At 27.5% G+C, this 69,056-nt stretch overlaps 1 protein-coding gene across 2 annotated transcripts; it reads right to left on the bottom strand.

Annotated features, from left to right (window-relative positions):
- Window positions 1–26,376: 26,376 nt before the first annotated feature.
- Window positions 26,377–54,869, bottom strand: LOC100212319 (sodium bicarbonate cotransporter 3). Of its 2 annotated transcripts, XM_065790596.1 has the most exons (15): window positions 54,565–54,869; window positions 50,373–50,546; window positions 45,612–45,780; window positions 45,346–45,503; window positions 44,013–44,479; window positions 42,418–42,660; window positions 42,048–42,122; window positions 41,283–41,672; window positions 40,511–41,110; window positions 38,908–39,180; window positions 37,568–37,740; window positions 36,369–36,510; window positions 35,867–36,037; window positions 35,436–35,603; window positions 26,377–27,264 (listed from the first exon to the last, which is right to left on the bottom strand). In XM_065790596.1, exons 1-15 carry the CDS (start codon window positions 54,668–54,670, stop codon window positions 26,692–26,694), a joined length of 3,882 nt encoding a protein of 1,293 aa, XP_065646668.1. In that variant the 5' UTR covers window positions 54,671–54,869; the 3' UTR covers window positions 26,377–26,691. The 2 variants fall into 2 exon arrangements, with proteins under 2 accessions (XP_065646668.1, XP_065646669.1); XM_065790597.1 differs by lacking the exons at window positions 50,373–50,546; window positions 54,565–54,869 and adding an exon at window positions 45,966–46,250.
- Window positions 54,870–69,056: the final 14,187 nt, after the last annotated feature.

The raw sequence follows: 69,056 nt of genomic DNA, 5'->3' as shown, positions 1-69,056 counted from the left end.
TCTAAACCTAACAGATTTTCAAAATCTTTTGATGCTTTTTTGCGACTGTAGCATCAGGGAGTATCTTTTTGTCTGCATTTTCTTCAAAATCAGGTCCAATTACATGCGGATTCAATTCGGTTCTGTCAAAAGCTATTTAGAATCTTCATCCAATCAAAGAAAATGAGTAAAATGGATTTAAGAAGAAAACTCAGGTTGTTAACTGCCAACAAGAATCAACCAAAAAGTAATAAAAGCAACAAACTCAAAGGATTTCATCCATTTAATCAGATAATGCACTTTATTATTACTTTCACCCGAAACGTCCAACTCTTTCAGACGATGTAATGTTTTAAAAGTCTTTCTTGACTTTTTTTGTAAGCGGCTTGACTGCGTCAATCCATGAGCTCCATTGCGTTTGAGAAAGTTTATGAAATGACTCCTTATCTTCTCCTGAAGGATTTTCAAATAGTAGGGTTGCAGCTTTTTAATTGATTACTTTTAACTTAATAAGTGAATTGCAGCTGTTTTTTATTCAAGATAATAGTTACGGTAAATATCGTCTTATTGACGACTTTAAATGAAAACTTAAAGTTTTCTCCAACTTCCATGTACACCTCCACTCCAATCAACAAGCTGGATTGAACACAGGGACTAGTTAAACTAGACTAAGGGACAACTACAAAAAGGACCACGGAAAACAAAAAATTGATGCCACAGTCTTTTTCCCAACAAGCCAATCTCTTCTAACCTTGTCTCCGTTTCGTTTTTCCTCTATAAAAATGGAAATACGAAATTTGCATTCTTTTTGATCTTGTAAAAAATTTCTAGAATTTGAAGAGGTTCTTATCAAAATTATTGTCTTTCAATCAGTATCTGATATTGATTTCGATTGAGCAGGGCTGTTAGAAGTTTATCTAGTTTGTGTATCAAGATCACTTTTATATATTTGTTAGTCACAATGACAATCAACTTAAAAATCTAACTGATTTTTCTGTGAGTCTTCTATGTCTTTGGCAGGAAAAATTAATGAAAACATTTAGAAATCTTACTCTTTGGAGTCATTGATATTGATTTCTATGTCATCAAACTATAAAGAAATATTAATATTTCGAATCTTCCCTCTTTTTTTCCCAGCAGCTTCATACAACTGGTTCAATCTCGGATATCTTTGGTTAACTATACTAAAAGTTATAATTATAATATAAAATTTTAGAATTAATTTATTGATATTATTGATATAATTATTGATCCTTTAAAGATAAGTTTCTTGTCTAAATTTATTTTTGGTTGTTGGAATGTATTTTATTTCTTTACTTGTTGTCGAAATGCAATCAAATCGAAAGCATACAAAACCCAGTGTTTACAAGATTGCAATTATAAAAGAAAAAGAAAAGTTCAATAAATAGAAATTATAAAAGTAGTTATAAAGTTTACTTTTTACATAAATACCTACTTAACAAACCGTTAATTATAAAAAAGTTTTCTATTTTTTATGCAAACAAATAACCAATGAAAACGCGTGCGTTCATGTTGTAAATGAAAACTTGTAGTTTATTAATATTTTATTTGCATTCCTAATGTTAGCAAAATAGTTTTTAAATTTTATCAAGTATTTACAATATTAATTAGAACTAGCTTTTAAGCTCATAAAGCGGCAAGCACATCGCTGACGAGGGCATGTGAAGTAATACACCTGCGTTTTCTCATTAACGTTTTTGAATAGTTTTTTAAACAGACAGTCAGTTTGCTTATCGCGTCGTGTATTCACATTGCGGATCTTGTATGTTCAATATGCAGCTTTGCGTCTTAATCAGGGGCAAATCAGATGTATCGGCATGGATAAGCTATGACCGAGGTTTACGTCTACATACAATTACGGGCAATCAAAAATTGTATTTACTTCAGTTCAGGCCGCAGCAACCAAAACTTGCTAGTTTTCCTAGTGACGGTAAAACAAAAATTTAATTCCCAGTGGTACAAAGAGTTTGAACATTTAGAATACAGCACCCGGATAGATGAAGATATTCTTCACACATCATTTAAAGGAAAATACAGCTTCTAAACCTGACACAAGCGAAGTCTGTTAAGGCTTTAAATCGGTATTTAAAGAAGATTGTTGATCTTGTTCAGAGCATCTCAAATAATAAAATTTTTGAGAACTAAGAGCAACACGCGAGCAACACTTCTTAAGGCTTCTTGTTTGGGTTTCTCAAAAAAGTAACAACTTTTGATTTAATTGTTACTCTTTTCATTAAAAATTGAAAAGATGAAAGTATTAACAGAAATCTTAGAAGGTTCAAATTTCAATGTCATTAACAGTATTAATTTAATTGAAAACACTGCCAAGAACCTTAAAAATATCAGACACAGGTGCTTTGAATGATTTGATTGAAAGTGCGGTGATATTTTCTGAGAAATTACACATTGATGCAGAAAACAATTACAGACGATACCATAGATTAATAGCCCTAGAAATGAAAGTTTTTTACTTAAAAGACTCAAAGAGGTCATAAACTCTTTAGCCATGGGTTAATTCGAAAACTCAGTAGATTTAAAGAAAATATTTTCCGTCATCACCAAAATCTTTTTCCTTTGAATAAGGACAATTTAACTATTGAAACTTTAACAAAGTTAAACAAACTTTTTCTTCCTAGATACAAGGATCAAATTCCGCACGTTCAAGTGCTGAAAAGCCAGATGTAAGTTTTATCTGTTTAGAAGAAAGTGATGAAGATTTAAATCATCAAGAACACCAACTAAGATGCTGCAAGACATTTTGTACCATGCTGTGAAATTATAGGACATACTGAAAAAAGCCCATAAATTATGCATTCTTGTAATCACAGTTGCTTAAGGTATAGCATCAAATGAGCGTTCTTTCAGCCAAGTCAAGGTTGTAAAATCACATCTGAGAACAACAATGAGTGATGAGAGATTGGATGGTCTCATCCTACTGAAATGCGATAAAGAACTATGTAAAGGAAATAACCACGAATATCTTGTTAAGGACGGGTTCAACTGAATACTAAATATTAAATTCAAACAGGAGAAAAAAATGAAAGACTGAAGATAAAATATTGTGTGTATAAGTTTATTATCAATCAAGTTACAAGTTTTTATTTTATACGAGGCCTACTTTTTTATATATTTATTTATAGACTCTAATAACATACATAACAACAATATTAATATTTCAGCATTAAAAACGTGTTTAGTTGTAAGTTTTGTGGAGGTTAACATTTTCATTGTGTGTCTAAGTTTATTATCAATCAAATTACAAGTATGTATTTTATATTAGTTATATTTTATTGTTATTCATATCTATAGATTGTAATGTTATTATTCACAACACTAATATTGTGTTTAGTTGTAAGTTTTATGAAGGTTAACATTAACAACACTTATTTGTTTTTTAAAAAAGTTTTTTAATTAATAGTTTGTAGACTTTGTAAATAGGACAGAAATAGATATTGGGAAATTTACATAATTTTTCTTTTGTCATCTTTTTTAAAAAACAAATTATTTAACTTTTTTTGCTTTTTCATATGCTTTTATATGGTAAAAGTTCTTCCCAGTGGTTCAGAAGTATTTTGGTATTTTTGTTTTTTCAGTAAAGTTTCCCTATATCTTAGTTTGGGACCACATGACCACAATCACATGACTTAAATTGTTTATAATTTTTTGATATTAGTTGTTTCTCGTATCTTGGATAAGCTTGTTATATTCAATTTCACTTCGTTTAGTACTTTGGTTGCAAAATTATATTTTAATTATTTAGGTGCCCCAAGAAGACCTAACGGTCTTGTCACAGAGCACCGCAGAAGTGCATTTAACTAGGAAGTTCGCCCAAGTAAGCATTGAACAGCTGGTAAGTAGTTGGCCCGATCCTAATAACCAACTATTAGCTAGTTGGGCAAACAGTCGGCTTTTTAGTTAATACCGTGGAAAAAACGTAACGCTTTTACCAACACTTAGCCATCTTTTTAATAAACTGTTGTTCGTAATTAACAGTAATAAAACAGTTGGCTAACAGTTGGTACCATTACCGGGCCAACTATATGATTTTTTCGCGATTTTTAAATTCGCTTTTGCACTTTAATTGAAAGTGCAAATGTAATAAATGTTTACAACTATCTTAACAACTTGATGTGATGGTGAAAAATGAGTTGCATATTTGAAATCAAAATGAGAAATGTTATCTAAAAAACAAATTGTTGGCTCGGCACCAGAAATTTTTTTTTTTGTTGACCTGTGTAATAATACAGGAATAATCATTGTAATAATAACAGTAGTCATAACATTAACAACTACAATTATAATAATAACAGTTGAAATTTACATTAGTAACAATAATAAAAAATTACTCATAACCCTTAATACGGGTTATGAGTAATTAAATCATAAACAAAAATACATTAATAACTTGATATATTATCTAAAAAATTAAATACGAATTTATCTATAATTAATATTTCAACTTTGACTCCCTATCAGCAGTGTCATTGCTTATAGTTAACGACATAAAGACCGCATTAACATCATTTAAGTTCTTTTTAAAATCTGCCACAACACAGGTACCAAAAAAAGAAATTCAAGTAAAGCCTGCAAATACCTAAAAAAAATGAAAATTTTTAATTAAAAAAGTATTACTTGCATTTTATTGTTTGTAGAATTAAGATAATAATATAACAGAAAATATATAGAATAAAAAAATAGCTATAACAGCCTAGGTCTATCACACAAAACACAGTAACAATAGCGCATATCATAAAATATTTGTAACCACACATTATTGTCTTCAGAGTAATTAAAAAAGAAAAGATTATGAAAAGGCTAGACAACACAATGCAATTACACTGGCAAATAACACCGCGACTTAATAAAATATTTTATCAAGTAATATACTTGGACTAAAAAGATTTTATTTATTACAATATTTGAACAATCGAGGGACAATTATAGTTAAACAATTTGAACAATCATGAGCAAGCAACTCGTAAAATATTTCTTATGAATGGTCATTATCAATTGTGGTATTAAGAAATACATAAGAGCTCAGTAATTACATAAGTTTTATTAATTCCCCTCTCATCTAAGAGAGAGGGAGAGAAAGAATGTGTTTCCAAAGCAGCATGTTAAAAAAAGTAAAACCCGCAATAAATAGTAGTAACTGGATTTATTATGTTACCAGTAAACAAAATTAATTTTACCTCAATTTAATTTCCAGAATTTCTTAAATTAGCTCCAGCTTCTCTCTAACAGTTGACTAATGATTAAAAGAGTAGATTTTACATCATATTAAATTTACAAAATTAAAACCATGTTTCAACAGTACGCAAACTAATCAAGTGATGACAAAGGCAACTAAAAAAAAAAAGAAGAAAATAATTATGTTTAAAATTATAAAAAAAATTTAAAATCATTTACATTTAAAACTGTTATTAATTCTTACTATAAATAGTAAAATGCATAATTTGCTTTGTTCTAAATTGCCTAAAGTAAAATCAAATTAACAGACATTAACATTAGAGAGCCTATATACTCAGAGAACGGACATACGTGTGATCAGGGTTGCCATCTGGTGTTTTTTAAAGCCAGATTTCTCAAATCTGGTTTGTTTTTTTATCGTTTGGCTTGAAATTTTTGTTTTGGTTTATTTAAGAAAACCTGGTTTAAATCTGGTTTATTTTAAAGTCTTTGGTCTTTTTTTGTTTTTTCTGGTATGTTTTTTAAAATCTGGTTTAATTCTGGTTTATTTAATTATAAATCAGTTTAATCAAGTTTTTATTTCATGAAAAAAGTGAATTTGAGGAAAAGAAAGATTTCTATTTTTTCATTTTATAGAAGAATAATCAAGTTAAAATAAATGAATGAAATGCTTACATTAAAATCCTAAAAAATTTAAAACTTTTACTTGTAATGTCATTAAAGTATTGCTATTATCCCTTAATTGCCAAAAATATTAGAAAACTATTACATTCAAAACGATATTTTTTGAAAAAAATTAGTCTGTAATGAATGTTGTTTGCCAAGTTGAAATAGCCTTTTCAAATCTACTGTTATGTCTTATGGATGCAAAAAGTGAAGAAATTGAAAATCATTACAGAAATCGTTGTTAATCATAAATTAATTTAAATTGCATCATTAGAGCGAGTCTAAAAACTTTTAATAAAAATGAGTTTCTAAGAACACCGCCGAATTCTAAACTCCTTCGTGAGACCTAGATCTCTGCAACATAGATGTCTACTGCCTTGGCTGTCTATGTGTTCCGTTTCTAACTATTTTGTTGAGTCTTCTTATAGGTCATTTTTGCATAAAAATCAGACTAAGAAAATATCAAACCCAGTCTTGCATGCAGTCATTTGGATCAAATCGTATTTAATAAGGCAAAAGATTTTTTACCAGGACTTTAAAATAATTGAGTCAATTATCGCAAAGGTTGGAGAAAACAAATTTATATCCATATGCAAGCGAAAAAAAAAATATGTATTTTAAAGGTTGATAGTGTCGGATTTAGAATAGGTGTTTGGGAGTAAATTACTTTCCTCGCGCCACTTTGAAGGCTGGACTGGCACCCCATTAAACATTCACAGACTCGTTCTTCTATTCCTCTCTCCCTTTCTTTCAAATAAAACTTTAATATTCAAGGATGAATTTTTGGATATAAATGATTTGATTAAAAGAAAAGAATTGATATGATTTTTTCTTTTTTTTGGTCTGGTTTATTTCTGGTTTATTTTTGTTTCGTTTTTGGCTTGTTCCCGAAAAAAAACCTGGCAACCCTGTGTGTGATCGTTTTTGATTGGATGTTCGATTTTGATGGCTTTTGACGCCATGTTTTGCCAAAAAAAACTAACTGAGAGTGAACTTGCTACTAAATTTTTGTTAAATATTTGTAAAAGTTTATGAAAACTGATGTGAATGTAATACAAATTCATGAAAAAGAATGTGCTTTAACTACTGATGTCATGTCAATAACTGAAAGTGGTAACTATGGTACATATCAAGCTCATTTTTTTGGCATAACTTTTTACCAAAAACTTTGAGAGAAAGTCAATTAATGAACAAATTAAAACTGATACAAAAATTAAAAGTTCAGCTTTTATCCTAATTCTCATTAATTTTCATTAAAGCTTGAAAACAGGTTTAAAAAATTCAGACCTGTAATATTTAGCCTTAAGGAATAAAAATGAAGTAAAAATATTATTTTGAACTTGGCAGCAAGATATGATAATACAAGCATTGGCTTTGAAAGAATAGATTCAACTAAAACTAATTAATAAAAAAAATTGTAAAACTTTTGTCAGGTCTAAACTTTTGTTAAGTAACTTATAAATTACAAGTAGTTTTTTGACGTTTTTTTTTAAAGAATTTATTTAGCAAATAAATTATTATTTGCCAAATAAATTTTTGTATAATAAATGATTTTATTAGAAAACTGCTAAGAAAAACATAAAATATTCAAATTTTCAAAACAAATTTCTTTTTGTCTTCAATTGTATAACCCAAAATATTGGGTTATACAATTGAAGACCACACTGGAAAAACAATCGAGCTACATTTTTATTGTTTTGAGTAAATTAGATTATTTGCTTTTTTAATTTTCTCTTTTTTATTATTTACTTGAGCAAGGTCTTTAATTAAAAAAAAAAGTTTTACTGTCAACATTACTTAGAAATGATGGTGTTGTTATTGTTTTACTGATAGGACACCTTTTTGACGCTTGATCGTTTTTCCGTTTTATATTCTTTTTTTTTTTCAAAAAATGTTTGTAAAATAGTAAATTACAATTTTAGCTGGTGCAGTGTAGAGTGTATCTATTGTTTGTCTAGAAAAATAGCTAATACAATAAATTAAGGGAAACTTAAACTTTATTACCTAGAAATAAGATGCGTTTTAGTAATGGTGATCAAGATTAGTTAAAAAATAAAAAGTTAATTGTTTTTAATCATCAGTGTCCAAGCTACTTCCTTCAGAACCTTCAATGATGTCTGTAGCTGAGGTTGAAAGGTTGTCAAAGAATGCATGGTTTTCAGGTCGACAAAAGCGCTTGAGAACCTGGAGATCTTTATACTTTTCTTTGCTGATCGCGTTGGAAGATTTCTAAGAATTGATTCCTTCTTCTGGGGTTTTGCTAATACAACGGTTTCCATTGAGCCATTCCAATTATTTCTATATGACACCAATTTAGGATGCTGAGCCTCAAATAGGATTTCCTGCACTGGTCTTTTGGGAAAAGGACATATTGCTTTAAAGTTTAGTTTCATGTGGTCAGTGAAGGTCAAAAACTGGTTGCGAGAAAAACGAATAACATTGAATGGTGTTGGTTTAGCTCTAGCTTCTTCTAGGACTCTACACCAGTCTTCTGGCAACTCCACATCAGCCTTTTGGTTTACCTGGCCCATGTCTCTGTCACACTCCATGTAAGAGTGTCCTTTGATGGGGAAAGTCAGCTTGACAGTCTTGAAGCGCTTGTTGGTGTGGATCATTGTGTGGAAGAAACGGATGATTGTGAAATTTTTATTCTGTCCAGCACACCCATCACAAAAAGCCTCAAGGTCAGTGACATTACTTGAAAGATGATTTATAAAAAAATGATACAACATTGACGCAACGTCATCTGTACCCTTCTTTCCTTTGGTTTCGTCGTAGGTATATATGTATACATCATTTGTGGACAGCACGTGAATGTTGAAAGATACAAAAGTAAGTTGGCGACGGTAGTAGACGTCACTACACGTCTTGTTTGGTATAGGTAGATTTTTTTGATAATCAAATGATATTGCCTCAACCGCTTCAGTTGCTTGAGCACGTCTGCGTGCTTCCGACTTTCTTGTGTAAAATGTATCAGCTTTGCGTTTGTGAAGTTCATGTTGTTTGGTCAATTTTTCTTTTTCCTAACGTAGGACATCTACGTCTCCTTCATTCTTTAAGATGCATTTTTCCACATGCTCTATTTTTAAAACTAACTCGTCACAAGTCGCACAAGTGTCTTTCCTTGGGTATCCAAAGCCTATATTAAGGTGGTAGTATACCATTAAAAAAAATCTTGCATTTCAGGGTTTTTTCAGTAACCGCAACTAAATTTGAACTGAAATTTTGGCTTGTGATCCTTTACTTATGCAATTACAACATACACTAAAAGTTTTGGATTTTGACCAAAAAAAGTCAAAATATATGCATTTTAGTCATATTTGGAAGTTTTGGTGTTATTTGAGAACACAAAATCACTCACAAAAGTAGAACACAATTAGCTGTAAACATAATTCTAGTAGAGGTTGCAAATACATGTGTTACAAGCAAGTGTACCAAATTTTAGATCAAATCGATTATCGGTTTGAAAAATATCTCCGTCGCCAGGCTATAAATCATGATTTTGAGAAAAACTCAATTTAAAAATAAAAACAAAAAAAAAATTGTTCAAAACTCCCCACTTCCATAAACTGCACCTTCTAATGTTTCGTTTTGATCACAAAAACCTTTTTGTATAGCTCTTAGTTTTTAGCGTATTAATTTCATTATACTTGTGCATTGCTTTTCTGCTTTAGAAATGCGCTTTGAGTCATGTATAAGACAAAAGTTATGTAGATTGCAACCTACTGTTATTTCAAGCTTATCAAATAACGTCTCTAAAAATTGTAGTCCATTATTAAAGTATATGACAGCTGATGCTACTCCAACACATAAGGCAGTTCTTTCAACAAATATATCTTTGGGACACCGCTTCCAAATCAATTGATTCAAGGATTCATTAGGATTTTGTGTTTTACCGTGCAAACACTTTTCTAAAAGAATATCACTTCCGAGATCTATAAATATTGGTTTTATAAAATCTCGAACAACAGCAGGAATACAAATATTTTCTTTGTATGTTTTTTTCCAGTTACTTTATCAGCCTGGAATTTGCACCAAGAATCCTTAGTGCGCAAACAAAATTGATGGCGTGTTTCATTGTCATAACTTTCAGAACAGTGAGAAAGAATAGCTGCTACACTTTTTTTCATTGCATATAAACTACTAATGTTCTGTCTGATTGCTTTGCCATAGTAATTTTGCAATATGTTAATAACATTTTCTGTCAAACGACCTGTTCCTCCTAGTTTTTTACCATCACTTAAAATTTCTTTGCTGCTTTTTTTTAAGTTTCTTAAACGCGTGCCAACTCGTTTTTGAATATGACCAATGCACTCTGCTTTTTCAATTTCTACATTATGTCCATAAGGTTTAGCAGCAACAGCACTGGTATAAGAACTCCGTCACCAAGATATGTGGTATACCTTAAATTGTTTTTCTTTTCAGAACGATGAAAAAGTTTTAAAACACCACTTGATTCCATAGCCGATGATGATCCAGTGTGACTAATTTTACACTTTTCGTAATGTGATGACTGAAACTTTTCATATTCAACTGGGTACGTGTATTTTTTTAACTTCCATATTGAACATAATTTACATGTTTTTGTTTCTATTTGAAAGTCAATACATTTACCACTTTCAACTGAAATTGCAGAAACAACTCCGTTATTTGTAGTAAAACCACACTTTTGCCATGAACCATCAAAGCTAAAAATAATGTCTCTGTTTTACTTGCAGGGATTAATTCATCAGCAGCATTTTTCATGTTCTGGTCAACTAAATTTTGATAAACATCTAACAGGTTATGTAAAGTTTTATTGTAGCTTTTTTTGTTCATAGGTGGCTTCATATTCATTATTCCAAAAAATTTCTCTAATGATGATAAACCTTTACCCATTTCACGAAAAGCGACAATGACACGTGTGTTAATATCAAATGTTTTTTGTACACTACATTTGATTTTACTAGGTTCTTGTTGTTCGATTAAATTCTTTTTACAAAATGTAGCAGATGAAAAAAACTCAGTTTTCCAATTGCAACTGTTACAACATATTTTTAAACCAATACTTAAACCATACTTTTTTGAGGAATCAAACATTAAATAAACATTATCTTTACACAAATTCGAGCATTTCAGTAGCGATATAACGTTTTCCAACAGACTAAAAGTTCATGACAAAGTTAAAATCTGAACTTTGAAAATCTTGAAAATCTCTATCAGCAATATTTTATTTTTTTGAAGAAGCAGAATGTGTGGCAGATTCAACAAAAGATAAAGTTTTCGTTTCTGAAGAAGAAATCTTTGTATATCTGTTTCCACGAAATTTTGCTTTTTAATTATTATATATTTTATTTGATAATTGTTTTCTCTTTGATCCACCCATATTATTTTTATTTTAAAAAGATAAAAGATTTACTATAGCATAAATAATAAAGTTTGAATGCAGCTTGAACCAAGAAGCGAATTACGTCAATTAAGGGCAATTCCACATCAAATCACCCAGTCCATTGAACCATGTGTCTTCCTTTTGTGTTATATTTTGACACATTATTCCTAATTATAAAAAAATATTGCATGCAAAATTTCAGCTAAAAAAGTTTAGCGGTTGACAAGATATTGCAATTTTAATACTGACCTGGTTTCCTAAAATGACCCGGTTTTCATAACACTCTGAAAAAACATTTTCCTTAAAATAATAAGAAATAAAAATGGCAAAAACACGAAAATGAACATATATAATGTTTTTTTGATGCTGAATTCAATAAATGTTCTTAAAATGCTCAAATATAAAAAGAACATGCATAAAAATTAATAAAACAACTAATTTCTATAAACCAACTTTGGGGCCCAATATCTCAAAACACCCCCATCAAAAAAATCTTTTTTTTGCTGTTAATATTTTTAGCTGTTTATAACCTTACTAGGCACAAAAAATCTAACTGGAAAAACAATTAAAACATACGGAACTTTAATTTCAAAGATGTATTACTTTTTCAAGAAATTCCCAAAAAATATTTGTAAATAAAATAAAGTTAATCGTAATTTAAAAAGTTACTTAAATATACAAGATTTTTAAAGGTATCAAAGATGAAAGTTATTTTGACTGTGTTTGTAATAGTTTACAATATTGCTCCCATTTTACTTGTACTTCCTCTATTTCAGCATTTTCAAACACATAGTTTCTACCAGAACTAGAGCAAGCTTGTGGAACAGATAGTTTTTTCAATATGTTGGTGTTTGGAATAAATCAGTAGTCGTCTCTTTCAGGCCAGTTAAAACAGATTGATGGACCATTTGGATGAAGAAACTTAACTTTAGCATCAACTTCTTCTAAGTTGGTTTTAGTTACAATGCCGATCCACCACTTATCATCACAGACTACAGCGACATAACAACCTAAAGTGACAGTATCAAGTTGAGATAAGTCTTGTTTCTTTTTAAGATTGTGGATTATTGTATAATAAGTGTCTGTACTATACCTCTTTGCCCCAACCTTGTTATCTCCAAGATGTATAAATTGATGAAAGCTACGAGTACCAGGTAGAGTTGTTACACCAGTGTACCTTTCTTTTTGCTCTTCACGTTGCAATTGTAAGTCCAATCCCTTTATGTAAATGAAGTTACCAACTTTGATTTTATCAATACAAAATTCATACATAGCTTCTGATGTGAGAATTTGGTTTCTGTACGGTCGTTTTAAACTTTCTTTTGCTGTTAATCTTTTTACAGTACCACCAATCCCATCGCATGGTGACTTTCCGTGGGACGTGGCAAAAAAGTTCCATTCAATTTTAAGGAAAAATTTGCTCTCTAGTTGACATAGATTGTAAAAGCTTTTACAATTTTTGTACTGTCCTGCGCAACCATCAGTGAATAAATGTAATTTAGACAGATTGGAAAATTTTATTTTTAATATTGGTATGATTAGTTGGAATATTTTGTACACATAAGTTACATCATGTATTATGTCATCTGATATAAAACAGTAAGAAATATGTTTCAGTTCACCTTTATCATCTTTATAGTATATGGCTAATTGATGTAAAGAGCATTGTTGGGTGTTCCAATGATAGCTCTTTATTTCATCTTGGACAACAAAAGCATAATTTTCAGCAAAGTCGCCAATAATGATAATGTTTGATTGATCCATATATTGTTTCAGTTGGTTAAGGTACTGTGATTGAGAGTGAGCAATAAAAGAATGAGCTTGTAGCTTTTCAAAACAAGATGCGAATAGTTCAAAAAACGTTGGAATATCAGCTGTTAAACTTAATAGTGTTGCACGGTCAGAAGTTTGCCATTGCTTGTAGTGTATCTCAAAATCATCTTCGTATTCTCCAAAAATCTCATACAAATATTTGGTGAGGGGTTCTTTACCAGGACAATCATCACACTGTACAAGCATGCATTCTTTGTTTTCTACTGAGCAAACGGTTTTTGAAAGTAAGTCCTTATACTTTAGTCAAATATTTAAAGCATCTACTATCAATATGGCATTTTGGTGATAAGAACAAACACAAACAGAATGTGTACCACTTGCACCTGGCAAAATGCACCACTTTGGTCTAAGTGAAGCAAATTTTGAGTAACTTATTTGTATTTCTGGATTGTTTTCTTTGTATAATAAATATAGTTCCTTTAAATTACACAAAAGCAGTTTTTTTTGTTTATGGACGTTCTTTTGAATGCTAACATAATCTTTTTTTCCAGGCATAGTTCTACATAAATCACTTGAATCATAAAAAAGTTTAACAGAATCTTCTATTTCTTTTTGTAAGACTTTCCCTTTATACAAAGGTGAGATAGCCAACAATCCTTTTTTATTAAAAAGTTGTCTAGCCTTTTTTGCTTGGTATTCTGTAATTGCAAAGTTATTTTGTACTTCTAATATTGACCAACTTGGGGTGCCAGTGTTAGAAGTTGAACAATAGTTATTTTGTCAGAACATAGAATTTTTTCTTTTATCAAGCTCATAATTTCATCAAAGTTTTCAGCCTTCTTTTTAATGTCATTTGGTTCATAACACAGTTTTGAGGGAACATTGAATTGACTTTCAGTTTTTCTAGTAAGGTTACTTACCATTTCGTTGATGCGCGCAACTTTTCGCTTTCCTTCTGAGAGTATATGTTTTGATGACTTTGAATGAGATTTTAGAGGAGAAATATTAAAATTTTCAAGTTCTTCATTGATCTCCTGTCTTTTTGATTTGAATGATGATATTAGAAAATCTTCATCTTGTTCACCCTGACTTTGCTTCTCTTCTTTAAGATCTGCTTTTTTGGCAATCTTTTGCTTACAGGGTTTGCAAAGTTTCTTCCCAGGAGCAATATTTACGCTACTTCTCATCATGTCTTGTGACTCATTTATCGTAACTACTCTAAGATTTTCTAAAAGTAATTGAATTGTATATATAATTGCATATAGCTTTATGTATTTCGTATATAGTATAATTGTATGTATAGTTGTATATAGCTTATCTGCACAATTGTTTAAAGCATTGTTTATGTTTTGGAAAACACAAATTAAAAAAATATATATATTAAAATACTTAAATTCCACTTTTACTTATTTGTAATTTTCTTTGTATGTTTTTTGAATGCACAGCATGCTTTCTGCCATATAGGATACATTTTCAAATAATTTGTAGCATGTTTTTCAAATAATGTTGTTAAGTTTGATAGTTCAATGTTACAGCGTAATGATATAGCTATTTTTTCTTCGTTGCTTAAAGTTCCAATAACATCTTGTTGGCCTTTGCATGCATCTGATGTCATTAACCCAATAGAACACATCTTATAATAAACTACTTTGTATAAATGTATTTCCTAAAAAAAAGAGAATTTTCCTACTTAAATAAAAGAATTTTCCTACATAATTTTTAGTAAAAAAAAATTTAATATAGAAATAATTAAAACCTTTTCAGAATCCCACTGTTGTATAATTTTTTACACTGATAGATATTGTTAATTTTCTTTACAGATATATTTATATATATATACAATTTATATATATATCAAATTGTTAATTTGTTAAAATTTAAATAAAATTTACGAATGCTGTTTTTTAACTGAACTTTTTATAAACTAGTTATTATAAACTTTTACAAAAGTTGTCAAAATTTTAAAAACAAATGCACATCCATTTTTGGTAAGAGTTGCACATTTTTGTTTAACTGTTGTCCTGATGTTACTAAATAAACAAATTTCTCGTGAATACAAGTTTTTTGTCACAAATCAAAATTTTAGTAACAAAAGAATCTATTTCTCTGCCCTTCCAATTTAATTAAGAATAGTCCACACTTACTCAAAAAAAAAAATAATAATAATAATTAATCCTCCTAGTGGTAGTGCTAGTATAGGCTAGAAGTTAGTGAATATCTTTCCATAAACAGTCAGCCTTTATGACTACAGTTAGTCTAAGTTGTGCTTAATAGTTAGTTAGTCTAAGCTCTGCAGTTTATTAATTTAACTGTTATAAGTTGGCATTGCACTATCTGTATAGACAGGTTGCTAGACAGTGTGAAAAAAGGTGTAATACACAAACATCAACTCGAAAAAGAGGTTCTACTGGATGTTTAGCCATAGTACAAAAAAAAACAGTCAACTGGTATTATTACAGTCTACAGCTAATCTAAGTAATAACAATTTATGATATTTTTGCAATACAAAATAAAACGTGACTACATCTAGTAACATGAACTGATTGTTATAATATTTTAATTTAGCAGTACCAGATCTAGTCATGATTAACTTTGTAATACAGAAATAGCTATATGTATAGATGCCTTTTCAACAATTTCTAATTATGATAATATAATCTATTATAATAATTATCACAATTATACATTTTTTAAATAGGCATACTTTGTGTAATAATTATATTTTGCTACTTACCTGTTGAGGTTAAGGCTTTTTTGATGGTTTGTACTCTTCTGTTTGTAATACCAAACAAGGCAATAAAGGCTTTATAGCAGACTTTCTGTCCTACATAGGTTCCACCATGCAGAATTCTTACATGATAAGAACAGCTAAATTCATGGAACTGGGCTTCCCCTTCACGATGAGTAGGTCTTCTCTTCAACACTTTCTTTGTCGTAATAAGAGAAGATAGGAATGAGTCTTGTTCGTCTTTTGAAAGATGAGCATTGAATGCTTTAATAAGAGCTGCTCTGTCTTCAAGATTTGTTTTTTCGAAGCACTGCAAAATTGTGCACTGGCAGTTATTGCCAATTGTGTGGTTTGAAAGTCAAGCTTTTTTTGCCTTATCTTTTTTAGAACCTAGTGATTTTCTTTTCTTTGGCTTGTCCACCAGTTGTGGAAAATTAGATGCATCCGCCATTTCAAAAGGTTTGTTTATTATTTTGTCGATTCTGATTGGTTTAGCGTTGTCGCATGCTTTACAGCGAGCAATGTGATCGTTCTTCCAGCGGACAGATAAACTTGAAAGCTAAATATCTGTGTAATTTGATTGGTTTTCTGGTTATATAGTCAATTATTATATAGTTTAGCTGCAGCCGAATATAACAGGGGCAAAAAACCAAAAAATGCAAAAATGCAGCTTGATCGTTTTTCCAGTGTGGTCTTCAATTGTCCGCTCTCTGAGTATATAGGCTCTCTAATTAACACCGCTTGACACTGAATTCTGGCAAGTAAGTTTTCTACTCGCTGAGCAGCATTTCTTACATTTCAACGATTAATTTCATCTTGCATAGATCTATCTCTTTCACTTGACAACAACTATTTTCAAGTTGCCTATTAGTATTTACATTAATAACTTCTTTGAGCCTAATTATTATCCAATTCAATTTCACTATTATCATTAAACATATGACCAGTAATATTATTATTGTCACAACTGAATAATAAAAAAAATTTTGATCTTTTCTAATCAAAGACTATATTTAAACTTAAGATTTATTGAAATCCATATCTTTTTATGTTTATATACATGAGTCGTTTATCAAAAATATTAAACAATATTTATTTACATCAATTATTTTTAATTTAACAAAGAATCTAGACTACAATGCACAAAATTATTTAAGTAAGTGATCAACTTATTACTGTCTGTAATTTGTTGGTCACTTTTAAGTATATAATATTATTCATGCTAATATAAAGATATTTTCTTTATTCATATATATACACTTACGTATATATATATATATATATATATATATATATATATATATATATATATATATATATATATATATATATATATATATATATTTATATATATATATTTATATATATATATATATATATACGTAAGTGTATATATATGAATAAAGAAAGGGTTTGGTTCAGTTAATGTGAATTTTTTATGATATTTTATTTTTAGACAAATAAATATGAGACAAAACATTGACAAAAAAATTCAAAATACGCTTACAAATAAAGTCAAATTCAAGTTCTTATGTTGTAGCACTTATAAACAGAAAAGCAATTTTAGAAAAAAGAAACAACTTGAAGTTGCTGAACAATGGTGTAAAGAAAATTGTGTAAGAAATTACATTCATGGATCAATCTTGTAAATTGGATAGATATATAATGTTTTTAGCAGGTGCAGTAACCAACAATTCTCTTAAACGTAAAGTTATTGAGCATGAAAGTGACGAAGATGCTAGCAGTTAAAAGGATACACCAAAAAAGTTAACTCACAAGTCTTATGTCTATACAGTGACAACAGAGCTTAATCGTATAAAGTAATTTTTTAATAAAGTTAATGCCTTTAAATAAAATATTAAGACTTTTTTTTTGTCAAATTTTTTATTTGTTAAAAAACTTTCAAAAAAAAGTAACATTTTTCTTTACGCTTTTTAAAGGGTATTAAGCTAAAAAAGGGTATAAAAACACTTGCACATAAATTAATTGTACAAAAAAAGCGTTACAGATACCAGTTGATTAAAATAAATGGAAAACAGTTTCAAGTTTTTATATTTTATTAACATACTTTAATATTTAGTAGCTCCTCCTTTTGCTTTAATTACATTTAACAAGCATTTTAGCATTGATTCAACTAGACATTTGATTATTGTCGATGTTAAACCATGATTCAACAACAACTTTCTTCAAATCTTCTTTTTTAGTAAATGATCTATAATCTATTTTTTTTTATCTAATAAAGTTCATAAATGTTCTAATGGATTCAAATCAGTGCCAGTGACCTTTACAGAGGCTATTCTAAAACGTTTACGCCGCTTTCATCATTAAGGTTTTTAGTTTTTTTAGCAGTGTCATAGGTTTTTAGTTTTTTTAGCAGTAATCATTGTCTAGTTGAAACAAAAAACTGTTTCCCAATCAAAGTTTTTGTAAAAAAAACCATCTTTTAAAGTTGTAGAGAAGTGTATATTTAATGTATAAGAATAATAAACGTGTTTTCATGAAAAAGTCTTCCGCACTGTAATATTCTTTATTTTTTTATAAGTAACGAATTAAGAGCTTGAATAAGAGAATTATTGATAGAATTAAATTACTTTTTTTTTAAATTAAAGAGATTTGTCTGCGTTTGTACTTTAATCTATGCTGTACTTCAATCTATGTTGTACCTCAATCAATATCGATGTGTAGGGGAGATCGGGCTAGTTGCAACAAAATTAAAAAAACTGCATTTATCTCCTTAAACTTTTATATTTTTGAAATTTTTTTTTCATGGTTATAAAATAGATCTTAGTGAAATGTTAATCCAACATTGATAAATATAATATAAAACTTAGTTATTCCGCAATAGTGAAACAAAAATGAAAAAAAAAATGTTGCAATTAACCCCGCGTCGGGGCAAGTTGCAACAGTGAACGGGGCAAGTTGCAACACATTACTTTAAAAGAATAAGCGTTGTAGAGTTCACAGAAAAATTACTAATGCATTTATTTGGTCCATCACGAATAAAGTGATCATAAATTTTCTTTCTCAGAAATAGAAACATTGGAGGCACATTATTGCCACATGCATTTACAGCTAACACAATTGTCACTAGTGTCCCCCGTTCTTGAGATGTTAATGCTCCAACTTGCTTAATACCTTTACGAGCAATTACCTTGTTTGGTTTTTGCACATTGGTGATACCAGTCTCATCAACATTGTAAATATTAGATGCAGAAAAATGATTTCTATCTAAAACATCTGATAATTTTTGAAAAAATACACCTACATTAGCACGATTAAAACTAGTTGCTCATGCAAAACTTGTTGCTTCTGGAGTTCTGATAGACAATCCTGAATGTCGATTTAAAAACCCTCTCATCCAGTCAGGACCAGCCATTGAAAGTTTTAACCAAGATTTTGGAAAATTAAGGTTATACTTTATAGCACATTCAAATGCAAGTTTTCGTGCTTCATAAGGTGATAATCCATAATAAATATCAGAAGCTGTTGATATATATGAAGCAATAGCTTTTTCTTGTTCTAAATTGAAAACTTGGCGTGACTTTTTATAACCAGGAATAGGTAGCGGCATTTCCATATTAATAGCTTTATTTACTTTATTTATGTAACGAAAAAGAGTTGAGTAGTGGATTCCATACTTTTTTGCTGATGCTCTAATCAATATTTCTTTTCCATCAATAACATGGTTTGCTGCCTCTATTACCACTGCTGTTAGATAAAGTCCTTTTTCAGTTTTTCTCTTATAAGTTCTCATTTACAATTTCTACTTAAGCACAAAATAACAGTTTAATCAAATAACAATAAAATAAAAAAACATTAAAGTCATTTTACACAACTTAACCTACATCATCATTTATTTATATATGAATGATTAATGTATCTTTGCATATATGTATGCATGTGTATATATATATATATATATATATATATATATATATATATATATATATATATATATATATATATATATATATACATATATATATATATATATATATATATACATATATATATATATATATATATATATATATATATATATATATATATATATATATATATATATATATATATATATATATATATATATATATATATATATATATATATTATATATACATATAAATTTAAAACAAAATTTTATGATAAAGATAAGTTTAAAAAAATTAAAAAATAAAAAAAAACATAAAAGTTTATATAAGTTGTATATGTATATGAAGCGTATTTATATATATATTTATGTATTATATATTATGTATATATACATAATATATAATACATAAATATGCTATATGTATATTATCAGCGGCGGTTTTAAGCACAGGCAAAGCAGGCATTTGCCGGTGGCCTCGCATTTTTTTTTCTTAGTACAAGTAATATAAAAAAATTTTCTTAGTGCAATAAATATAAACAACGATACTCATTAATTAAAATTCAATATAATGTATGCGTACAGTATTTTTATAAACAGTATTTTTATAAAATATTCAACTTTACATATACATCTATTATTATGTATGCAGCAATTTTTTTTTGCGTTATACATAATGCTTGGCAACCATATGAAAGAGTATGCGGTTTCTAGTACATATACATTGATATACATTGATATTCATATACATTGACAATGACTGTGACAAATATATCTTTGCCCATATACACCTACACGTCTCAAAGGCTTTTTCTGTTTTTCCATCCTCCTAACTGAATGACTTTTTGTTTGTTTGTTTATTTATTTTATATAATATTTACATTTTTACTGCTGCACAAGACATAATCTGAGCAGTGATGAGATGTTATGCTGGTTCCGGGTATTTGTTGTAGCGGTTTCTCTTTGAGCCATAGATCAGTGTTTATTCCATGTATAGGTGTTTTATCCATTGTGGATTCGATGAAGTATGACTACATTTGCTAACAGTTATTGACAATAGTCCCATAAACGGGGCTGCCCCCTCCCTGGGAATATCCTTGGTGAGTTGGTGAAGTCTAAAGTCGGAGACTCTCCTTGCATTGCTGTTAAAGCCATCTTGGGTTCTTTGATTTACGACTGGCACTTTCCTTATTATTGTTGTGGCTTTTATATTCACTCCTTACGCTGGGTTTTGATTTGACTTGACGTTACAGAACTTACAACAAAGACTGATTTTTCTTTTACTAATTTATCACATTTACATACTATTTTTATTATTTTACATTAATGTTTTCATGAGGACGCTTGTTCCTTCCTTCTGACTTTGAGTCTTTATGCATTTTATGAGTTGAGTTCTTTATGTACATTTTAATATACAAAATCCTTGTACGTTTTTGGTTTTATATTGAAAAGATTTGTGGTTTCTGTAGTATTACATTTGTTTGACGTCGCTATGCCATTTTTGTTTTTGTGAGCACTTTAATGTCTTCATTAACGATCTTTTTTATTTTTCCTGACTACAATTTTGTTTTTAGTTTCTCGTTTGTTATAGTTTGTTATATTGCTATAGCTATAGTATGATTGTTGTTGGTATAAAAAATGTTGTGTTATGATTGTGTGCGAGTTACAATTTTTTGGTATAATGTAAGTAATGAATGATGTAAAAAACCAAATTAAAAACTCATAAAAATTTTCAAATTAAAAGTCATAAAATAATATTTACGTTCCACTATGGGTCAAGACCGCTTATCTGCATTAGCTTTAATTTCCATTGAAAATAAAATAAGTCGGTCCTTGGACTGTTCTGATTTAATTGATGAGTTTGCGTCTTTAAAAGTCAGAAAGGGTAAGTTTTAAGTCAATGTAATCGATCCTCCTAAAATCTGCGAAAAAAATAAATGGTATCGCATTTTGAGTAGTCTTATTAGTGCATCTTCATCCAAAATAAAAAAAATACTTAATGTACATTTAAAACCTATGTGCGTTTTTTGCTTCGTTACGTTCTAATAAATATCCAAAACACAATAGAACACAAGAATTAAAAACTCAACTAATATAATAGAAAACTTGCCTATGGCCTCGCATATGGTTAATCCGCCACTGTATATTATGTATAAATTTATATATATATATATATATATATATATATATATATATATATATATATATATATATATATATATATATATGCATACATATATATATATATATATATATATATATATATATATATATATATATATATATATATATATATATATATTCATGTATTATATATTATGTATATATATACATGTATGTAATATGTATATTAAACATAATATACTTATAAAATACATGTATATATACATAATATGTAATACATAAGCATATATACATGTATATACATATGCTTTATATATACTATAAACATTTTCAATTTATTTAAACTTATCTTCATCATAAAATTTTTGTTTTCGTTTATATTTGTTTGCGGTCTTACATAAAAAAAGCGTCCATTATTTTAGAAAAAACTAGTTAAGTGCGTAAAACCAACAAAACCCGCAGCTAATTTATGATTCAACTTACCCCAAGCAATTTGATGCAACTTACCCCATAGGCATCATTATCACTTTAATCATTGTATATAATTTTTATTGAAAATTTTTTTTTTTAGATTTATCGTGTTTGAAAAAGATTTTTTTAACTTACCATAACTTTATTATGGTCATATACCTCTACGTTTAAAGTAAAACCCAAAAAAACTTCAAAAACGAAATTTAGAATTTTATATCAAAAAAAATAGAAACATCAATAACTTTTGAAATTTTTATTGAATAACTGTAAGTTTTTTACAGCTGACGCGTTAAAGTTATAGTTATATTATTTAAGAAAAATTTAGGAAAAATATACAAAAACCATTCTTTAAACCGCGTTGTTGCAGCTTACCCCTGTTGCAACTTGCCCCGGTCTCCCCTTCGTCTATCTATACTGCGTATGTACTTGAATCTACATTGTATATTGATTTAAAACATCTACATTGAATCTACATTGTATACTGATTTAAAACATCATTTAAACGGCACAACATGATTTTAAATCAGTATTTTTTCTCTGTTTACATTTGTCATAAAATTCATATTTATATTTCATTATACAAAAACAAATAAACAAGTCTTCTCAAAATAGCTCATAAAGATTTATCATCAAAAAAATTACAGCTAGTAAAACGAACCCTATAGATTTAAATTCCTGACTAACAGGCCAATGCAACCGGTGTTGCAACATAACGCGATGGCACATGACAGCAACAAGGCTCAAATGATGGCGATTTTTAGACTTTTTATATTTTCCGAGGTTAGAATAATTTATTACTTCATTGCAATCCGCAAAAAATAAACGCTTCATCATATTGATTGAACAAGAAATAAAAAACTAAATTTTGCTTATCGTCTTGAAGGTGGAGCTAGTTGGTGACGGTATTATTGCGATAAGGAAAACCATATCTTAGCATACAGATCTTACCTTGGTTTTTCTATATCTATTTTTTGGAAACTTAAGCTAATTCATGAGAAATTTAGTTATGACATTCTTTTAAAAAAATGTCTATATGGCCGTAAAAAAAAAGTTGTTTAATATGGCAATACATGAACGTCATGCCTGGCTTACACAGTTTCAACTTTTGTTGCAGGTGCCCCTTTTAACGTTAGAAGACGGTCGATACTTTTTTCCAGTGAGCAAATCCAGGTTTTGCGTTTTTTGTAAAATCAAGACCCGAATTATTTAAGTTTGTTTAAACCATTTATACTCATTTTCTTACAATAATTTGCGACAGATAGTATAATAGTATAGATAATTCTTTGTTTAATTATATAAATTAATTATTTTTAATATATTATAGCACAATTTGTTATAACTTATACGCTATTAAAAAGTCAATACTCAAGCAGTTATTATATTTGAGTCAGGATTTTATAAAAAACGTAAAACCTGGATTTGCTCAAGGGAAAAAAGTTTCAACCTTAGAAGAAAAGCAAGTTTTTAGTTTTATAAAAAAAGAAACCGTATCCCCGAAACTATTTAATGAGAAGAGGAAGATGAAAAAATAATTTAAAACAATTTTTTTAATTTAAGAACATATTTGTAGTTTAATCACGAATTTAATCAGTAGTTAAAGGCAAGATGAAATAAAGTTAACATAAAATAAATGCAACATGAAATGATTTCTCTATTAAAAAGGATTGAACAAAAATATTTAAAACCCCATCTATTAATAAAATTTTGTTGTATAAAAAAGTTCGGACACAAATTATTAGCCAAAATACAGATACTCAAAATTACCCGTATTATTAAAGTAAAATGTTTTATTAGAGTAAAAACATATTTAATGTCCAGAAACTTATGATTCGTTTCATTTGAATTATTTTTATCATAAAACCTTTGGGCTCATCGTTACATTTTACTTTAGCATAGATTTTGGGTAAATAACAGTTTTAGTTTTGTTGCTAAGACGTTGTTAAAGTCTATTGATATTTAAAAAAAATCTAATTATAAAATGCTTTATGTAAATAAACAACGCACAATCATTACATCAAATGAAAGAGAATAAAATTAGAGTTAAATAATGAGTTAAAAAAACAATTTATAGACATCAAAAACCAGTATTTATTAATGGCATTCCATCTAGTAGTGTATTAGACGCCAGCCAACATTTTTAAGAAACAAAAAACGGTTTAAAACTGAAATTTTTAAATCTGGTCAACAAAGTTGTTAGTAAGACTCATTAACTAACTGAGCGCAAGTAGCAGCCGTGGCGCAGTGCTTAGAAGATCAATGCAAGCTCTGGGCATACTTTGTGAAAAAGAAAAAGACGTGAACTTTATAGTTAAATACTTTTAATATTATGTGCCCCTAAAAGGCCGAAAGGGTTTGTCACAGAACGCGGAGTTCTGTGACAAACCCTTACGGCCTTTTAGAGGCACATAATATTAATAGAAAAACAAAAAAATATATTTTAAAGAATTTATAGAACTGACTTCTTTATTGTGCATAATTGAATAATATAATCTTTAATAGCTCTCTCATAAAAATTTTGCATTGATTAACAGTGAATTCAGTCATCTTACTTTTTACTAATAGTGGGGTTTTAGTACTTATGCATTCATTTACTTTGGCACGTAGCCTACACCGAAATGATGCCTTTATTTGCTATTTATATATACTTAACAAAACCTTATTTAAATTTTATTATATATATTTTTTTATACCAATATTTATGTACATATATATATTCATATACTTATCTATATTCTATTTTTATTTTACATTGGCTACAGTGTTTGACATTGTATAAACATCAATATATTTATCACTATTGGCAACAACACCATTTAATAACACGTGTACACGTTTTTGCCATGTGCCATCAACCAAACACAACAATTCCCAAAGTTCAATACTTTTTTATCTATATCAGATTGATTAAATGGTAACTCTGCAGCTTTTCGATAGCTCTTATACGAGCTGTGTAATTATTTAAATAAAGCTCTTATCAATATTGCTGTAACATGGTTCATGACCCATACACGTTAATGCATAGCGTAAAACTAGATTGTCGTGTGTCCTTTTCCTAATACTCTAAATTTGATCACAAATTTCTCTTGAGTTTCAGTACTTCGTAAACATTCTTTAGAATAATATTTGATCACAAATTTCTCTTTTGAGTTTCAGTACTTCGTAAACACTCTTTAGAATTTAGTGAAAAAACTAACGTCATCATAATTTTATAAAAAAATAATTTTCACTTAAAAGCCAGTAGTAGTTCAGTAGATGTTAGTTTCCAGTAGATTTCTTGAGAAGAGTCAATATTAAACTTTTTAACACATATGTTAGTGGTCTTCTAATTACCTCTACTATTTAATTTACTGACAACACCAGATGCTCTGAGATTATAACCCTATGTGCTAACAACTAAATTGATATGTACATTAAATAAAACAAAAGACTTCTGGGTATTTTCAGAAATTACAATCAATAAATTCAATTCAAACTAAAATCAATACAGCCAATTTATAATTTTACAGACCCTATAAAGAATTTGCCTGATGATATAGTTATGGTGGTAGATAGTTTTGTAATTAAACCAATCAAATTCTTACTATTTCCATTTTGGTCCACTTGTATAAAGTATTAACCAGTGTCATGGTGATTATGTTTTTTTTTTCGAGAGCTAATCGTTACCAATCACGTAACCTTTTCAGACCTGCTTACATATCAATATTAACATGTCAGTTTTTATATTTTAGTTTAATTTTCTTGACATAATTCAAGAAATGGCTTAGCGGATTATTTTATGCGTAAGTTAAGATGCTTATTCCGCCCTTTTAATAATCGATTAAAACAGGACTCATTTAAATTTAGAAGAGAAAAGCATTTACTGAAATGGTTTATAACCTTATAGCAAGAAATTGTCACCCAACTTATTATGACTTTTTTGAAAATTATTAATTAGGAAATTAGAAGTACTGATAAAGTAGTAGTATATCACTACTTTTAAACTAAATCAAACTTTGATTTAATATTAGTTAAAGGCAATTTCTTCAATAATTGCCAACAGTTATTGAAAAAAAAAATGAGGAACTGATCAGTTGATTTGACTGAGAGATTTGGGGAGCGGTATTGTATCCTACTTTCAATGAGTTTTATAATTAAATTTAAAAAAAGTAGATAATCAACAAAAAACATGAAAAACGCAAGTTCTTAAAAGTTTTTTTTTATTTAAAAATTTATGCATCTTCTATATAAATATGTGTTTGTATAACTTATATAAATAATTTTATAAATAATTATATAAATAGGTTCAAATTATGATAATTTTTAAATAATAATTTGACAAATAACTAAAATAGAACTAATTTCTTTTAAAAACTAACTATTCCTGTTCAACCAAAACTAAATTTATCTCTAGCATTTCTCACTCGTCACATTCTTTCATCGGACAGTGAGGCCATCAGACTAAAAAGTAGGAAAGTGTGGCAATCAGACTAGAAAGTAGGAAAAACACTTAACAAGCGGTAATCATTTTAAAGTGAATGTTTCTGGTGTAAGAGAATTCGTTATTTGATCCTTTTGATTTTCAAGTTTTATTACAGGACAAGCGGGAATAGGAGAGTCTGTTCTGGTACAAGCCGGATCAATACTTAAAGAATCTTCGAAAATCTCTAGTAGACCTAAATCTTTTCTTGGAGGTGATCCAATAGGCTGTTCCCAAGGAGGTAATTGGTCTTTCATATTTTTACTTTTTTTTCGAGTACGCTTATCGTTTGAGATATCGCTTTGGGATGATTGCTCGTTTAAATAATCGCACTTTAAATTCTTAGAATCTTTACGAGATGCTCTATTATTCGTATTTAACGCAACACATTCTTTTCCATCTTTATTCTTTGTTAAGCTGATATTTTTGTTTAAAGAACCGCGACTTCGCCTTCGACGTCGTCTGGAACCACTTTCCCCACTACCTGTATTTGGAAAGTTTTTTGAATCTAAAGAATTTTTAGTGTGACCTGTAAGCTGCTTCCACGCTGCTGTCTTCGCCAACTCGTCTCCAATATCGATAATCATTTTACTTGGATGTGAAAGTAATCCAGCATCCTTAAGTAATATAAGCCATATTAGCATTTATTTATACTTTAAATGTAAACATGAATTTTAAGTTTTTATACATTATGTCAATCAATACCTTAAATAGTCAAAAAGAGTATGGTAATAAAAATACATTTATGACTGCAAATATGTTTAACAAATCTGAGAATATTATTTATATTAGGGGTGCACCGATGCCTACTTTTGGCCGATGCCGATTGATACAGGCCGATACCGATGCATCGGCATCGGCCCTAAGTTCGAAATTTTATGCTTGCTTATTTGCTAAAATGCTTAGTTGTTTTGCTCATTGTTGATTTAGTACCTAGAATAATTAGAAATTTATATATACACTACCGTTCATAATTAGTCGCATGGCATTAATTTAAAAAAAAAAAGGTATTTAATTATTTTTTATGTTTATTTTTGCACTGTTAAATAATTCAAAAGTTTTTGTTTAAAATGCTTTGATAAAAATCACAAGAATAATAAAATTGTTAAAGTGGGCAAAACTACATAAAAAAATAGACTATCAATGACTGTAAACGCGGAATGACGTATCGAAGTTTTAAATCTTTGGTTTTTAGATAAGATTGCTTGTCTGGAAAATAAAATCGTTGAATTTATGATAAAATAGTATTATCGACTATAAAACATGGTAAATGTAATGTTAAGGTGTGTGGCTGTTTTGATTTGAAGGTGTGTGGCTGTTAAATGCCACAAAACTTATTAGTTCGTGGCATAAAATTGATTTCGACAAATTGGATAAGTCGTTAAGTAGAATACCAAGAGTATGTATGGCAGTAATTGTTGCTAAGGGTGATTAAAATTGTTGCTAAGGGTGATTAAAAGGCAAGTAAATTATAAACTAATCTAATCAAACTTTATACTTCTTTTTTTTTGTAAACCTAATAAAAAGGAAGATAACATATAATTCAGGTCGACTTTGCTTACAGTTTGCTTACAGTTTCTCTCCCAATAGTAAGTAATAATAAAACTATGATATCTTATGTCGTAAAGTACGACCATTCAAATAATTATGAACGGTAGTGTGTATATATATATATATAAATTTCTAATTATTCTAGGTACTAAATTTAGTAATAAAATAAAATAAGAAATAAACCAAGAATCAACAAAGCAGCTAAAAGTCTAATTGACTATTTTGATACAAATGAAATAAATATTATACATTCATTTTCATTTATGGAATAATTATACTTTTGCCTACAATATAGAAACACAAAAATTAATCATAAAAAAATCGGTATCGGCCGATGGTTATCAAGATCGATGCTGATGCATCGGCTAAATGGTTGATGCATTGGCAGGCCGATGCCGATGCACCCCTAATTTAGATATAGTATGGATTAAAGTTAGAACAGTTAGGAGATAAATAGTTTCTATTTATCTCAGTATGCATGTCATAAACATCCTTAAAAACTATGTACTACATTTTAAAAGCTTATATATTAATTTGCTTCTGTTAATTAATTTGGAATAACAAAATAAAAACCATTTATATAATTATATTTATTTTAATTCTAAATTAAATGTGATAACTTATAACTACTATACAACATTAAAATTTGTTTCCTCTAAATTATATAATATAAATTGTAGTGTAAAATATTATTATTAAATTATTATTATTAAATATTATTGTGGTGTAAAACTTTGTAAGTGAAGATGCAGTTCAAACTATGTCCCTCAAAGTAACATGCTCAACTATGCAACAACCTTTTGTTTTTGTTGCTTGTCAAAGTTTGAGTTATGGAATTAAGGAAAAAACAACAGTATTTTAATCATCGAGTGTTCATATTAGTTTTAATCATGCTCAAGTATAATATTAAATGAAATTTTTTATTTCTATACACAATCATATTGTTTGTATCTCTGCAAAACTTAAGTAAGTAATAGATAACAACTAATAAATTCCATTGAAGATGACTCAAAAATTGCTAGATTTAAGCCCCATTAAACACCTGTGTTCAATACTTAATAGCAAAATACCACAAACAGCGTGAAAAAAATTGAATACTTTCTGAGGAAATGCAGCATCAATGGAATCTGAGTCTTACTAAAACTTTGCAAAATTTCATCTGAAACATGCCAAAATAATTTTATCATGAAATTCAAAATAAAGCAGACAATGCAATTTATTAAAAACATTTATTTTATGTAAAACATCTATGAAAAAAATTTATTTTTTCAATTGACTAATGTTTTTTCTTATAATACTTATAAAAATTATAAAATTAAATCTAGCAATTGTTCATTAATATAATATTTTATATACTTCTTAGAACTCAATTTGAAAAAAACAATAATGACAATATTTGAGTAAAAAAATTTGAACTTATACTTCAATAGTATGTGAGCATGTGTGTGTTTTATACATATATATGTGTATATATGTATAAAACACACACATGTATATATATATATATATATATATATTTTATATATATATATATATATATATATATATATATATATATATATATATATATATATATATATATATATATATATATATATATATATGTATATATATATATATATATATATATATGGGTGTGTGTATATATATATATATATATATATATATATATATATATATATATATATATATATATATATATATATATATATATATATATATATATATATATATATATATATATGTATGTATATACAGGGTGCGGAAAAAGTTCCAGTACAAAAGTATAATTTAAAAAAATTATCTGTATGGTGTTTTCTTTCAATATATAGTGTGTTTTTAGTATTCTTTTGTATTCCTTCGTATTCTTTTAGTATTTTTAGTATCATTTTGTTTTAATTAAAGTGTAATTTATTTCTGGTCTTGTAGAGGAACTTTTGCTGTTTATATTTTTGTACGGGAACTTTTTCCGCACCCTGCAAATACGCACACACACAAATATCTATGCACACTTAGCTAATCATAAAAAAGAAATATACTGAAATAGGTAGCTATAATTTTAAGGATTAATTTTAAGTTCAGTCTATTCAATTAAATATAAGTTATTTTACATATATCAAGTTTGCATTTTAGAAGTATTATTTGCCGTGATTTTGTGTAATAAATTAAAATCTATTTTAAGTTGTTAAATTTTTCTAGTTTATGAGCAATCACTTTAAAACAATAGATTATGAGCAGTCACTTTAAAACAATAGTTTATGAGCAATCACTTTAAAACAATAGATTATGGAAAAACCTACTATATATGTATATTTTTATCAATGTAGCAGTACTCCTTACATGTTCTACCTATTTTCCAGTCAATGTAGCAGCACTCCTCACATGTTCTACCTAGTTGTCAGTTAATACAGCAACACTCTTTGCATATTCTACCTATTTGTCAGTTGATGAAGCAGCACACCTTGCATGTTCTACTTGTTTGTCAGTTGATGTAGCAATACTCCTCGCATATTCTAGCTATTTGTCAGTCAATGTAGCAGCACTCCTTGCATGTTCTAACTGTTTGTAAGTTGATGAAGCAGCACTTGTCGCATATTCTATCTATTTGTCAGTTGATGTAGCACTAAAGTAAGCACAAGAATAAGTTTTTGATTCTTGTGCACTAATTCAGAATGTTTTTATAAAATGTATACATTATATGTATGTATACAAATTTGTATGTAATAGCTTGCTGTGAGTGCTTCAATACATACATAGACTGGGGGTTTGGGTTTATAGTACTGTCACTGTACACTGTAAATAACATACTATATTGACTTTCACTAAACACAGGACATAAAAAAGCATATTAACTGTCATTGTAACATAGTATAATTGTATCAATTAATGAAACTTGCCTCAAAAAGGTCTCAAAGCTTTGTTGAATGGGGAAAAACTTACTAATTACCCTTAAAAAAATTTTTTTCTTCTTTGTTTGATTCTTTAACATGCCAGAGTATTTTTTTGCTTTAATATATAAAAGACTTTTGACAAAGTCTCACACAAAATAGACACTCACACAAAATAGAAACTGGCATTAAAAAAATTTTATAGAGTAAATCAATATGGCATAAATGCCACATCTGGTAAGCATTAAACCTTTTCTCTCCAATTGCTGTATTAAATGTGTCAATGTTGGAAACACTTTTTTTTTTTTTTTATTGACCTCATTAATGATATATAAAATCTTAATAAAATGAGGCGCCTCACAGGAAAAGGTACCAAGTCTTAGTTTCTAGTTACAGAGATATTTGACATAATAGTTAGTCAGGTCAAAAAATTCAAAAACAAGATTATTGTTGTTTTTTTTATAGTTTTATCATATTACAATACATATTAGGTGTTTTTTTGTGAAGAAAATTTTTTGGTAGTTGCAAAAAAGGACTTTTTTTAAATGTGGAAAAGGTAAAGAACTCCTTGTTAATTATTTTTTTATGCTGTATTATTAACGTTTTAACGTGCCAGTATATAATACGTTTTATTTTTGATCAATAATCGTTGAAAATTCTAAGAAGTTATTGAAAATATAAATTATTTGTATGTTATTTATTAACCCTTTAAACCGAGTATGGTGACCAAATATTTTATTAAATTTTTTGTTATGTTTTTAATCTAGTACCAACAATTATTGATTGATAAAACAAATACTAGATTAAATAAAGAAATAATTTTAAATATGCTTTTCTTTTTTGAATTCCTTTTAACAGGTGCTATTTTAGAAAAAAATTGATTTCAAGTGCTGACATAATAAGCCCGCTTAATTCATAAATGCAAATATGTAATGCGGTTTTTTGTACTTAAATAGAAGTGCATGACAGTGATGTTCATACACACCAAGTTAATTATAACAAATAAACAACTATTTGTTGCAAAATTTTTGCTAGTATTTCAAACCAACGATAAGAGCCGACTCACGTTAGGTGTAGAAAAAAGTTCAGATAAAATTAAACTTTAAGTTTAATTTTAATGACTCGTTTAATATTGATGGTTTTTAGATATTATGAATCGTGAATCCAGTACTTCTAAAAATGCTGATATAGCAAAGGCTTTGAATAGTTGATGGTTTAGATCCATCAGAAGTCAACGATGCCCTGCACGATTTCTTTGAATATAGAGATTGTGAAAATGATTTCGATGATGATTTTTTAATGTCTGATAACCAAGGATCTAGCGACGACAAAGTGGCGATAGATGAGAATCAACCTTTAACCTCGACTTTACACGATGAACCAATGAATGTGAATGCACCTTTGGCTTCAACTTCACAGGATGAACTGACAATCCAAAATGACATTGTTGTTCTTCATAACACCATTAAGACAATAATTCATCTCCGTTCACTTTACTCACAGTTATTTGATAATGAAGATAAAGAAAAAATACAAAAATTTATAAAAGCTGGTTGTGGATGTAATCAAAGAGTAAAAAATAAAAACTGTATGGCGCGCTTCTCACATTCAGAAATAGGCAAATACAGACTACAATGTTTTGAGATTGATGGGATGTTTGAACATGAAAACAAACTGAATGACAATATTGTTGCCCAGTTAAGTGCTCTGCTTCACACGAGTGAAAGGCTAATGTGTTGTAATCGTTATGAAGATCAAAATGAACTTCAATCAAAAACACTGATGGATTATCGGTTTCATGGATACAAGATATGTTTAATAACATTCCTGTTTTTGCATGGGATTGGTTGTAAACGTTTCCGTCTGCTGCGCAGGCGAGTCATTAACTTTGGAATTGCTCCCCGTAGACATGGCAATACTGGAAGACAACCCAAAAATACTTGTACAAAAGTAGATGCCACAGCTGTTGTTCAATTCATAATGTATTATGCTGAAAACAATGTACTAGTTCTACCCGGAAAAACTCAAGGAATAAGAGTTTATTGGATGATGCTTCTTCCGTCATGGAGACAAAGAAAAGCATACATGAAAAATATAAATCTGCATGTGAATTGTCTGGAATGCATTTGCTGCAAATTATAGCTTTCTCGAAGATTTGGAGAATGACCTTGCCTTTTATTGTTATCCAACGTCCGCGCTCGGACTTATGCAATGTGTGTCAGAATAACACTATAAAAATGTCTGAAATGGTTAATCTAGAAGTAGAAGTCAAACGAGAGCGCATAACTGAGATGTTAAAACATCTAAAGTTAGTTGAGAAAGAACGCTCTGTTTATCATGATTGTATCGAACTGGCAAAGAAAAATGAAATTTCACACAATTCTTTTGACTATGCACAGCTAATATTTCTACTAAACTTACCAGATCAACCTGGACCTATCTATTTTTTAACTCTGTTTAAAGTTGGGAATTTTGGTATTGCAAATGAATCGGCCTGTGTTCAGCACAATTATGTGATACCTGAAAACATGTTAACCAGAAAGGGTGCAAACTGTATTTTGAGTATGATTCAACACTACCTTGCTGAACATAAATGTTCTATCAAAGATACCCTGTATTGCCATGCTGACAACTGCGTAGGGCAAAATAAAAACAACATTGTAATGCAGCATTTCTCTTGGAGAGTAGCTGTTAGGTTAAACCAAAAAATAACTATTATGTTTTTGCATGTCGGTCACACGAAATTCTCTCCAGACGCAGGATTTGGGATTCTGAAATCCAAGTTTCGACGAAGTGAAGTAGCTTTGGTCAAAGAGTTGGCTGCATCCACAGAAGCTAGCACTCCAATTTCAAAATTAAATAAATCAGCCACTGTCGGTGACGAGAATAGTTCAATTTTTGTTCCAACATATGATTGGCAAGAACAGCTTTCACCTAATTTTAAAATGATTCCTAATATCAAGCAATGGCACTTTTTCACATTTCAATTTGATAAAACTGGAGTGATTACTTGTAAGATTGATTCGGACAGTGCGGAGGTAGAATTCCAAATATGGCAACACCAACTCCTCTCAAAAATTACAACGCCACAAATATTACAACCTAAACTTCTCTCACCAGAAAGACAATGGTATCTCTACGATAGCATCCGAATTTTTATCCCAGAATGCAGGACAGATTTAATTTGTCCAAAGCAACAAGTTGACAGGATAACATTTGCCCATGTTTTTTATATTTTAACCTACCATCATTACGAGAATTAAAATACGGATATATTTGACTTTATATTTAGGCTTTGAACAATGAAAACATCACTAATTATCTTAAATTATTTTTTATTTCTAGGTCAGAGCAGCAAACGTTTGCAAAACAGTTCAAGAAACGGTTGGCAGTGTAGATTTTTCGACGGGTTTGCCTCCGGTTAAAAGAAAGCCGTCCACATGGTCTTACTGCAAACAAGTTGGACATATAAATAAAATGCTAAAAACAGTTCCAGTTTGCCCCAACTGAAAAGCAGATACAAAATTTTGTATTTAATTAAGAGTTTGTACCTTTTTGATTTTTCTAATATTTTTCTATTTTTTCATTTTTAAAGAGTTACTGAAATTTATTTGATGTGAAAATTTGTACCCGTACTCTAAATTGCATTATGCATCTGAAAACAGAAAATAACCACTAACCTCTTCATCAAACTGAATTTATAACATTTTTAAATTATGCGAACTTACAACTTTAATTTTCTCAAAAACGCTATTTCGGTTGTTGTCCTGCATAAGCAGCTATAACTTGGTCAAATATAAAGATATCAAGTTAATTTTTCTTTTTGATCATTTTTCTTTCTACTTTGCAGTAGTGCTAATAACTCCATCTCTAAGACTTGGTCCCTTATCCTGCGAGGTGCCTCAAATGATAATAAAAAAACATCAAAAGTACCTGGTCGTTTTTTACTTAAACAAATTTAAAAAAATTTAAATTCTCATATCCATTTATGGTAACAAAATAAGTCAACCACTTTATATGTGCGTAACTTATCATTAAAGTAAGGCCACATCTTTTTATGATGTGTTAAAAACATTCTTGCTAATCTTGATATTCTATGTACACCTAAGTTATGAATTTTTAACTTATTTTCCTGGTTCATATAAATTACAGGTTTTTTAGTATTCTGTTACCCATTTTTTTAGTATTCCGTTACCTATTTTTTTAGTATTCTGTTACCCATTTTTTATGCCCATTTTTTTAAATATATAATATTAATAAAATACTATTCTTGGTAAATTTTTTAATTACTATTGATTACAAGTTCAATTACTATTGGTAAATAAAAGACCAATTGATAAATAGCAAACCTGTACATCCAGCCCAATTCCTTGCTCTGAATCTAATATTAGATGTGAGTAGCTGTCAGATTTCCTTTGAAAACAAGAAAATCGAAGCCTTGGCCCATCTAGTAATTGTAGATCTTGTTCTGGCAAAATAAACTCAAGTACAAAGCGAACTACCATAACAAAGACTATCTAAAATGAATTTAATTATAAAATTAATACAAAAAATGAACACAGCATAATAAATAATGTGGAAAAAAATATACTAAATAAATATGTAATAATATATGACACTCAGGTATATAGAACTCTATATACCTGAGTGTCAGAGTATGAAATTCCAGGTATTGTTAATAGTATACAATAAATATCATAATTTATAAACAAACATAACAACCCATTTTTATAAAAACATTAAAACATACTGTAAAAATATAAGCAATAATAAAACATACTGCAAATGGGAATGAAAAGGCAGCAATTGATGCTCGCACTGCACACAAAACAGCTACACATAATGCTTGGACTAACGTTAATATATTGGTACTAATTAGTGGAACTTGTCGCAAATAGACTTCTTCATCATGATGATTGGAAACAAACAAAAACTTGAAACGCTTTACAAACTATTTACGATATAATTATTAACATAAATTATTAAAATAAATTCATGCAAAATATGCATATATTTTTAAAATTTTTTTTGCATATATATATATATATATATATATATATATATATATATATATATATATATATATATATATATATATATATATAATATATATATATATATATACATATATACATATATATATTATATATATATATATATATATAATATATACATATATTATATACATATATTATATATATATATATATATATATATATATATATATATATATATCTATATATATATATATATATATATATATATTAAAAAAAACAACATACAATATTGTTGATGAAGACTTTACACATTGCCACAATAAATATTGAATAGAGCACAGATAAAGGAATGAATTTAATCAAAGGCTGCATTATAGGTGTTAGTAGTAGAAGACAGCAAACCAACACGGCAGTCACTCTCTGCTCCCTACAAATATAACTTTCTTTTATTATATTATTATAGTTTTGTAAATTTAAGATCATTTTGAAAAAGTTGAAATGGCTTTCAAAGTCATCTCAACTTTTTCAGCATACCAAACATTGGTATGCTGAACAGATAAGTAACAGTTCTAGATAAATCCTCAGGGCATATAAAAAAATACTTAATTTAACTTGAAGGTTTTTTTTTATTTCAGAAAATTCTAGAGCTCTTACTTCATAGTTTATTAATTTAAGATTTTATAAATTTCAGAAAAATTATGTAATATATGTAAATATGAAGTTTTAACTGTACATTTTGGTATCTTAAATACAAACAAAAGCATTAACTTATTTTACTAATATTTCTTATTTCATTACAACAGAATTTTAGTTCTATAACAATGCACTTTTTTTTTTTTTTTGTAACTCACCTCCCCAAGGCCAAGAAGGCCACTACAGATGAGGAGGCTACTTGTGGTTATAACCCTCTCCAAACTCTATAACTCCGAAACACGAACCTTGATGAACAAGGCTGCTGCGCAGAGAAACAAGTTGAGTGCGGTACTACCAGGGACTTGAAATAAAGCACAGTAAAATAAGAGCGTGGTACTACCAGGGACTTAAAATAAACAAATTTATGTCAAAATATTTTTATTCATTTTTTTAAAGCCCTTTAATTCATAATAGTATTAACTAATTCTAATTAAAAAAATAAACTAAAAATTAACAAAAATTAAAAGACACAATTTAAAAACAATTTTAAAGAGTCTTAGAAATATAGTATTGTTTTAACCAGTAAATACAAAAAAGAATAAATTTTATAAGTAAATTTTATAATAAACTAATGGTTCATAAATTAGGAACTATTAAAACTTGTTACAACAAATTTAATTAGTGCTAATTAATACTTTGTAAATAAACAAACTAAAGAAAAACTTTTAACCAATAAAAACATAAAACTAGATACAAAATATTAAATTAATAATTTTAAACTTATTAACTATAGTAAAATTTTAATCATAGATTCATAAATAAAGCAACTAAAAATTAATACAACAACAAACCTGATTTCCTTACAACCTCCATAATGATCTATTGATGGTTTTATCACAATTAATGACCTGATCTTATTAACAGATAATATAACAGATGTCACTGTAAAAGGTAAGCCAAGAATAGAAGATAAAAGAACACCAAAAACTACAACAACAAGATCAAGATGATAGCCACAACGCTTCTGCAAGATTAAATTAAATTAATGATATTTATTGTGGTGTTAACACCACAATAAATACGTTGTGGTGTTAACACCACAATAAATACGTTGTGGTGTTAACACCACAATAAATACGTTGTGGTGTTAACACCACAATAAATACGTTGTGGTGTTAACACCACAATAAATACGTTGTGGTGTTAACACCACAATAAATACGTTGTGGTGTTAACACCACAATAAATATGTTGTGGTGTTAACACCACAATAAATACGTTGTGGTGTTAACACCACAATAAATACGTTGTGGTGTTAACACCACAATAAATACGTTGTGGTGTTAACACCACAATAAATACGTTGTGGTGTTTACACCACAATAAATACGTTGTGGTGTTAACACTACAATAAGTGTTGTGGTGTTAACACTACAATAAATATGTTGTGGTGTTAACACTACAACAAATACCTTGTAGTTTTAATACACCACAACAAATTTGTAAGTACAATAACCTAATATACAATATACAATAAACATTTTTTAATATTGTAATATACAATAAACATTTTTTAAAGTGTTGAAGAATTACCTTAAAGTGATCCCCAAGTGCAAGACAAGTTGCGTTCATATTTAAAAAAATGTTTAAAAAAAACATTTTGGCTGAATTTTTTCGATTAAAACTAACTAATAAATGTTTATCAATAAAACTAAATTTGTCGTTTTAGTCAAAGCTTGCCTTCTCCTTTTGCAGATTGAACCAAGAAATTTTCTGAGTTCTCAGAGTCTTTTTAATATACATAATTTATTTCATGCGCATTAAATTCAGTAATTTTAAGTAAATGATTGTGGGGTTTTTTTAAAAAATTTTATAAGATATAGTTCCTTGATTTTCTTTGCCACAATCAGCAAATTATATTTACTTCTATAACTTTTTACTAAATCCTTAAAAAATTTTGTGTTAACTTTTAAAAATAAAACAATATATTTAGTTTTCAGTGATGCAACTTGCTTTTAACAATTAATAGTATAAATCTTTATCTTGATTTTTATATTAAAAAGTTAGCATACTTTCATATCTTAATGAAACTATAATAGTCAGTGCAAGAATATTATATCTAGCTACAACTTTTCTCAGCACTTGCATATCCCTTTAAGTTTGTTTTTTTCAAATTCAAATGTTGAATTACCTTAAGCATAAATTGTTTCTGTACATAGTAGCTAGCGAGCTGGTGCTCACCAAATATCAAGATTGTGAAAAATACTGCAGGAATAATAGCCACACATATGCTCCAAATCTGATTTGAACCAAAAAAGGGTACAACCCAAGATGTTCTAGCACCTTCAGGATGAAAATGCTTTGGCACTTGCATATACAAAATATTAACTGAAAACTGATTTACAAACATTGATGCTACAAAAACAGTGATAAGGGATGAAAAATCATGAAGAAATCTGTGAATCTGCAAATCAAATAATTAGTGAAAAAATTAGTAAATATAAATACATATACAAAAAAAAAAAAAATCTCGATAACTTAATTTGCAACAAACGAAGGTTAGAGCATGTTTACATAGTACAACTAACTTTAATTGTAACTTTACTGAAAAAATATGAACTTATAAATGACAATAATTTTTATTTTGCTTTTCAATAAATTTTCATTAAACTTCTCAATAAACTCATACCAAAAACTAGATAGTATGCTTCGTTGAAATAAAAATGAAATGCCAATTAAACTCAGATAACTTCAAAGAGTACAGCCAGTTCAAAGAAGTGTATCACTAACAATTCAAAGAAATGCATCACTAATAATAAAGACTTTTTTTATTGCTGAAGGAGTTATATTTTAAAAATATGTGGATAAAATAAAAATGTAACTTTTTATATAAATTTAGTTTCTGAGTTCAGAAAACATGGCATAATGAGATATTAAACAATTTGAAAGAAATGCAGTTCAATCTCATTTATCTAATGCAGCAACACCTGGAGAAATTGTTACTACACACAATTGCAAACAAAAGCCTTTTCGATTTAGTTATTATAGTGGTTAGGCACAGAAAATTTAGAGGAGAGGCATAAATGGATCACACATCTAACCTTTCCAAAATCAATAAAGAGAAAAAAAAGTTTTTTTCTGGCATGATAATGATTTGTACTTTATTTTTTGTTGAAACATAACATAATATTATTGTAACTTAATAATGTCTCTATGACATCTATATTAAACTTTAAAGCTTATTTTCAACAGACAGTATTTGTCCGAAATAAGTTACTTTGGCCAGAGACATTTTTTTTCAAAGTTAGCAGATAAAAAAAAATTATATTAAAAAGGATAATTGAGCAGAAATAAGATTAATTAATATTATCCATCATTTTTTTAACCAACAATTGTTTTAACTAAATTATTTCAATTTAGTTCACTCATTAACTTACTTTAATATAATTGGTTAATTTCCTTAATATAAACTATTTCTGTTTCTTTTAATAGCATCAATATTGCTAATCAAAATTTATTTTTGCAGCTATTTTTCAAAAAATTTAAAAATTATTTATTATTTTGTCATCTTATATAAAGAAAAAAATATATATACATATTAATGTAAAAAAGAATTAAAAAACGTGAATAATATTTTTTCGTCAGAAAAAATTATTGTGAAAAAATATATATTTTTTTCAATATTAAAAAAATAATTTTTCACAAAAATTTTTTATTTTCAACATTTTTTGATTTTTACTTTAAAAATCAACAAATATAGAAAATAAAAATATAAAATTATACAAAAATAATACCAATTTAGGAAAGCAGCTAAAATGCTGAAAAGATGCCAAAATAAGGACTAAAAAAATGGATACAACAAGCACAAGCAAAGTTAGCGAAGAAACACCATGATTGCAAGCATTTCCAATTAGTTTCATACCATTGCCAACGCAATCACGAAAGTGTATATTATCCATAATTTCAGTTTTATTTATAAAAAGATTTATAACATTAGAGTCCGAGAAGTTGTGTAAGCAAAAACAGCTTTGATTAACAAACATACCAGGACTATTAGATATATCTATAACCATGATGCTTATATAATATGCAGCATACCCCAGTAAAACCAGTGGTTGTACGACAGCAAAAATGTCTAATGTAAACTGTGTCAAATATTGAATACAAGTAGAAACGTTGAGAATAACACAACCTATTAAGAAAATAGCTGTCCATATGCCAACCCATAGTCTTAGAGATAAGAACTCAAAGTCCAAATCTTGAGAAACTAAGAATAAAAGCTTATCAAATACCATGATAGGGAGGGTATAGCACATAACCAACATAGGCTGACCACCAAACAAAGCAAATAACAGGCCATTTATACCAAATGATAACAAATGTTCACGCACACCCTAAAATAAAAAAAGTTTGTAAAATGCTATACTACTTCAACAAAATGTTTTAGCAATAATCTAGTGGATTTAAAAAAATATAAAAGGATATCAAAATTATTGTAGAATTATAGAATATAAAAAAGTAAGAAAGAAAACAATATTTTTTTATAAAATCAATAAAAGTAATTACTATGAAGTTATTAGTAGTTCTTTTTTCATGATCTCCAACTGTTGCTATAAAAGCTAAAAGAAGCAAGTAAATATTTATTGAAGCTGCAATACATTTTATGTTTAAACCATCTTTAATATCATTTGTACGCTTTTTCCTTGCACACAAATCAGATACTAATCCACTACACTGTTTTCCAATTACAGAGTGCTTTCCTGTGTTAGAGCTACTATTTTCTTCTGTTGCTAAGTCAGATGCTAAGGAAGTAGAACCAACGCTTCCAAGTTGATCAATGGAAATTTCTGCTTTGTTTGATTCTGATAACAACCTTTTAGATTCTTTGTGTTGATTGTTCAATTGAGGTTCAATTCTAACTGATATATCCCAATTACCAGGTGGAATAACAGTAACCTAATGTTTATTGATTCAAGTTAAATAAAAAGTTTTTCTTATTATATCTAATTTATATTATTATATCTATATTATTATATCTAATTAAAAATCTTTTTTTTTTTTTTTGCAAGCAAATTTAAATACACTCTATACTAACTAGTAAGACTATTTAGACTAATTTAAATCCGGAATAGCTCCATGTTAAATAAAACAAAAAGGAAAAAGAAACTTTTTAAACTGTATATACAGAAACAAGTTGAAGACAAGATGACAGAAACAAGATGTCAGAGACAAAATGACAATAATACTATAACTCTGTAGTTTTTTATACACTGAAATCACAAAACAAAACCTTGTTTATACAAAACTATAAACAGAAAAAAAGAAACATACTTGTTCTAAAAATGCATCAATTCCTGTAATAAGATCTTCTTTAGATTTTGCTTTGTATGCCACATCATGGAAAATCTAAGATTAGCAAAAAATAATCTTTTTCATCTTTCACCTTGTATTTTTAAAGAATGTTGGTATATTTGATAAAACCAAGGATGATGAAGGGGGTGAAACTGATGATGAAAGAGATAAAGGGACCTAGCTTAAACTTGATTATAAAATATTTATAAAAACATTAATTTAAAAATTATGATTTAATGAATGATTATTTGACAATTTAATCATTAAAAAATAGTCAATTATTTTCTTTTTAATATAAAAAAAAAAAACTTTTAACAGCAATTTTTTAAATAAAAACAATTCTTCCTACATCATTTGACATCAATGTAGATATTGCACGCCCAATTTCATGGTAATTACCATAGCTCAGTCGTGGTCCTAACATAATAAACAAAAATCTAGTAGGAATTGAAACTTCTGTAAGATCTCTAATCAGTGTGCTATTATGAAGGCGAATAAAGGCAGTGATAGGTTGTAATAAGTAATCAACTTCACCAACTAAAATGCTGGATGCTTCTGCATTAGGTGAAAGCAAATTCTTTAACCGAGACGGCTTGAAAAAAATAAAACATCAAAAATGAAATAATCTTTGCTTAGTAAGCTAAAGAAACTTTCATAGTAAAAAAATATAACTTATTAAATATTGACTATTAACACTAATGCAAATCTTCATAATAATCTTCATAATAATCTTTATGTTTAAATTAATTGTTAAAATGTTATTCTTAAAAAAAAAAAAAAATCATAAAAGCAACTTTAACGACTAATTATATATATATATATATATATATATATATATATATATATATATATATATATATATATATATATATATATTCTATGTACATATATATATATATATATTATATATATATTTTATACTTATATATATATACTTTATATATATAAATATATATAAAGTATATATATATATTTTATATATATATATACTTTATATATATTTATATATATATATATATATATATATATATATATATATATATATATATATATATATATATATATATATATACATTATATATATATATATATATATATATATATATATATATATATATATATATAATCATTTTTTTCCAATTTAATTTTCTAGATTTATCAAGTTTTATTTTTACTAACAGTAAAGTGTATATTTGCCAACTCAATTATTTAGGGATAGGAGCACCAGAGTGTATACTTAGTGATTTATGTCTCTGGTGCGGACAAGCACTTTTTCTATTAAAAAAAAAGTCTTTATGATGTTTTTAACTTTATTCCAGTCTGGGTTTTTAGTGTTTGATTTAAAACATTTCATGACAAAAGTTTGTGAGACACTCACAGGACCTGTCTAATATGTAGCTTTAAATTTAACATTAAAAAGCAAGACAAGAATGTAATATAACTTTTATTTTTTGAATTCAAATTGAAAATTTGCCTGGCAAAACCCTAACCAATATATGTACACTCTGCTGAGCCCATGGCTATATCATTCAGTGTATGTACATTTTATAAAAATAAAGAAAAAAAATATAATAATATAATATGAAAATAAAAACTCTATTAAGAAATATAAAAATTAGTCATAAAAGTTGTTGCTTTTGCATTTTTTTTTTTTTTTTTTTTAAAAAAAAATAAATTTAATTTACTTGGAAAATTAGATTAATTGTTTTCACTTTTAGGTGACATTAAAAAGTAATTTTAACATTGGGGTAGCAAATAAATATAGTTAAGAGATTTTTTCATAATTTTTTTTTCATAAAAGTTTCTTTCATGAAAAAAATTTAAAACACACACAAATATATATACATACATACATGAACCATAAGTGAAGTATGGTTATTTTAAGCAGCTAGACTTAATGCTTTAATGAGACAACTTTATTATGCTATCATAACTTATACTCACTTTCTCATTTGCATCTGCATCAGAGTCATTTCCTGGAGAAGGATAAACAAGATGACCCTGTATTGAGACCCTTTGATTACAAACTGATATAAAACTTGATTCAGTTGTTGTATGAGTTAAACTTGGATAACTTTTTTTATGAAATTGAGTTTCTGTTAAAGAAAATTCTTTACATGTGTCATTATCATGACATGTTTTTATCTGAACTGAAGAGACATCAGAGTGGCTATCAAAATGCTGCATCTTCAATTGCGCAGAAGGTAAATTTGCATAAAGATTTAACTTGCTAGATAATGATATGTTACTATGTATTGGTCGTGATGATCGTCTACTTATAATGTTACTGAGATTTCTTCGAAAACTGCTGCCTTTGTGATGATGGTGTTTTCGAAGAAGTGTTTCTTGAACTTTATCTTTAACACATTCATCAAGTTTGTTGTTTGCCACAAGATTGCTTAGAAGATTGCCTAAAAAAAAGATCTCAAACCTTAAACAACAAAAATAAAAAAGCACAATATGAAAGTAAAAAAATAAACAAAACAAAAATCGTAAATGCTGTTGGCCTTGCATCCTTTTATATTTAAATATCAATTTTATTTATATATCAAGTAAATTAGGTTCATACTTTTAGGTTTGAAATAATAATAAATTTAACAACAACAAAAAAAAGCATCAAGTAAAAATTACTAGTACAAAAATAAGAACTCTAAAATGTTTGCAAAAATAAAATCAGTAACGAATAGTTAAAAATTAACTAGTATTAACACTGCTATGTTGATGTAATGATGTCATGTTGATAGTTATGTTGATGTAATGATGTTATGTTGATAGTTACGTAAAAATCTAAACATTTTATTACGTACAACATTAAAATAAAATTTCATCAAATTTGTTCTAGTACTTAATACCTAATAATAATTTATAACCAAATAATAATTAATACTTAATAATAATTTATTACCTTATAATAATTTATTACCTACTAATAATAATTCATTACTTAATAATAATACCTAGTTAATATTTTTTAATTAATAACAATAGTATTTTTAAGTGATGAAGATTATTTTTAGATAATAAATAATGATTATTTTCACTAATATAATGTTTAAATGATGCGTAGTGTTTAACACTACGCATCATTTAAGCATACATGTTAACAATAGACTCAAGTTACAATCCCAATTGAACCATTCTGTGGTACAATTACAATATGGTTCTTAAAAACTCTAGAAAAGCAGTCTAAAAAACACAATACACAAAAAAATGTGACAAAAAGGTCACAAATTATTCCTGAAAATTTTTATTTATTTATATAAGTAATGTAGCTCACTAGTTATGTCTGGTAGTGTACTTGCATCCATATCAAGAATTACTGTTCCAGCCATTAAAGAACTCCTTAGCTCTAGCAAGCTATAAAGTGAAATAGCTGCAACGCGTGGCTTGCTCCATCTATCTCCACTTTCTTCTACATCTTCTTCATATTTAAACCTTTTTTAAAAATTAAAATTTTGACTTGTATTAAAGCACTTTTTGTTCATTTCAAAAAAATTAAAAAAACTATAATTCTATATTGAATAACAATTTAAAAAAACTAACCATCGTGCTGTTTCTTTCCATTCTTCGTTGCCATCAACATAAACAAATAACTCTTCAAGTTCTGTAAAAAGCTGAGGGTTTTCATGAGGAGGTTTTCCATCTTCTTTATCACTGCACCCCAAAATAAACTTTACTCTTTCTGATGCAGATGTCTGAGGAGCTTGATCACCTAAAATTGACAAAGCAACTAATTATTATAAATTAATGTCATATTATGCAAGGCAATAACAATAGATTGTAACCATAACATTGTAAACTTAACATTTACAACTATAAGTAATAGTATAATTTTTAAAAGCAACTAAACCATATTATTAATACTATGCATAATAAAAATACCATGTTGAAACCCACCTTTGAGCCAAAACATTTTTTGTTGTCTTTTATTTTGGTTGCATACATTATTCAAAAAACTGATTGAGTCGTTAAATACCATACTTAACAAAAAATATTGCTTATTTTAGGGTTTTTGTATAGCTTTATTTAGGGCCAGATAAACTTGTGTTTCTATGTGTCTACTGTTAACATTCTTTTTATTCTTATGTTTTACCTTATCTAATAAATCTAAAGAATAAATCAAGCCAGCTGATTATAAAGAGCTGATATGAAACAAACAACAAACTTTTTACTAAGTTTCCTAGAATATGAGGAGTAACTATAAAACATTATATATTATGAGCTTAAAGTAACTATTTAAAAAAAAGAAAGATTTTTAGTGTTTTTAATGAAAGTCTAAAAAATAAAATGATTTATGCAACTATCAAAAATAAAGTTTTTAAATGTTTTTTAGTAAAATCTAATAAAGGCTGTAATTAAAAAATAATTAACTTATATTTCTGGTATATTATTAGACATTCTATAATTATAATTAGATGATTCATGTTTGAAACAATACTAGATACTTCATAATGGAGATATCATCATTAGATATTTCATAATTAAGTAAACATCTTAACATAATTTATGCTGAAGACAATACATATCTAAATTGTTGTAATAAATATTATTAAATGAACTTTGTAGTTTTGATTATAAAAAGAACAACCAAGCTAATTAAAGACTAGCATGCCAATTATGAACAACTTAATGTCAACAAACTTTTAGACAGAGATTTAAAAAAACTAGCAATGTAACTAGATAAAAAATGAAAATCTAAATAATTTGAAACCATTTTGCAAATCATTGAACATTCAGCCATATTACACCTATAGCATAAAATAAACTTTCACATCTGTATATTGACCATATCTAATAAATTAAACAGTACAAAGAAACTAACCTTAAACTTCACTTTATCAATACTTCACGCTACTAACCTTAATTGGCTGTACATAATATATATTTACCATGGCATGAGTGATATAGTAGTTGAGTTAAGGCTCTTTGCTATAAGATTGTTAATACTCTTTACCATGGTAACAATTGTTTATAAATAAATTTAATACCATAAAACATTAAAATAATATTTTAATTTTAGGCTTTGTATTCACTTTTAAATCCAGGTTTGAAATTAGATAAGTGCATTACTAAATGGCGATATACTTAATATGGCAACATATGTATGGCAATATGCCTAATAGTTTTTTTTTTGTTACAATTATTTGAAGAACTTTTTTATGTAGTATTAAGTAAATAACATTAAAAATATTCTATAAATCATATTAGTATTAATAATATTTAAAATGTTTTTGTTTGAACCAAAAATATTACCCCTAAGTTATTTATACTAATTTAATAACTTATGTGTAACATTTTCAGTATAAAAAATAACAGGTTCTTGAGAAGTTTTTGTTAAATGAAAATACAGTTTTTGAGTAAACCTTCAATTTAACATGATTTTAAAGTTTTAAGTTCAAGTTAAAAAATTCAATCCACATAAACAAAAGAATAACAATCAAACTAAAACACAGCAACAATAAACAGAATTGCAAATTACATATTTTCTATAAAAAGTTTCATGATCTACAGAATCATGTAGTTAAAAATACAAATTCTGAAAATTATTGACAATTTTTTAATATGGAAATAAAATTTATTTTTAAATAAAAGATTTTAATTATAATTAGGTAAAATCAATTTATTAAAAACAAAACAAAAGTTTTATAAAGATATTTTATTTTTTAAATATTTAAATTAAATTTTTTTATTTAAATTTAAATTTTTTAATGCAATTCAATTCAACAATACAATTCAATCAAATATAAAAAATGTTTCTTCATTGTTCACTTTGATTCATCTTTTCTAGTTTTTCATAGTAAAAATCATAACTTTTCCTTAAAATATATGTTATACAAACAATAAACAAAAGCATAAAAACAATTATAAAAAAAAACATTGAGTAAAATAACATTGTATAAAAAGCTTTACATATATAAGCTACAAAATATATCTACCATTATAAAACCACAAAATTTATAGAACCTTAAATAAATCTTTCATTGTACATTTAAGCAAACAAACAAAAAATCTCTTGTGAACATCTGTTATGTTTACATCTGTTGCATGTTATGCTTTTCACTTAAAATACCTACCAAACTTCTTTAAGCTATTTTTATATAATATTTGTTACTAATGCTTGTTATTGTAATATTATATAAACAACTCTGTTAAATAATATTGTTGCTTAATATTTATTTTATATGTGAAAATACTTCAAAATTAAAAAAATATGAAAATCTATTTAATTTATTATAAAAACTCAACTGCCTAATTCAATATAAATGTAACTGTTTTACATCTTATGAAAAGTCAAGTATATAAGCCCATATAAAACTCTAACTGTCCAATATAACATAAAAAGCTAATATTCTATTTAAAAGCCTAACTGTCCTGCACAAAACAACTGTAAAATGTAAAAAAAAAATTTGCATTAAAAATAAAATGTTACAATTATTGAATAATTTAAAAAAAATTTCTCAACTTTATATAAAAAAGAACTGTTAAATAAAAATTTACTTCATTCAATGAAATGAAGCTAATAAATAATATATAGGTATTCTTTAGAGTATCTAAGAAATGTCACTGATGAATCGCTTTTTTATATTTGGTTTTATAAATTTATTGATAAATATGAATCGAATTTTTATTTAAAAATTAAACATTAAAATTCAAAACTAAAACAAAATTTGAAATTTAAAATTATTATAGAGAATTTTTTAGAGAAAACTAGTTTAACATATATAATGCATAAATACATATTCTAAACAAAATTTAAACTCTCTATGAACTTCCAATTCTAAGCTTAATTCTTTATAATAATCTAAATATCTAAATATCTAAATGTCTACATATCTGAAAATATCTAAAAATATCTAAATATCTAAATAATAATATAAAAATCTTTATAAATAATTATACATACTATTTGCTTTTATATATAAATAGATACACTTATATAAACTTATATCAATAAATGCAGATTTATCTGCATATAAAATGATAAGTGATGACATCATATAAAGTAGCCATTTGTGACAGCTTTAGCACATGCATCAACTGATAGTTTAGGTGTGGCCAGGCATTATATATGTATGAAGGATGTTTAATAAAGCAAAAACAAAAAAAAATCATTCTGCTACTTTTTTCTGTTTGGATTATTACTAATAATTAAAAAAATTTTTATTAATAGTAATTATAAAATTGTTTTATTTAACTTAGGCACAGCAGTGATATATTCTAATAGCATTACTATATTTGTGTCATGTTAATCTAAATCATAAAATAAATCAAGTTATAAAAAATGATTTAAAAAATGTTTGAACTAACTCATGTTAGACTCATTCATCTTTTATTTAAACTCATTTAAAAATAAGGTTTTTAACAGTGAAAGATCCAACTATACACTTGATTGCAAATGAATTTCAAAGATACTCAATTTTTATTAGATTCTGTTCAATGTTAAATTACAAATAACATCATTGATTTGTAATTAACTAAAAATACTTTATTCTTATTCTATTTAGTATATTATCTTGTTCACAATATGTTTTCCTGAGATTTTTCTTTTGTGATGTTTTTTTTAATGTTGATTTTGCAATTTTTTTTGTTTATTTATTAAAAAACAAATAGATTTTTTCATTTACTTCCTATAAAAAATTTGATCAATAAGTGTGTTTTTTACTTTAAAAATGTTAATATTTTTATGTTCAAGTAATTTTGTGAAGTTACTTTTCCTTCACAATATTTTTTTAAATCTCTACCATAAATATATTTTGGTTGATGATCTACCATTAAAGAGATTATTTACCATCTCCACTTCAAACATTTTTATATTGTAAATTTTAATAATAATTATTTAATAATATATATATATATATATATATATATATATATATATATATATATATATATATATATATATATATATATATATATATTGTAAATCTTTGCATTATTTGCCCATACCTCATCAAAATAACAGTTTTTAAAAGAAAGAAATTAATAAATATTTCTTCAACTCTTTAAAGAACCTTTATGCATACTAGACATTTTACATAAACTATATTTATACTAAAAAAAGTTTTTATAACTAATTAAATAGATTTTGATATAACAATGCTTTATATTTAAAACAAATTAACTCTAGTATATTAAAAATATGTTGTAGCTATGTTTACTACTTGTTTCATTATAAAACAGGTTAGTAACACTATCATTTTCACTCCATACTTGAACTTTTTTAAATTTAGAATGAACCTTTTTAAAGTTTTACTTTTGAAAATAAACAACACAAGATTAGACACATTTAAAACAATACTAAACCTTCATCATCACCATCATTATCCTCATCAGATGAATTTTCATTTAAAGCTCTTTTGCTTCCATTTTGCCAACGAAGTGATTTTAAAGGCACAACATTGATTTTTTGCTTTCCATTCATAATACGTACATTTTTATCAGAATGTTTACTAATGTCTGCATAGCTTATTTGATGATCTAAATATTTAAGAAAGTTAAAAAAACATTAATTATTTTAAGAAGAAGTTTTATGTATAAAATTTATTAAACTATTCTGCAAGCACACAAAAAAGTAAATAACAAGGAGTACTGAATCCCTGAGGAAAATATTGATTGTATATCATTACTTTATTTTAGGTCTATTAAAAAAATTAGATTTGCGCATTGTTTTTATAATATTTGATGTTTTTATAATATTTGAAGTAAGCACTCAAAAATAACATCTTACCAGAATTTTAAAAAACTTAAACTTTGTAATGAAGGAGAATATTCTTTTAAACATTTTTTTATTTATTTTTATTTAAAATTTCAATATAATGTTATTTAATAACTAGTTTAGGACAATTCATAACCCTGGGCATCCAAAGAGGGAAATGGGAAAAATATGGAGAAATGGAAATTTGAAAAATTCTCAACAATTATTGTCACAAAACTGGATTTTCTAAAAAACAAGGTTTTATTCAACTCCATCTTTCTTGTGAACAGCAAAGAAAAATTAAATTTAAAATTAGAATTATATGCTCCTAATATTAGCAATTCTACGAAAAATATATTAAATGATAAATTATTCTACGAAAAATATAATAAATTAAAAGTGTTGCAACCCTTTTGGAAAAGTAAAAAAAGTTATTACATAGTTATTAATAGCTATATAATAATTGAACATTTATTACAAAGTTATTAAGAGTTACACCAGAACTAATATATTCATGAAAAGAAATTTAATTCAGTTAATTTTAAAACTTATTCAAATTTGTTTTTTTAAAGCAATGTAAAGATTTCTCCAGAATGGGTAAAGGTTTTACAAAAATATACATGCCAGGTTGGAATTCCTGCAGCAAATTTTACAAAAAAGCAGTAGAAACTGATGACGATTTTACTTAGCAGGAGGAATGAGAATCAAAAAGAGGGAAAAAGTTTGATATCTGTAGAATTGCTTGAGATTTCACTAGTCAAATCGAAAAGTGTTTCAAAAAATAGCAAAATACCTGCAGCAAAACAAAACTTTGATGAAACTATAGACAGAGTTGCAAAAATGGTTTTGTTAGCATATGACAATGAAGCTTCTTTAACAGCAGAAACAAACAGCACCATTTCTAACAATAACTTAGAAAGATCATGATCTAAACATTTTAATGTATAAAATCTATAGACAGAGTTGCAAAGATTTTTGTAACCAACTCTTATTACCATAAAGTACAAATGTTAACACTTTATGGTTAGCACCAGAATCATGGACACATAAAAAGATATCAAATTAAAGTGTCCGAGTATTTTGTTTAAACTTCAGGCTATGTTTAAAATGAAAAAGGGATTCTATCAATGACAGGAAAAAAAATTAGAAACCCTGTTTCACCAGAAAGAATCAAACAAGTGATTAGCTTTTATCAAAAAGATGAGTTTCCAAGAAGAATGCCAGAAAAAAAAGATATTAGTTGTAATGCATCTAAGTGGTGCAACCAACACAACATAAGTGGTGCATTACAACCAACACAATGTAAGTGGTGCATTATAACTAACACATCATGTACTCACAATGTATGTGTATGTATTGATCATCAAAATACAAAAATTTTAACTGATGCAATTAGATGGAATAAAAGTTATAAAAGAGTTTATAGATCATGAGCTGCACAATTTTTAAAATTGTTTTTAAATAAGTTTTTAAATTGGCTGTGCAGCACAATTTGAAAACTTTGTCATCACAGTAGAGGCTTTGATTTAAATACTGGATGAGTATTTTTTGCTACCAGCCATGCTAAATCCCTCTGTGATGGTTTTGGTGGAGTTGTTTATAAGAAAAGTTTCTCTAGAAAGTCTAAAAGTAACTAATGGGCAGATACTTCAATGTAATCTTTATGTAAAGCCAAACTGGCATTTGTTTAAAGTTATTTTCAAAGAAGGAAATTGTCTTGAGCATTTAAAAAAAAGAGATATTTAGATGGTTCAAACAGTTTCTGGCATAAAGATGTATTACCACTTTATTCCTATTAGTTCAAATAGAATAAGTTATAAAAGTTTGTACACATACTGAAGCATTTGATATTTTTTTAAAAAGCAACAATAATAAAGAGATTTCATCAAAAATTATAAAAATATTTAAAAAAACATGCAATATATATATATATATATATATATATATATATATATATATATATATATATATATATATATATATATATATATATATATATATATATATATATATATATATATATATTAATAATTATTATATAGTTTGCTTTTATGAATTTTGGTGAAAAGGGATTGCTGATGATAAAAGCAAACTTGATAAAAAAAATCAGATTATGCAGTTTGTTAACAAAATAAATTTAAAAAATAAACGTTTAATATAATATTGTAGTAATATTATTTGCATTTATTACTTACAATAATTTTTTTTTACATTTATATAAAATAAATTACATTTATTTTATTTACAATTTTTGTAATTCAATATTTGTTTTTTTGTTTTTTCAAATCCAGTGGGGCTTGGGGTGGAGGAGGGTTAGGGGAGAAGTTGCACCTCCCCTTGTCCCCTAAATATAAAGAACATATTCATAATCATAGGCATCCAAATTAGTTGTTAAATAACACTAAATTGATTTTTTAATTTTAAAAATTGTTTAGTCTCCTTTATTTCGAATTTTAAATTTTTCAAAATTCTAAAAAGATGTTATTTTCAAGTGTTTACTTTGCACTATCATTGTAAAAATAAATTCTTAAATTTTTATTATGATCATGTATAAATTTTATTAAAATTTCTTTAATTAAAAATACTCAATTATTCAATTATATATTACTAATTAATTAATTTAATTTCTAGTAATTGTAAGCAAACAGCAGTTTTATAATCTCAAAAAAGTCAATAAATTTAAGACATTTATTTTAAACTTTTTTTTTTTTTAATTATAAAAACCCTTTTAAAAAAAACACCAATCATTTGAATGTTAGTTGATGTGTTTAAAAATTTTAATTTAGAACTTAAAAAAAATAGAGACCTAATTAATAACAATTGAAGTTATAAGAAAAAGCATGCTCAGAAATTTGCTGAAAGGTTCTTTGTCACAGTTAAAATACGTTTAAATGAATCTAGTCTTGACTCTAGTAATTTAAGCATTCTTTACATTACACCATGTGATGTAAATAACATAAAGAAAAAATTTGCAAAATAAAGCTTGGAGTATGTGCAAAGACATCTTACAAGATTGCAACTGCAGCCTAAAAACATTCAAAAAAACAAAATGTGGAAAACACAATCATTAAATAACAACAGTAAAAAAGACAAAAAATTATTTTCCTGATGATAAAAATGTATTGAAACAAAAATTAAAATCTTTAATATTTTCAAATTAATTCTCACAAAAAGTTTTAACTATAATTTTTGATTAAACAAAAACCTTAAATATTTGGTTTGACTGGTAATAGATTTTGACTTAGATTTGGTTTGACCTGTATTTTAAAATTGCTACCTTGGTAAAAAGTATACTAAACAAGTTTTTAAATTCAGATCAAATGAAATAAATTGTAAAATTACAAGAACTTTAAAAAATAGTACAAGTACTAATTTAAAGTAAAAACATACAACTTAACAATAATAATAATAATAATTATAATAATAATAATAGTAATAATAACAATAATAATAATAATAATAATAACAATAATAATAATAATAATAATAATAATAATAATAATAATTGTAGTAGTAGTAGCATTAACAATAATAAAAATAATACTGATATTATTAGCTGCACTAACTAAACTTTTAAAAGAACAGTAACAACCCAAAAATTTTCAACCCAGTAATCAATAGAGTCAATTGGTTTTAATGAAGAAGAGAAATTGTCATGATTTTAAGCTTTGGTATTTTATGGATTTTTGATTATACTATAAAAGTTACAAATACTTTTTACATCATTTATTAATAAAAAAACTAATATTATGTAATGAAAATATATGTTGCTATAGAAATAATAACTAAAATAAGGTATACATTCTAAGAGGTGTGATGCAAAGCTCTCAGCAATGTTGATTTCTTTGTCTTTAACATGTGACTTTGATATTTCATAAACATCGCCAGAAAGATTTTGGTTACTCATTTAGAAGATATTTTGAAGACGGAAAATAACACAACAAGAAATTTTAAATAAATTTTTTTTCGATAAAGTCATAAAAAAACCACAAATATTTCACTTTTTGGTGAGAAGGATGAATCACCTTCATTTTCGTTAACTGCTTCTTGTTTACAGCAGAAAAAAATAATTTTGAAAAATTGTCATGGATATGTTAACGGTAAACGAAACTTTTAAAAACAACGACAATTTTCAAATTATTTTGTCCACTTTTTCAATTTAGTGAATGTAATCGAATCTTTTATTAATTTGTTGTAATATAAAGTAGATAAAGCCCTCATAGTACTATGGTAATAAGAAATAACTCGTAAAAATAAAAATAAAATTTGGTGCAGAAATCCAAGAAATATGTCAAGAATTGCTCAAAAGTCAGCCGTGTCATTTGAGTCAAGGGAAACAAAGTTGGACAAAATACGGGACATAAAGAAAATACTGATTTTGTTAAACAATACTTTTTAAATAGGCCATTAAAAAGACGGTGGCGTCTCAAGAGGGGGGGGGGGGAGCCCTATGAGAATTGCCCCTTAAGAGATCGCCCATAAATTATGCAACGCTAAATTTCACTAAATAAACAAAACAAAACAAAAATTATAAGTTTCGCAAACCTTAAGTTATTTGAAAAATTAAAATAGCCCGTTAAGTTTAATGAAAATCGACGCGTAAAAAAGCCTGTGATTTTCTACTTTTATTTTTTTTAATAAATTTAGCGTTGTGTAATTTTTTTTTTTTTTTTTCGCTGTTTATATAAAAATAAAATAATAAAATTACAATGAAACTTTTACGTTACACAAAGAATATATATAAAACAGACAGGGGCTCAAAGAGGATACGGATGACTGGTGTCATCACAACCTTTTCATAGAGCCCCTTTACAATAACATTTAAAGCCCACACTGCTTTAGTAAATTTGCAATAAAATATTTTTTCTGAAAAATACTAGGTGAAGAATAAAAACTCACATATACATCCTCATATGTACACATACACAAACACATATACAAACATACTTACACCAACATATATAAACATACTCGCATATATATCAAAAGTTTAGGAGATACAGTTTCATTTGTCGTTTAAAAGAGGAAGTGCTTTTCAAATCTTTTATATTGTTATTTTTTAATTGATTCCATAATGACGGACCTTGGTTAAAAATTGAGAATTTTGACACTTGTGATTTTACTCTGCCCAATTGATAGTTATGGTTACTATTTGACCGAAGATTGTATTTTTGGCAGCAAGTTATTCTTATATTTATACATAAATATTAATATTTGAAGCGAATTAAGTTTTGATATATTTAACACATTCATGTATTTCATTACAGAGGAAAGGTTTTCTAATTGATGGATAATGATTCCTTAGCAAAGATTTAATAGGGTGCAAAAATGTTTTGTTAAATTAGCAAGTCCGTCGATAGCTGAACTATCAAGTTTCTTTGTTGTTTTTTTTAAAACAAAAAAAAAACGTAAAACAAACATAATATAGAGTAAAACCGGGTCAAAACGCACGCCATATCATTCCGCACACTGATCGAAATTATCAAATAAAAATAAACGGATATGGCTATGAAAAAAATAAAAATAGATTCAAATACAGAACTATCTCCTCTATTCGAATTGATAAAACTATTTGTCGATTCAACTTCATTTTATTCTTTTTTTATACAACTTTAACGGTGAGTCAAAATTTTTTATATATTTTTTATCATTGTGAACAAAATAACGCTTGAACCGAAACTGATATAAAAATAATTTTAGCACTATCTTGTTGGAAATTTAATTTTAATTCTGATAGTATAATTTTTATGCAGCTAGAAAAAAAAGTTAAATAAAAAATCAAAAAAGTGAAAGAAACTCTTTTTTCTGATAAAGCCGCACACTCGATTAATTACTTAGTTTAGTTTTTCGCAAATGACTAAGCGCCTATCTTTATCTAATTAACTAAGTGTTAATTCCGGTTTAATTAAAAATGAACTGTAATGTTATTTGTTAGTATTATCATCTCTTACTCATTAAAAACCAATTATTATATTATTTCTCAATATAATCATCACTCATTCAATTCAATTTAGCTCGCTTACTTTAACATATCAACTAAAAAAACAAAAGCATGCGAGGAAGACGATTTACTAGCCCCATTAACTGATATGAAAGAAAATAAAACATCACCGAGAAAAGCTGCATTCAAAAATGACGTTCCAGTATCTACGCTCAAAGATTGTAAAAATAACAACAACAAAGGCATCCATGGCTCAGGTACAACGTATATGGCTGTATATGGCTATATTAACGTAGCCATATACGTTGTATACAACGTATACAACGTATATGGCTACCTTAAAGACAAAAGAGGTGTCTATTATCATGTCAAACAAGCGTGGAAAGAAATTTTGACAAAGTATTACAAAGACTCAAAATGTAAGAATTTAAATAAACAAAATTTTCCACAGTTGCTCAAACTGCTGTACGAGAGTGATAAATATTTTACACGCTTGCATGCAATTGCTAGTTTCCAGTACACTGGCTTATTTCCATTTAATAAAAATAACATAAATCATAAGGCATTAGCAATTATACAAACGTGTAATCCACCTTATCAATTTTAGCAGCCTCCGCAGCATCTACACCATTTTGCTCAGACGCAGCTTTATCATCTTCAACAGCTGCCGTAGCACCTACTCCAACTACACACCAACTACCATCTTTCTCAACTAAACCAGCTTCAAGTTTTGATAGGTATCAAACATGTGTTGAGCGTTGCAAAAACAGTACCGAGTAGTTTTTTCAAGCCAGAAATCAATCGCATGTTAAGAAATCGAAGCAGTGCAACATGTCAAAAATTGGCAGAAAATGTATTACCGAAGAAAATATGATCGAGTTTCTCAAACAAAAAGATGAAGAAAAAGAAACAAAGGAAGTCGAGAAAGTTACTAAACTTAACGCAAAGCGTAGACTCTCTGTGCCAAGCACTCAAATGCCTGAGCATAACAATGCTGAGCAACCTCAGCAAAACAATAATGAAGAACAAGTACCAGCAGCCAGACGATTAAAAGTTGCAAAATGTAAAAAGTGTAGAGTACGGTTACACACAGAAATGATGTGTCGGGAACGGTTGTGCGAAGAAACATGTTTACCAAAGAAATATGTAGTTGGAACTAAATTTTTTTGTTGCAAAAAACTTAAAAACTTTAATATAGTTTCTTAAATGAATCGATGTATACTAAAACGTTCTAAGTCATAAAAACTATTTTTTGGGGGAACGAGAAAAAACTTATTAAATCCAAAATTATTACTATAATAAATTCAAAAAAAAAAAAATCTGGGTGCTTTTTGACATTTTTAAATATTAGATTTGTTAAAATATATATCAAAATTTATGATATATATATGAGTTATACATAGTTAAAGTTGTCTGACTTAAAAATAGTTTTTATGACTTATACTGCTTTTGTATACATCGATTCAAATATAAGTTGTTAAAAAAAGTAAAAAAAAAAGTTAAAATTTAAAAAGTTCAATGTTTTCTCAAGTGTGCAGTTTTATTAGAATCTCGCCAAAAACCGCACAATTTTTTTTTCTTTACATTCAATATTTTTGATAACTTTATTTTTTTAACATATATTTATATTACTTTATATAGTTCTTTTATTACCTATCTAAGAAAAAAAAATGATAAATAAAAAAGTTATTTAATTTTTATTGATAAGTGTGCGATTTGACCCAGTTTTACTATATTGCTTTATTTTTTTTTTCACAGAAAAAATGAAGAAAAAAATCAAAATAAATGTAAAAAGTTCTTTTTTCATCTACAGAAAAACTGCAACTTAATGAAAAAAACTGTTATTTCGGTAATCGGTGAGTGTACAAAGTACCTTGAGACAGCGGTATCATTATTCCAAATAGTTATGTTATTTAAAATTCACATATTAAGTTTAGCATTAAAAGAATTCATAGAAATTAACAACATCAGTAGTTAGTCGATTCGAATAAAAAGATGTTCTGTTTGTTAAAAAAAAATCTCTAGACTGTATTTTAGTTACTTTGTGATTATATTTTATTCGATGACCTTTTGCTGATTGATTTCTTTTTGGCAAAACCTCCTCGGTTAAATTTACTTTTTCAATTCCATCGAATATTTTGTAAAAGTTGAATTAAATTGCGCAGAATCTCACAACTAAAGTAGTGACGTCTTACCTAACTAATATTCTCTTGTAGCATCTTTTTTAGTGGCGATATTAATCGAAGTGTTCATAGGGCTGACGACATGATTTTCGTCAGCCCTATGAACACTTCGACCACAATTTGAGCCGTGTGAACACGTGCACAAATATAAAAAAAGGTCCTTTATATCTTGAAATTTATATAAAAAAAAGGTCGTTTAGAAAAAAAGTTGGGGAAATGGAGCCCTTGGCTCCCCGGTGTCGTTGGCCATGTTTCAGGGGTTTAACAGCCATTTGTTGGACCAGTGGACAGCTTTCTCTAGATCAATTTGCAGAAGATTAAAATGCGTTACAGAATCAACCGCTTATAATACTTTTAAAATCATCGGCATACATCTTTGAAATATTTACAAAGATATCAGGTACATGTTTAGGACAGCATTAGTAAACCATTAATTTATTTAACATCATCTTTATTTGATAACACAAAGTAACAACATTTTTGTTTATGTTAATTTTTTATGTTTCTTACATAATTTTGGTATGCTGATTTCAGTTGTACCATTGGTTTTGCTCTATCATCAAGATTTCCTGAGAAAAAGCATAAAGTATATTTCGGAGTTTTCGTTTATGTGTTTAACGAAAACTCCGAAATATACTTTATAACATTATACATATATATGCTGATTTTAACTCATTCTCTCAGATGATTTTAACTCTTCTCTCATTCTGAGCCACTGACAGTGGCTCGTGGATTAGTTTTTCTCTTCGGCGAGCCACTGTCAGTGGCTTTGTATATTTTGTTTCTTTTTTCTATAACCCCACTTTTAATATTACTTTTCCTGATTCTAGTTTTTTATTTAATTGTCACTTCCTTTGTTATTTAACTGTCACTTCCTTTGTTATTGTTTATGTTTATTTATGTTAATTTAAAGCATTTTTTTAATAAATATTAGCACATTTTGGGTACAATTTTTTTAACAAATGCTACTGAGAGAATGAGTTAATTATATTCTTTTATTTATTTTCAGTTTAACTAATTATAACTGTTATATGAAGTGGTGAATATGTCTAGTAGATCCTGCAAGCTTTGTCCTGACTCATTCTGTTATGTTTGTGGTTACTATATTAGTCCAACACAAACTAAACATAAGATTGTCAGTGGTACAAAATTCTTTACTGCATATTATGCTTAATTTGGCATGGTTATATGGGATCAGGACAAATTGTGGGCACCACACTACAGTTGTGGCAGCTGCAGATCAACTCTGGAAGGATGGCTACGAAACTCAATGCCCTTTGCGATTCCGAGAATATGGAAAGAACCGATGAACCACCATGATGACTGTTATTCCTGCATGGTTGACATTTCAAAGTATAAAAAACCAAAGGATAGGCTGACTCTAGTTTATCCAAGTATACCCTCTTCTATTGGACCAGTTCCACACAGTGATGAATAGCAAGTTCCTAACCCACATCAATCCAAAGAAGCAGCTGCATATCATTCTGATGAAGACACACCGGTTGAACTCCGTGATGACTGTGATATCAGGGAACCGAATGATTCACCTCATTTCCCAACCAACAAAAACTTGATGACTTAGTACGAGATTTAGGTCTCGCTAAATTAAATACAGAACTTCTGACATCACGTTTGAAAGAATGGAATTTATTAGATCCTTGAAATACCAAAAAAGACATGAAACATTTGCATCCTTTTATGTAGTATTAGATTCACTGTGCTACTGTCATAACATTCGTGGTCTTTTCGATGACATTGGCATTATTCACAATCCTGAAGAGTGAAGATTTATTGACAGTTCAACAAGAAATCTAAAGGCAGTTTTGCTCCATAATGGAAACCGATTTCCTTCGATTCCAGTAGCTCAATCCAATCATTTAATGGAAGACTACAAGACCGTGAAGTTGTTGCTTGAGAAAATTAACTGCGACAGTTACAAGTGGGATGTATGTGGAGATTTTAATATGCTAGTGTTTCTTCTCGGTCTACAAGGCGGATACACAAAGTTTGCACAATGTTGTTAATTAATCCCTGATACCGGTTGAGAAGATCTTACTACCACCCCTTCACATTAAACTAGGTCTTGTCAAACAATTTGTCAAAGCATTAAACCCAGCTAGTGCAGCGTTCCAGCATATTTGGCAGATGTTTCCAAAGGTGTCAGATGCAAAATAGCAGATGTATTCGTTGGTCCACAGATTAAAGTTATGTTGGCATGTAAGGAGTTGGAGGACAAAATGTCTGCTGTTGAAAAAGAAGCATGGATTGCGTTTAAGCATGTTGTTCATAGTTTTTTAGGCAACAATAAGAGTGATAACTACAAAGAGCTAGTGGAAAACTTAATTGTACGGTACGCAGATATAAAATGCAGAAGCCCAATAAAGCTGCATTACTTACATTCACACTTGGAAATTTTCAGACCAAATTTGGGTCATGTGAGTGAAGAGCATGGAGAACGTTTTCATCAGGATATCCATGCAATGGAGAAAAGATACCAGGGCAGATGGGACGCAGCTATGATGGGTGACTACATCTGGTGTTTGATACGCGATGACGACAAACTTCATAAAAGAAAACCACGTTCTACTGTGAACTTCTAGTGTTTTTTGAGATTTTAAGAGACTATTACATTAGAACATAATGTAAAATTATGTAATATGTATGTAACGTGGTGTAACATGACGTTTTGTAACACAACATAACATTTTTAAACTAGTAAATGTTATATATTGACTAAAGTTGTATGTCATGCAATATGATTAGTATTAATTATATGTTTAATTGAACTTTTGATTTTATGATCAAACGGTTGATGCAATAAAAAAAACCAATGTCATATTTAGACTCAGCATACTCAAATTAAATAAGAAACATCCAAAAATTTCGATAAACAGAGAAAAAAAATTTTTTTTGTTACATTGTGTAATAGTATATTCCCTGACAAACATTATTAGCCAAAATTAATCTGATTCTAAAAAAAGGTAATTGCAATAATGTTTTTAACTACCGACCTATTTTACTACCGAGAGAGTAATTTATAATAGAGTTAACAATTACTTTTCATTAAACAATTAATTGTACAAAAATCGGTTTGGATTTCAAAGCAATTGCACTACTGAACATTAGGGTGGAGTGAATTTTAGTTTTTTTTACAATTCGTTTAGCCTGGGTGTGCAAAAGTTGTCTATTCATTTCAGAAATACTCTGGAAAAATATCAATGCTCTAGGAAATTATCTTGAGGTGCCTCAAGACCTTTAAAATTTTAATGGGTCCCTAATATTATGTAAAAAAAAATTTTTCAAAAGTATGTCATGTTGGGTCTCAAAAAAAGCAAAATTTTATAAAAATTTCAAAAATAACAATTATTTTATAAAAAAATTATTATTTAAGATTTTTTTGAAATTATAATTAAAAAAAAAAAAAACTTTTTTCATTTTTAGTTTAAAAGGTCATTTTTTCTGCAATAAACTATAAAATAACAATTTTTTTTTTATAAAATAATTGTTATTTTTTAAAATTTTTATAAAATTTTGCTTTTTTTGAAACCCAACATGACATACTTTTGAAAAAAAATTTTTTACATAATATTAGGGACCCATTAAAATTTTAAAGGTCTTGAGGCACCTCAAGATAATTTCCTAGAGCATTGATATTTTTCCAGAGTATTTCTGAAATGAATAGACAACTTTTGCACACCCAGGCTAAACGAATTGTAAAAAAAACTAAAATTCACTCCACCCTACTGAACATGCTATTATTAAACTTGCTAACAAAATGTGTAAGTTGTTTGATAGTAATGAGTTGGTATCAGGAGTGTTTATTGATCTTTCCAAGGCCTTTGATCACAGTATTTTACTTTCCGAGCTAAAATATAATAAAGCTATTTGTCTAACATAAAGCAATTTGTATTACTAGAAAAGTCAGGAGCCTTCGATATTACGTGTGGAGTTCCTCAGGGTTCAATCCTAGGTCCATCATTGTTTTTAATATATATTTACGATATGCATAATGCTTCCCAACAAATATCTACAATTATGTATGCTGACGATACAAATCTATTTTTTAATCATCCTGATGCAAAGACTTTGTTTAAAACTATGAATATTGAACTCGAAAATTTCAATCTCTGGTTTGTAGGAAATATATTATCCCTAAGTTGTGAAAAAACTAGCTTTACTCTTTTTCATAAAAAAACAATCAATCTTCCATTAAATTAAATCTTCCATTAAATTAAATCTTCCTTTAAATTAAATCTTCCGTTAAATTAAATCTTCCATTAAATTAAATCTTCCGTTAAATTAAATCTTCCATTAAATTAAATCTTCCGTTAAATTAAATCTTCCATTAAATTAAATCTTCCGTTAAATTAAATCTTCCATTAAATTAAATCTTCCATTAAATTAAATCTTCCATTAAATTAAATCTTCCGTTAAATTAAATCTTCCGTTAAAGCTCCCTAAACTGCTTATTAATAAAAATAAAATTAAACGTAAAAAATATGCAAAATTTTCGGGAGTTCTTTTTGATGCAAATTTTTCATGGAGAAACCATATTGGTCTTCTTGAAACAAAGGTATTCCCTGTAATAGGTGTTTTGTAAGTCAAGACCTTTTCTCGATAGTAAACCACGTAATATGCTTTACTTTAGTCTTGTACATAGTCAGCTTTTGTACGCAAATATTGTCAGGGCTCATAATCAAAATTGCTAAAATTGCAAAACGTTTGCATGCAAAGCAATTACTTATTTAATTATTTCTCTATGAAAAGATTGTGATGATTAACGCATCATCCTTGCCTTCTTTGAGTCCCAGACTGATTATAACACTCTCTAATATCTTCAATTATATTAAATAATTACAGTTATGGAAAATCATTATTTCAACTATTCATCAAAGAACTTACCATTACTATCTAAAAGACAAAACTTAAAATGCCTTACGGAGAAAGTCGAGTCATTAATAAAGCAAATGAAATGGAAAACTTTGATGTACGAAAATAATTCTAATCAAGAGCCTATCATAATTTCTATCTCATGTCGAAAAAATCTCCACCGCAACATCCCGATTTAGTAAGTTTTGAAAACGATTGAATTAAGCTAATTAAAAACATTTCATTTTCTACAATTCAAAACAATTTTCAAAAGCAATTGCAAACTGACATAGTAAAAATAAAATCTTCAAGTAATATTTTTGTCTTTGCTTATAAATTAAGAAACCTGTATGAGCTAGTTGGCCTCTATATCTTATACACTATTGCCAAAGAATATGGTCTTAATACTACCGGTCTATATTAGGATGTTGGTCTTTGCTGTCAGTGGTCCTCAATCGGCAAAAATAAAAAAAAATCTAATAAAAATTTTTTAAGACAATTTTAATCACTATCAGACCAAACTTAAAAACCGTAAATTTTCTAGATATCACATTAACCTTTCTGAGAACTCTTTTAAACCTTATAGAAAACCAGGAGATAATCCTTCATATATTAACATTAATACCAATCATCCACCAAGCATTAATAAATCGATACCAAAAATGATCTCTAATCGCATCAGTAATATATCTTCAAGCAAAGAAGCTTTTGATAGAGCCGCACCATTTTATAAAATGGAATATTCTCGATGAAGCGGAGCCATTCAAACCTGGTGGTAAATTTTGCAATTTATGCTAGACAGAAAAATACCACATTATTACATCAATATTAAATTTGCTTTACAAACGAACCGAGCTTGCGTCAAAATACCGCCATGAAAATAAATTTCTAATAAAGAACTTTAATGTCATCAAGGCGGACACTCCATAGCATTTTTTATTTATAACTTTTGTCATTACTTTTTTGTTGTTGTTACATCTGATGATCGCTATTGCGTGAAACTTTTAGTTATGTAATTGAAATATATATTAATAAATATTTAGTTGTCACTATATATATATATATATATATATATATATATATATATATATATATATATATATATATATATATATATATATATATATATATATATATATATATATGTATATATATATATATATATATATATTATATATATATATATGTATATATATATATATATATATATATATATATATATATATATTATATATATATGTATATATTATATATATATATATATATATATATATATATATATATATATATATATATATATATATATATATATATATATATATATATATATATATATATATATATATATATATATATATATATATATATATATGTATATATAAATCAAAGTTTTTATTTTTACGATGTTGTAAATTGTAGAAATTGGTAAGCCATGGAAGCTTGCAGCTTACAGAAGCAAGCTGGGGCTTTGGAAAAATCTCAATCTTTTCAAGATGAGATGTTAGAAATTTGTTCGTTAAAGACTTTAAGACCTTGCTAATAATAGAGAGAAGACTAATCGGACGATGGTTAGAGGGTCAAAGTTATTGTTATGGAGAGTTATGGAGAACACCTTTGAAAGAAGATGGCAGATGTGTTGTTTAGACCACAAGCTGTAATAGAGCCTAATTGAGAAACGACTTTAACAACGGAAGCCAGAGTGATTTAGTTATCCGTGATTCTATAGCCTATCTTCTGAAATACAAGATTTATTAAGCTGAGAGCTATTAATTGGAGCTTAGCATCGTATAAGTACAACTCTCTTGTTCTCGTGAAAGTTTTTTTTGTAACAAAGATGAAAAAAATGGTTGCGATTAGATATTGAAGCTGCGCAAGAAGGTAAAAACCATGGAGTAGAAATAAAAGCATCTACATTTGCTTGGATACAGGTGGTTACGATGGAATCGCATTTATCAGCGGTGAAACAAAAAACAACATTATACATTAGCAGAAGTTTATCGTAAAATGTTTAAGCTAAGTGGGTGCGAGTCCGTTACACAATGGCGGTATAAAATAAAAATTAAAAAGCATCACAAGAAAAAGTTATATTTTCAAGAACTGACAGTTATAGCAAACGTTATTTATTGAAAAAATGCATCTTCATTTTTTCTCAACAAATTAAAAATTAAGTTAATTAACAACTTCAATTATTATATTTCTTCAGCTCCAGATATTTAAAATGAAACATAATGAGTAGATCATATCAAATGGTCATATGACATCTGCAGATATGAAATTAATTGTAATTGGACAATACGTTGCGCAAGTAACTTGACTAAGTTCAATAATTTCCCATTACTTTTTGGAATAGAAGCAGGCAGGTTGTTAGCCTTAAAATGATTTATGGATCATTTGTTTGATTTTGTGTTTTTTATTTTATCAGACAAAGAGTTGTTATACAAGTAATCCGTAATCAAATATTACTGTTGATGAAGATAGCTCTCTTATAATTTTTAAACGATATTTTAAGTAACTTTTACCTGAAAATGGATCTTTTACGGGGAAAATTTTGGTTTCATTTTTGTTCACAGCGCCGCTCACAACAATGAACAATAAAATAAAAAAAGCATCGAATATTGAAAATCAAGTTGTTATAACAATTCTTTATAATTGGTCAAATTATTTAATAACTTACAAATATTATTTATTTACATTTACATATAATACTATTATGCTTGTGAAAGGTTTAGGTCTAACTTCTTTACCAGTTTTTTCTTGTTAACAGAGGTTTACTAATGCTGGAGTTAAAACCTTTTCAAATTTTGACAAAAATTCTAGCTCTATATATTGAACACTATTTAAAACAATTACTGTTTACAATACAAGATATGATTAGAAAAGTAATTTAACGCATCAAAGTAAGCTCGGATTTATACAGGATGCAACTAATTTATCCAAAATATGAGTAAAAGCAACAGATACAAAGATGAGGTATCTTCAGAACCGGCGTAAGGGTCATACAAATTAAACGGTCACGTAGGGCGCCAGCGTGGCTGGAGTGCCGTGCTGGCGTAGCTGAAGTTTTTTTTCCTTGTTTTTTTTTTTATTTAAAAAATATAAACTTAAATACAATTTTTGGCGTCCATAATTTGTACAAGTTCTGACTTGTTTACATATTAGGGGAACCAAAATTTATACCTTAGACTAATAATTTTGAACATTTTTGTCCAGCAGTTCAATGAAATTAATTAAATAATTCAAATAATTTAAATAACTAGTTCGAGGAGAAGTAGTTAGTTAATTTTTGAAAGAGAAAGTTTGTGAGTTAACTGTTTATTTAAATCGTGTTGTTTGCATGTTAAATGTTTATTGTAATCATAAGTTTACATTTAGGGCCACCAAAGTTTATATTATTTAGGAACGCCAAAGAAAATAGTTGGAAAAAAAAACTTTTGGGTTTCTTTTATAGTAAACACAAGCCAGATATGGAGAGATAAGACAAAAAACAAGCAAAGACACTAATTAAATTTTTTTTTAAATTGGAAGAAAACGAGCCAAACGATAATCAGCATCGATTGTAGATAAGGTTTGATATAAAAATTTATTTATTACTATCAAGTTAGATAGTAAATACAAAACAATAATAATTGTTTGGGATAATTGATTGCTGTTATTTAAGGGATAATTGATTGCTGTTATTTAAGCCTTATTAGCTATTGTGTTCTATTTTTATAATGCTTTTTTCTTGATGTTGCGTGTAAGGTGTACTTTTAGCCATTTTTATTAACCATTAAAAACAGAAACTAAAAGCACTTGTACTCTAGGAGAAGACGTCTGGAGAAAATATACTTGTACTAGCAGAAGACGTCTGGAGAAAATATACAGTTTCAAGATTTAAAAGCCATTCCTGATGAAGCAGTTGAAGCTTTTTCTGTATAAGAGCGCTTTAATTTACAACCAAGTAACAATACGAGTACGTCAAGTTCACCATTTTCATTTAATTTTTAATTATAATAAAAAAAAGAACAACAATTATTAAAAAAGCCAGACTAATAACACAAAAAATGGAAAAAGTGAACGAGCTGACATGATAGATAATGAATGAATGAGATAACACAACGTTTAACATTTTCATTATATCTTATTCAACATTAGGCGTATGCAGATGAAAACCAGCAATGATTTCTGAAATATTCAAAAAGTTTATAAACCAGATTATAAAACCCGATTTTACTCCAGATTCGTACGCTAACTCCAGATTTACAACCGAGCGTAATGCTCGGTTGTAAATCTGGAGTCAGCGTACGAATAAAAGAGATGTTTCCAAATGTTTCCAACATTTTTGAAACACTTAAACTTCCTGTGTGTAACCAAGATCAGCTTAAAGAGCTTGAAAATATTCTAACTCAAGAAAAATTAATTTTTAACAAACTTGTAAGTTCTGAGATTGATCTGAACTGTTTTAAAACAATTTTTACAATAAAATTTCTATTTCAAATTTAAACTAATTATTAAATTTTATTAATATACTTATATTAATTTTATTAGCTAAATATTTACTGCCTGATCTTACAAAAAAATTTATATATATATATATATATATATATATATATATATATATATATATATATATATATATATATATATATATATATATATATATATACGCATGTATACATATAGGTATATGGAGTTGCATCAAAAGGTGGTCAGAGTTTAAAAGAAACAGTCAGACGTATAGTTTCCGCTCTATTTGAAAATGAGATTCTCAAAATGTTTAATTGGTCAGGACTGGGAGAGCTTAAAAAAATACCATTTCGTGACTTGAAGTGCTTTCGTGACTTGAAGTGACTTGTTATTCAGAGTAAGAAGTCTTTTTTTTTTTAGTATTATGTTTAGTAATAAGAAATTTTTTTTTTGTTCAACTGCAAAGGACGATGTATATTTACAGGAGCATTAAGAAAAAATCCTCCAACCAAAGATGCATCCGAAAGTGATGTCCAAAAAGCCGTTGTTCACTATTTGGCAGGGGCTGCTGTCGTAGCGGTGGCAGTGATGACACAAAAAAATTATGTAAAAAAGTTGTAAAATAAGTAGCCCTTTATAAAAAGTTTCTAAAGAAAATTTAATGTATAAAAATCAAATCCTTTTGATTTTCTTATATAATCTGTCAAAAATATTTTACTATTTTCTCCATTCCTAATAATCATTTTTTTCAATTTGTAAACTTAAAACAAAATGAATATATTCATTTTGTTTTAAGTTTACAAATCGAAAAAAAGGAGCGTGTTAACTTAATGGTATTTTCTCCATTCGAATAA

Source organism: Hydra vulgaris, chromosome 02 (genome assembly GCF_038396675.1).
Source record: "Hydra vulgaris chromosome 02, alternate assembly HydraT2T_AEP".
NCBI lineage: Eukaryota > Metazoa > Cnidaria > Hydrozoa > Anthoathecata > Hydridae > Hydra > Hydra vulgaris.
This window is presented reverse-complemented; position numbering and strand designations above follow the sequence as displayed.

Coding starts and splice junctions, on each gene's coding strand:
- LOC100212319 (XM_065790596.1), bottom strand. CDS start 54,670: ATGAGTAACCAAAATCTTTCTGGCGATGTTTATGAAATATCAAAGTCA. Junction 41,111..41,282: donor GAACTACTAATAACTTCATA/GTAATTACTTTT, acceptor TTTTTATTTTAG/GGTGTGCGTGAACATTTGTT. Junction 36,511..37,567: donor GGAGGTTGTAAGGAAATCAG/GTTTGTTGTTGT, acceptor TTATATTTGTAG/GGAGCAGAGAGTGACTGCCG.